Source organism: Rhinoderma darwinii, chromosome 2 (genome assembly GCF_050947455.1).
Source record: "Rhinoderma darwinii isolate aRhiDar2 chromosome 2, aRhiDar2.hap1, whole genome shotgun sequence".
NCBI classification, from domain to species: Eukaryota; Metazoa; Chordata; class Amphibia; order Anura; family Rhinodermatidae; genus Rhinoderma; species Rhinoderma darwinii.
The window spans coordinates 296,213,494-296,285,582 of NC_134688.1; the positions used below are offsets into that span (position 1 = coordinate 296,213,494).

General features: G+C 43.4%; 1 protein-coding gene across 1 annotated transcript; it reads right to left on the reverse strand.

The window, feature by feature from the left end:
- Nucleotides 1-13,049: 13,049 nt before the first annotated feature.
- SRSF1 (serine and arginine rich splicing factor 1) lies at nucleotides 13,050-38,238 on the reverse strand. Its single transcript, XM_075851151.1, has 6 exons — nucleotides 38,226-38,238; nucleotides 37,456-37,885; nucleotides 30,206-30,495; nucleotides 16,406-16,578; nucleotides 16,022-16,208; nucleotides 13,050-15,613 (listed from the first exon to the last, which is right to left on the reverse strand). Exons 1-6 carry the CDS (start codon nucleotides 38,236-38,238, stop codon nucleotides 15,591-15,593), a joined length of 1,116 nt encoding a protein of 371 aa, XP_075707266.1. The 3' UTR covers nucleotides 13,050-15,590.
- Between the last annotated feature and the right edge of the window lie 33,851 nt (nucleotides 38,239-72,089).

Below are 72,089 nucleotides of genomic sequence, written 5' to 3' on the forward strand. Positions count from 1 at the left end.
CAAGTAGCTGGGTTAATGTAGTTAGAGGCAGTAGAAAGGGGTCCAAGAAAAGGAAAGCCAATCCTGTTTCTGATATTCCAAGCAAAATTGCCAAGTTGGGTGAAGTTGCGAGGGTGTCTGTCTCAGAAATGGCAGCCCTAGTGGATACAGATCTCCCTACCAGCCAGGAGAACAGCCCAGCTAGTAGCCGGCGGGATGGTAATGCAGGTAAGGCAGACGGATAGAATAATTTGTCGCCAAGACCGCCTCAAACGAATGGTTTGCGGTCTCACTGGTGCCAGGGTTCGGCCTGTGATGGAACGGGTGGACAAATTGCTGGGAGGGGCTGGTGATGATCCACCTGTTGTGGTCCATGCAGGTGCCAACGACAGAATAAATGGTAGGTGGAGGAGGCGTAAGAATAATTTTAAAGAACTAGGCTACAAGCTGAAGGGAAGGACCTCCAAGGTAGTATTCTCAGAAATACTGCCTGTGCCATGCACATCACAGGAAAGATAGCAGGAACTCAGGGAGTTAAATGCATGGCTTAAGTCTAAGTGTAGAGGAGCAGGGTTTGGGTTCCTAGAGCACTGGGCTGACTTTTCATTGGAGTACAAACTGTATTCTGCAGATGATTTGCACCTAAATGGAAGGGGGTCCGCTGTGATGGGGGAGAGAATTCTAGCTGGGGTGGTGGAGTATTTAAACTAGGGCTGAGGAGGGAGGTCAATGTAGAAAATAAAGGGATAGTCAGGTTCGAGAGGGGTCAGACTATATTGGTGGGGGGAGAAACAGACTGTGGGGAGAGAACTAGGAAACAAGATAAGGATGTCCTTTTGTTACAAAACAGCAGTGAAAATAAAAATGCCCAAATAATGTCAAATAATCACATTTCTGATAATAAAAGTGAAAAACTGAAAGGCAAGTTAAAGTGTATGTTCAAAAAAGTCTAGCAAGCAAAATGGGGCAACTGGAGGCCTTGATACTGGATGAAAATATAGATATAGTTGGTGTTGCTGAAACATGGCTAGACTCTTCACATTACTGGGCTATAAATCTAGAGGGTTTTACACTTTTTCGGAAAGACAGGACAAATAAGTAAGGTGGTGGTGTATGTCTGTATGTATGTGAGAAGTGATATGAAGGCGAGTGTGAAAGAGACAGTAGTGGGTGAAGATTGTGAGGAGGTTAAAACCTTGTGGGTTGAACTAGAAAGGGAGGTAAACACTGAAAAAATTACTTTTGGTGTAATCTATAGACCCCCCAATATAACTGAGGAGATGGAAGGTCAGCTATATAAACAGATGGAGCGGGCTGCACAGGCAGGTACTGTAGTAATAATGGGAGATTTTAATTACCGGGATAATAATTGGCATCATGGTTCGGCTTCAACTGCAAAGGGGAGACATTTCCTCAACCAGTTGCAGGAAAATTTTATGGTCCAGTTTGTGGAAGACCTGACTAGAGGTGAAGCTCTGTTGGATCTGGTACTTTCTAATAATGCAGAGCTTGTTGGGAATGTCAATGTTCGTGAAAACCTCGGTAACAGTGATCACAATATAGTGACATTTTACCTATACTGTCAAAAACAAACACAGGCTGGGAGGGCAAAAACACTTAATTTTAAGAAAGCCAATTTCCCCAGGATGAGGGCTGCAATTCAAGATATAGACTGGGAAGAACTAATGTCAAATAATGGTACAAATGATAAATGGGAGATTTTCAAATCTACTTTGGGTAATTATAGTGCAAAATTTATTCTTTTAGGTAAAAAGTATAAACGACTAAAATTAAACCCCACATGGCTTACACCTTCTGTAAAAAGGGCAATACATGACAAAAAAAGGGCATTTAAAAAAAATACAAATCTGAGGGTACCTCTGTAACCTTTTTAAATTATAAAGAGCGTAATAAAATCTGTAAAAATGTAGTAAAATTAGCAGAAATACAAAATGAAAGGCAGGTGGCCAAGTATAGTAAAACAAATCCCCAAAAATTCTTCAAGTATATAAATGCAAAAAAAGCCAAGGTCTGAACATGTAGGTAATGGTAATGGGGAGTTGGTCACAGGGGATCAAGAGAAGGCAGTTACTAAATGGGTTCTTTAGCTCTGTATATACAACAGAATAGCAGCTGATATAGCCGTTGCCAGTGCTGTTAATATATCAGTTGATATACTGAATTGGATGAATGTAGATATGGTCCAAGCTAAATTAAAGTGCACAAGGCCCTGGGACCAGATGGTTACACCCTAGAATTCTTAGAGCTTAGTTCAGTCATAATATTCAGAGATTCTCTAGTGACTGCTATAGTGCCAAGAGACTGGCGCAGGGCAAATGTGGTGCCTATTTTCAAAAAGGGCTCTAGGTTTTCCCCGGGAAATTTTAGACCAGTAAGCTCAACATCCATCGTGGGGCTACTGAGGGACTATATACAGGAATATGTGACAAAAAAAAATAGTATTAAAAGTGACAGCCAGCATGGTTTTACTAAGGACAGAAGTTGTCAAACTAACCGGATTAGTTTTTATGAAGAGGTGAGCAGAAGCCTAGACAGAGGGGCCGCTGTGGATATAGTGTTTTTGGGCTTTGCAAAGACACTGTCTCTCATAGACGTCTAATGGGTAAATTAACGACTATAGGTTTAGAAAATATAGTTTGTAATTGGATTGAAAATTGGCTCAAGGACCGTATCCAGAGAGTTGTGGTCAATGATTCCTACTCTCAATGGTCCCCGATTATAAGTGGTGTACCACAGGGTTCCATGCTGGGACCACTATTATTCAACTTATTTATTAATGATATAGAGGATGGGATTAATGGCACTATTTCTATTTTTGCAGATGACATCAAGCTATGTAATATATTTCAGTCTATGGAAGATGTTCCTGAATTGCAAGCGGATTCAAACAAACTAAGTGTTTGGGCATCCAGTTGGCAAATGAAGTTTAATGTAGATAAATGTAGTTATGAATATGGGTACCAACAACCTGCATGCATCATATGTCCTAGGGGGATCTACACCGGGGGAGTCACTTGTTGTGAAGGAATTGGGTGTACTTGTAGATCATAAACTAAATAACAGCATGCAATGTCAATCAGCTGCTTCAAAGGCCAGCAAGATATTGTCATGTATTAAAAGAGGCATGGACTGGTGGGACAGGGATGTAATATGACCTCTTTACAAAGCATTAGTAAGGCCTCATCTAGAATATGCAGTTCAGTTCTGGGCTCCAGTTCATAGAAAGGATGCCCTGGAGTTGGAAACAATACAAAGAAGAGCAACAAACCTAATAAGGGGCATGGTGAATCTAAGTTATGAGAAAAGATTAAAAGAACTAAATCTAGGGGGGGGGGGGTGGCCTAGCAGCGTATGTGAGAAGCAGCAGGGTCCGGAGCTCCCTCTGACGTTTATCCTTCATTAGTATCCTGTCAGTGAGATTTGCACAAGGTGCTATACCTGTCACAAGAGGAGAGACCCTGAGGAAGATATTCCGGATCATTTACGGTGCATACAATGACCCGATACCGGAAATCTAAGGCGGCGGAGGATGGGGAGCTGAAAGAGCAAGATGGCGCCGACATGTGCTTCTTCACGGAGCGCAGAGATGTGAGAGGGGCAGCAGCATCCAGGTTGGAGAGCTTTGCCCGGCAAACTCCTACAAAGCCTGTTGTTTCCAGGGGGCCGTCGGGCGGTAGAGAGAGGATGGCTGATGGCTCAGGCTCCCGGTTTGAGCCACTGCGGACTCAGATGGAGTCAGATGAGGAGGAAAATGGAGAGGATGCACCGGACAACCCGGGAGGCGGCTCGGAAGGAGACTCACACGGCCTGGAAAAACCTGGACACACCTTGGCAGATGTCTTCTCAGCGGTAAGCCAGTGCAACTCTACGCTTGCCAAACTTACCTGCCAGGTGGGGGGGGGGGATAAAAGAAGATATTTCCATCATACGCCATGATTTGTAGAAAGTGTCTGAGTGCACGACGGTGGTGGAAGGCCGGGTCAGTGAGTTGGAGGATAGAATGCTGCCCATGCGGAGGGATGTTAATGCAACGGCTGTGGATGTTAACTACCTTCTGTCCAAAACGGATGACTTCGAGAACCGTTTGCGTCGCAACAATGTGAGGATGGTGGGGATCCCAGATAAAGTGGAAGGGGCTCACCCGGATTCTTACTTTGAAAAATGGCTGCTAGAGGTGTTTGGCAAGGATTCCTTGACGCCATTGTTTGCAGTGGAAAGAGCCCATAGAGTGCCTACTAGACCTGGCCCGCCTGGCAGACCGCCCAGACCAGTTTTGGTGAAGTTGTTACATTATAAAGATCGGGATTTGATTCTTCGACAAGCCCGAGAACGACAAGATATAAGTGTGAATGGTGCGAAAGTTTCCTTCTATCCGGATTTCTCTGCTGAGATTCAAAAGCGACAGATGCAATTCTTAGATATTAAGAAATGACTGAGGAATCTCTGGGTTCAATATTCTATGCTGTATCCAGCGAAGCTACGGGTGGCGGCGCTGGGGACTGTCCAATTTTTTGAGAACTCAAAAGATGCGCTAAGATGGCTGGACAGCCACGAGGATCGTCTTCGTCAGGAGCGGGAGGAAGCTGCTGTGTGAGCCTGAGATAGAAGGTTCCTGCAGGGACTTTTGCTGTTGAGGGGAGAGGGGATTTTGCAGAGGGAAATGATGTTATATGCAAAAATGTCTGTTTGTCTAATTGGGAGTTGTAGTCTTTCTCTCTCAGATATAGGGAAAGCATTGACAGTTTAATGTGACATGGTTATTTAAGATGTGAAAATGACATAGATATTCTGTATTCTGGTGGCGGGAGGATCGGAGCTCCTGGGGTACATTGTATAAAATATTGTACATGTGCTTTGCATTGTAATTGAGGCACTGAAGTGTCCTAATGATGGCGATTTGTTCGCCAGCCCTGGCCCTCTTAGGAGGGTAAGTTTATGAAAAGTTGGGGGGGGGGGAGGGGAATGTGTTGTGTGGGGGGGAGGGAGTTAAAGGCGCGGTATACTCAGAAATGCATTGCAGTATATGGTGTATCTCACTGTCAAATACAAGTCATGATTGGATGGGGGGACGGGAAAACTTTATGTCCTGGAATGTACGGGGTATGGAGGAGGCTACAAAACGTAGGGCTATCTTTGATTTCCTGAAGGGACTGTCTGCTGGGGTGATGGGATTGCAGGAGACACGGCCCACCAGACGCATAGAGTTTGGATCAGACACAGTTTTTATTCTTTTCATTCCACATACTCAAGAGGGGTCAGTCTCCTGATTCATAGGAATTTACCTTTTAGTTGCTTGGATTCATTCAGTGATCGGGAGGGCAGATATGTGGGGATACATTGTAAATTATTCAACTGGGAATGTATTATAGTGGTCATGTATGTGCCTCCCCCGTACTCCGTGGTTCCTATACGGGAGGTGTTGGAGAGATTGTCTGATTGGCCTGTGGTTCCGACTATACTAATGGGAGACTTCAATAACATAATGGATAAGGCACATGATAAATTCCCGAGGGTAGGGGGGGATGGGGGAAACTGGATTGACAAAATTCGGGAAGTATATGACTGAGGTTGGGTTCACAGATGTGTGGCGAGCGAAATGGCCGTCTACTATACAGTACTCTTGTGTGTCCTCTACATACGGTTCATTGTCCAGATTGGATCTGATGTTCAGTAATAGTTTGGGAGTCATGTGTGTGGAAGGGGTGGAATATTTATCGCGCTCGCTGTCTGATCATTCTCCGATGTTACTGAAAGTCAGAACTAGCCCGCCGGAGGGAGGACTCAGAGTGCACTGGCGGCTGAATCCGTTCTGGATTCAACTGGTTGGGGTGGAAAAAATAGCTGAGCCTGCAAGAGTATTTTGATTTTAATTCTGGTACGGTTCCTGCAGATGTTTTATGGGATGCGATGAAGGCGTATATTAGAGGGGTGTATATACGGGAGATTACGGCCATTAACAACAGGTCAAAGCAGGTAGGCATAGACCTGATGGGTAGGGTGACATTGACGGAAGAGAGGCATGTTGCAAATTGCACGGCGGATACGCTTGCTCAGTGGAAGGTCGCCCAAAAGTTATTAAGGGAACATTTGTTGGAACAGGCGGCTGAGGAGGGGAGATGACGGGCCGACTGCTGGCCGCTATAGCTAGATCTGCTCGAGATAGTGCGTTTATCCATTGCTTGCAGGATAGAGAGGGGGTGCTGCTTAGGGAAACAGGGGATGTGCTGAAGGTGTTAAAATCCTATTATACTGAATTGTATAGCTCAAAAGTTGACTACTCGAGTGCACCCTTAGCAGATTATTTGGAGGGTATGACGTGGGTCACATTGGGGGCGGAAGATAGGGAGGAGCTGGAGGGACCACTAACTCTGGAGGAACTGCAACTAGCAGTGAGTTCTATGGCAAATGAAAAGGTTCCTGGGCTGGATAGCATACCAGAGTTACTTGCGGTGTTTCAGGAAGGGACCTTGGTCGATAAAATTCAGGCAATCTCCTTGTTGACCTCCGATGTTAAAGTTTTAGCAAAAGTTCTAGCTAATAGACTGACGAAAGTAGTGACCAACATTGTTGGCCCAGATCAGTCGGGATTTATGCCATAGAAATCTACGGCAGTCAATCTGAGGAGATTGTTCCTGAACATACAGGCGGACACTGATGACACACGGTCTAGAGCAGTACTTTCCTTAGATGCCGCTAAGGCATTTGATAGTGTGGAGTGGGGGTATATGTGGGCGGTATTGGAGCGCATGGGGTTTGGAAGGAACTTTATTACCTGGGTACGATTACTATACATGCAACCAGTAGCTAGGATTAGAGCTAACGGAAGGATGTCGGAAACCTTTGCTTTGGAGAGGGGGACGCAACAGGGGTGCCCGCTCTCCCCGCTGCCGTTTGCTCTGGCAATTCAGCCCTTAGCAAATGTCGTGAGACAACATCCGGCTATAAAAGGATTTAGGTATGGTGACCTGGAGGAACGTATAGCCCTATATGCGGATGATGTTCTGTTATTCTTAAGGGGGATAGACCAGTCGTTACCAGCGGTTATGACTGTGTTAGAATGCTTTGGTAGGTTCTCGGGGTTACGAATCAACTGGAATAAGTCGTGCTACTGCCACTTACCCCTCTGAGCTCGCCGTTGGGGGTGAGGGGGGTAACTATACCTTGTGTGACGGACTTTAGATACCTAGGAATTACAGTCTCGGCAAAGGTGCAGGAATTTGTTGCCTTAAACGTGAAGCCCTTATTGGAGAAAATAAGAGATAGGTCTAAAATTTGGCTTGGGTTACCGCTTTCAGCACTGGGACGTGCGAATTTAATAAAAATGATTTTAATGCCTCAGGTTCTTTATGTGGTGCATAATGCCCCAGTGTGGTTGCCTAAGTATTGGTTCAGGAGGATACATAATTTGGAAGGGTTTCAGGAGTGGGAACAAAAAGGAGTTCGACTGGTGTGTCAGCTATACGAAGGGGGAATTTTCAAGTTATTCGTTATTCTCGCAACTGCAGGAGTTTGGCCTCCCACATAGGCTGTTTTATCAGTACCTGCAGCTGCGACACGCGGCGCAAGCCCAGGCTCGAGTGGTGGATTTGAGCTGTTCCAGTATGGGGGTGGTGGAGCAGATACTGGGGGCAAGAGACACGAAAGGGCTTATATCTTTGCTATATAGCACGCTGCTTCTCAAATTCCTAGGGGATCCGATGGCAGAGGTCAAATGTAAATGGGAAAGGGATGTAGGAACATTGATGGAAGATGAGTGGGAGAAAATACTGGAATCACCGAAAGTCCTTTCTATAAGTGTAGCGCATAGGTCGCAACTCTTTCTTCTACATAGAGTATATAGAATGCCTAAGGTGCTCTGGCACATGCGGCTTAGGCTGGATTCACCCGACCTATTTTCAGACGTAAACGAGGCGTATTATGCCTCGTTTTACGTCTGAAAATAAGGCTACAATACGTCGGCAAACATCTGCCCTTTCATTTGAATGGGTTTGCAGACGTACAGTACAGACAACCTGTCATTTACACGTCGTCGTTTGACAGCTGTCAAACGACGACGCGTAAAAATACAGCCTCGTCAAAAGAAGTGCAGGACACTTCTTTCAGACGTAATTTGAGCCGTTCTTCATTGAACTCAATGAAGCACAGCTCAAAATTTACGGCTGTCAGAGAAGCCTCGCAAAATGCGAGGAGCATTTACGTCTGAAACGAGGCAGCCGGTTTCTCCTGAAAACAGTCTGTCTTTTCAGACGTAAATGCCTGTGATCGTGTGCACATACCCTTAGATCAACGATGGAGTGTCAGAGATGTTCGTTGAATGGGGCGGATTTGAAACATATGTTCTGGAGTTGCCCGAGGCTGCACAGGTATTGGGGGGAGGTTAGAGGAATGGTGACCCGGGTGTATGGTAGAGACTTTCCGCTGGACCCCAAGATATTTCTGTTGGGCTGCATGGGGGTGGAAGAGGATAGAGCTGAAATACTGTCTATTACAAAGGTATTATATCACGCAAGGAAACTGATTGCAAAATATTGGTTACAAGTGGATCCCCCAGAGGTTTCTGAACTAGTGAGTTATGTTAATCGTACGGTATCTTTGGAACAAAGCATTTATATGAAACGTGGGGCACTACACAAATATGATACGCAATGGGGCAAATGGACACACTATTATGGATCGGCAAGTCATTAGACTTCTCAGACTGAGGCGGCAAGGTAGTCTGCTACACCGGAGGACTGTAAGGGGTGGGCAACACCAAGGAAAAGGGGATAACAACGCGCGGGGGGGGGGGGGGGGGGGGGGGTTGAATGAGGGGGTGGGAAGGGGAGATTATGTTCAGGGGTGGCGATTTTAGCAAAGATGTGTGTATAAAGTGTATAATGTATATACCAAGACCAAAGAGATGCTGTCTTATATACTGTATATTTTTACTAGTGATGCACTATACCGGCTAATGGATGTATGTTATGTACTTTTAATAAACAGTTGTTTGATTTAAAAAAGAAAAAACTAATAATTTCCTAGAACAAAAAAATATTAGTTCCTATGCGTAGAAATTTTTACCTTCCCTTCTCCCATCCGTTGGTTGAACTTCATGGACATTACTTTTTTCAGCCGTACTATAACTATATATGTAACACTAAATCAACAGTCAGTTTTTCATAGCTGTTATGCATCAACAAGTTTCAAAATTTGAATCCATCTCTTGGCCGTCTGACCTTTTCCACCGCCATTTACCATCCATTTTTTATGGACGTTAAAAAAACATGCATGATTTTTATTCGTTAGGTTTTTGTTTTTTGGTCCCAGCCACTGAAAACACATTGCCCACTGTGGATAGTGCCAGTGCCCATATAGTGCCACACCCCCTGTAGATATCCGCAGGGCGTGGCACTAGCAACACCCCCTGCAGACAGTACCATCTCTACCAGAGATTCTGCTCCTAGGGGGAGCTTAAAGAGGCTCTGTCACCAGATTATAAATGCTCTATCTCCTACATAATCTGATTGGCGCTGTAATGTAGATAACAGCAGTGGTTTTTATTTTGAAAAACGATATAGTTTTTGAGCACGTTATGAGCTAGTTTAGATTTTTGCTAATGAGTTTCTCAATGGACAACTGGGCGTGTTTTTACTTTTTACCAACTGGGTGTTGTATAGGGGAGTGTATGACGCTGACCAATCAGCCTCATACACTTCTCATTGTTCCAGCCCAGCATGATGCACAGCAGTGTGATTGTGCAGTGAAAGAAGCTGGGCTGGAACAATAAGAGTATGACACTGATTAGTCAGCGTCATACACTCCTCTGTACAACGCCCAGTTGTCCATTGAGAAACTCATTAGCATAAATCTAAACTAGCTCATAACTTGCTAAAAAATGATCGTTTTTCAAAATAAAAACCACTGCTGTTATCTACATTACAGCGCCAATCAGATTATGTAGGAGATAGGGCACTTATAATCTGGTGACAGAGCCACTTTAAGTGGTGCCATCTACAGGGGGTTTACGCAGGGATATGTGCAGCCAACAAGAATAATATTTTGTGCAGCATGAAGCATTGGCTTTATTCGGGTGATCGTTACCCTAGGCCATATGAACGCTCATGTGCCTTATCGGCACGTGTAAAAGGGCCTTAACTCCTTCACATAGCTAGTTACCCTGCGGTTTATGCCAGGGCTGATATCCTCTCTTCTCTCAATGTTAGAGATAGCAGCAGGGGTGAGGTTTTTATACACATGTTTGAGTGTGGAGATAGAGGAAAACATCCAAGTGTTCAGTGTAAGCAAATCACACAGGATGACCTGTATGATGTAGAAACTTAGAGGGGGGTGGGGGAAAAAAAATCAAATCAGACTGTCTAGATACAGCTGTGCTGATACATTAGCGATAGTGGAGGCCAATGCATCACTTGGATGGACTCATCCTCATTGGAAGTCTAAAACTAGAGCAATTTTTTCAATGGCACAAGGTGTCCATAGACTTTTAAAACATTTGTTAATTCCTAAAAGAACACTAAAACATGCACAGAATTTAAAAAACAAAACTAGACATTCCATCCTTCAGATCCTCCTTTCCTCTGACCTCATGTGGTCTTAGGCTATGTTCACACGGGGTATTTTGCCGAGTTTTTTGACGCGGAAACCGCGTCGCAAAACTCGGCAAAAACGGCCAGAGAACGCCTCCCATTGATTTCAATGGGAGGCGTCTGCGTCTTTTTCCCGCGAGCAGTAGAACTGCCTCACGGGAAAAAGAAGCGACATGCCCTATCTTCGGGCGCTTCCGCCTCTGACCTCCCATTAATCGCCGCGAAAATCGGCGTGCAGGGAGAGGAATATCTGCCTCAAAGTTCCAAACTGAATTTTGAGCCAGATATTCCTCCCCCAAAATACTCCGTGTGAACATAGCCTTAAAGTGCAGTTTTACTGAGAAATACATAACAAGTCACTATGTTTGTTCCAGAAAACCAGCCACAAAAATCTATGCTTTGGAAAGCCCATTTCAACCCAAACATCAATTAAAAAAGGTATTGTCCAGGATCAGTTTTTTTTTTTTTTTTCCCATTTTCCCAGAAACTGCACCACTAGTCTTTGAGCTGTGTCTAAAGCAGTGCTATAATATAAGCCACCACCAATGGACTAGACCCGTGTTATTTCTGGTGGGGAAATCAGCTTCTAAGCGCATTCACTTTGTCTATACAGCAGAGCATTATTATTATTGCTTAATGTGAATTGGCTTACGCTCACAGAGAAAAGTGATCCTGTTCTGGAGCTGTGCATTTATAATGTGAAATAGAAACACTTAAAACCTAATGTGTACTAACCAAGAAAATTTACTTTTTAGGCCCCCTGCACATGGGACGGAAATGCTAAAGCACTTAAATTGACATGCTGCAGTTTAAGAATACACACCGCAGGTCAAATTCCGCACTTTCCTTGCTTTTAAAAAAAATAATTTTGCAGTGTGGTTGACATTTGTTCAAATCGCATTCACTTTGTTGCTACTGTAATATGCTGTTGAATCGGCATCATGTACGCAGGATTCCGCAAAGGGGTTTTCCCCCCACAAACACATGTATCCCCCCCACCCCCTTATCATTGGGGGTCCAACCCCCAGCGAGGAGAACAGGGGACTGAAAGTCCCCTGAAGTGGTCCACGAGAATGTAGTATCTGCTCAACCAGCGCACCATTCTCACGGAGCACAGTAATGGGCTTTCAGTCCTCTGTTCTTATCACTGGGGGTTGCAGCGGTCAGACCCCCAGTTGTCACAAATGTATCCCCTATCCGGTTGATAAGGGATATGTGATTTGTGGGAAAGCCCCTTTAAGATTAATTCCTTGTGAGTTAGCGGAGTTGCACACTGAAGAACACACACACATTTAAACAATTTGTTTATTGATTAAACGCAAGCAAGATCCTCACAAACCAAATAAAATCCTATTAGAAAAAATAAAGAGATTATTATATATCACCTATGATTCAAATTAAGAGACATTGTACCAATTTAGTCAACCCCCCAACCCCCATATCCCTTTTGATTACCATCTATTCGTGGTGTATCCTTCCCAGAAGATGGCTCCATCTTGCCTCTGGGCTCCTCTTTGATTTTTTTAAGAAAAAAAAATAAAAATTTTGCAACTCCTTCTTGCACTCTAATTGCTCCAAAACAAAAACTATACAATAGCCAATTGATGATTAAAAATTCCACATGAATGCAGTTAAGATGGGGCAGGAATCCACTCCTATGTTCTTGTTATCTGATTCCGCTCCATGAATCCTGGTAATGCATTCTCCCTATCCTATTCACTCCTTCCTATGATTTGAATCCAATGATCCAGTTCCAGGATTGGGATCCAGTGAGCCCTCTCCAATCCAAACCTTTACAACCAGCAAAACCAAAAAAAGAGGCAGTTAGATATTATCAACATAAGTCTCAGGGAACTGATCAGTTATATGTGCATTTTTTTTTTTTTAAGCAAAAGCACAGATAACCATTACATTCCCAAAACTAAAATAATGTTGTGGCATGTTTCGTTTCAACTCTTAGAAAAAATATATATGTCAAAGGAAATATTTTCTAAATATCTGCCTTATGTGGGGGGTGGAAAAAAAAGTGCAGCACTGGCACAGGTGTCGTTATCCACCTCCCAGTATATGATCAACTTTTCAGCCGTTAAAAAAGCCCATACAATTTCAACACTTGAAAGGTAACAGTGTTTCTGTTGTAAGTAGATCACATTATCAGAAAAAGCCTTTCAATTTGTTGGTATAATCTAGTATAAACATGTTGCTTTTCCCTTTCAAGGGGCAGCCCAGCTTGCATTCAATTAAAAAAAAACTATGCAAGTATGTTCCTAATTGCTAAGGCTTGGTTCACATCTGCGTCAGGGCTCTGTTCCAACGGAGCTTTCAGTCGGAACGGAGCCCTGACTGACAAACGGAAACTAGAAGTTTCCGTTTCAAATCACCATTGATTGCAATGGTGACTGATCCGGCGCCAATGGCTTCAGTTTGTCTCAGTTGTGCAGGGGTTCCGACATTTTGACGGAATCAATAGCGTAGTAGACTACGCTATTGATTCAGTCAAAGCGGCGGAAGCCCTGCACAACGGGGACAAACCGAAACCATTGGCGCCAGATCAGTCGCCATTGAAATAAATGATGGAAACCTCTGGTTTCCATCTGTTTTGTCTCAGTCAGGGCTCTGTTTCGATGGAAAGCTCAGACGGAACGGAGCCCTGACACAGATGTGAACGAAGCCTAAGAAATGTAAAATGAAGACACTTCGGGTATGTTCAGTTTTTTGCAGGCAGAAAAATCTGCCTCAATTCAGTCTGGAATTTTGAGGCAGATTGACCTGTCTGCACGCAGTTTACAACAACATTTTTCACATGTGGTCAGAGCGCCGCGGGCAAAAAAGGCCACAAAAAACACTGCCTCACATTGATGTCAATGGGAGGTCAGAGACATAAATGCCCGAAGATAGGGCATGCCGCTTCTATTTCCCGCTCGCAGGAAAAAAAAACTCATCCGCCTCTCATTGAAATCAATGAGGCATTTTCAGACAGCTTCCGCATCAAAAAACCTGAACGTGGACCCAATGATATACTTTAAAAACAGCACAAGTGTTCAGATTTCTCTGCCCTGTCAGGTGGTCTCGAAAGTGGAGCTTCTTCGCTTAGATGTATCGAGAAACTCAGGGACCTCCCCCCTTCTGGGTGGCGTGATGAATGGGCTGGCCAGCTGTGTCACAGGCTGAAAACCGTAGTTCCATGTCTAGTCTGTAAGCATTTCTCTCCTTATCCATTATCTCCCTCGCTCCCCTTAATGGTATGTTCACACACACTAATTACGGACGTAATTCGGGCGTTTTTCCCCCGAATTACGTCCGGAAAATACGGCTTGAAAGCGCTGACAAACATCTGCCCATTGAAAGCAATGGGCTGACGTTTGTCTGTTCACACGAGGCGTATATTTACGCGCCGCTGTCAAATGACGGCGCGTAAATAGACACCCGCGTCAAAGAAGTGACCTGTCACTTCTTGGGGCATAATTGGAGCAGTTATTCATTGACACCAAGCGCCTGCACATGCCGTTACGGCTGAAATTACGGGGATGTTCTCCTGAAAACATCCCCGTAATTTCAGCCGTTACGGACGCTGTCGTGTGAACATAACCTAACGGTCAGGACTATCTGCTTTCAGCGTGATCTGTCTATTCTTGCTGTGTACAGCTCACGCTGAAAGAAGATACCTACCTTGCTCCTCTTGACTGTCAGACTGGGCCTAACAGATAAGAGCAGGAGCAGAAAGGCCTGAATGTTAGACACAGGTGTGTGTGTGGGGGGGGGGGGGGGGGGGGGCACCATGCATACAGATGCGCTGTTGAAACATCACAACTAAGGGGAGTAGCTCCACTTCCAGAACAATGCAACAGGGCATGGAAATCTGGACAGGTGTGTCGTTTTGAAAGTATTTTAGAGTCTTCATTTTACCTTTCCTAACCAACTAGGTGTATTTTGTCAGATAACCTCTTCAAACAAGTGCTTTGGAGAACTTTCACTTCTACACTAACTACACCTTATAGTTCTATGTATTCAACAAGTGGGACACACCGAGCACTCAAGAAGCCTTCTTGAAATGCGAGGACATGTACAGTTAAAGTGTCTCCTTTGCGAGACTGACCAGATCTGACGGTCTGTATAGAAAATCTTAATTGTGGGTGCAGACTATTGCCTCCTAGCTTAAGATAAACCAAGATCAAATGGGAAATAAATAAAAACGTATAGTTGCAAAGAGATTCAGGTTAATCTGCATCTACTGAAAATCTTCACAAATCTGACCATGCTCAATGAATGGTTACATATTACCAGAGTAACAATAGTTTAGCTATTACTAACCATTGGCTGAACCACCCCTTTAAAAGATAAAGCAAAAAAATATAAAAAATAAGGATTCGTTAAGTTATCCAGGAAAACTAAACTCCCAACTTCATAAAACTATCCCAAATTCTAGTAAGCACCTGAGACTTTCACAAATACTGGATCTCTTTACACAAGACCTGTTGTGTTCTTGGTATAACATTTTGAACTAGGGTTGAATATTTAATAATCAGATCAGAAAGACGAGTGTTTAAATAAAGTGTAGACAAAATCAGAGTGCCACCTACAGATCTGTATTACACAAATAGTTTGTAGGTGGCACACTGAATCAAAATATCTGCCAACGTATAGCAATCTACAGTTTGAAATGTATTTTAATTGACATTAAAAAATAGCAGTTATATTGACTAGTCACAAAGAGGACATGCAGAGTTAGCAGTACTGATATTATACTCTACAAAAGTTAGCAAGTCCACAAAACAAGCGTATTGTGGTACATTCGCTTACAAACACATAATTGATGTAAGTTACATTAGGTCAGCAACACCTTCGGTTGCCTGTATTGGTCTTAAACTAATATAGTATAACTTCAATACTGCCAATTTAATCTCACAATAGCACTTGGAGTCATACCATGGCCTCCATATTTGATTTGATCCTCCTCAAGCCTCCATTTGACAATCCTAAAATGATTGAAATGTCCTCCATTATGCTTTAATCCATCTCTTCAGATATGTCTACAGAAAGACACATGAAAAGGCAAGGTAAAATAAGGTTTTCCCACAAAGAAAAAAGGAAAAAAAATATAGTTAGAAGTTTATACCATAGCCACTCAAATCCCCATTGCAGTCAGTCAACACACCAGCTCTGGTGCCTCTGAAGAGTGGCTAGCTTACTTGCAGTGTAGCTCATACACCTCTAGGCATGACTTAATTGTACAGGAATATGTAAGCATAAGGATTAGCCTTCCTACTCTACACAACAGACTTAACACTTCAAAACTTTAATAAAACAGAGAATTTAAGAACAAAAAAAAAACAAGACTTAAACAAACTGTATACAATGTAAGGGTCTACAAAAAAAAAAAAAAAAAAAAAAAAAAAAAAAAAGTAAAAAAAATGTATCACTGTCAACTATTTATGTACGTGAACGGGATCTGCTGTGGCGGGGAGAATAGCGAGGGGATCCACGGCTTCTTCTTGGAGAGTAGCTGCGGCTGCGGCTGTTGCTTCTACTACGGCTCCTGCTACGACTACGACTGCGAGAACGTGATCTTCCATAGCTTGGACTTCTTGGACCATCAACTTTTACCCGAATGTAGGCAGTTTCTCCCTATTAAACAGATAGAACCTGGGATTGAACAAGCCAAGCTTAACCAGCTTTGCAATTCAGGCAAGATGTAACTCGCCATTTGAATGTAGATGATGGAATCCACGTTCTGGTGAGCTACTCGGTTACCTTCTGCCCATAAATTTTAAATCATTAACAACCATGCAATAAATTAAAGGGATGCAGTGAAATATACCTACCTCATGCGACCTAAATTTAGTGTTATCCAGTTTCCGTACAGCATAGGTCATATCTTCTTTTCGCACAAATTCCACGACACCAGTACCATCACGGTAAACATCGGCATAACATACATCACCTGCCTCACGCATGTGATCCTTCAGATCTTGCCAACTTCCACTTGGAGGCAGTCCTGAAATTCACGGAAAAAAAAAAAAAAAAAAAAAAACTTTTTTTTCTTATCTTCTCAAAACTTGTGGCATAGGAACATAGCAGCGCATTTTGAGAAATGAAAAAAACGGAAATATTTTAATTGTGCGCTTATTAAAATAAAGCGCTAATGATGCTGGTTAAACCCTTGCTCTGCATTTCACATCCACATGAACTGCAGATCAGATAGTTGATGGACCTGACTGTTGCAGGACCCACTGCATGTTGTTGATGGGGTCAAAAGCTAGTCCAATACTTTCAAGGTAGGTACAAAAATCTCCTGAAAACAACTCCGTAATTTCAGACGTAATTGCAGTTATCGTGTGCACATACCTTTAAAGAGAACCTTTTACCTGCCTATACATGTGCAGCTGAGTGCAGCATATAATGGGGAGGGCTGCACAAACCCTGGGGCAGTTTACATTTTTTTCCTACCTCTCTCCGTTATTTAGATATCAGTGCCGTTATATTTGGCGCCCGATAATTAAATAACCCCCCGAACAATCAATGGCTTATGGAAGGAGGGAAGGAAAAACTAAGATGAAAAATGGCTGCGGCAGGAAAGAGTTAAAAGTAGCAAAACATTAAAATAAAATACATATAAGTTTGGTATTGCCGTAATCATATTGACTGGCAGAAGTGAACACATGATTTTTTTTACTGCACGGTGAACGCCGTAAAAACAAAACCCCAAAAAAAACATTCCATCCCACAATTTTTTTTTTTACGTTTCCCAGTATATTTTATGGTACAATAAATGGTGGCGAGAAAAACTACAACTCACACTGCAAAAAACAATCCCTCATACGGCTAAGGTGGGGAGGGAGAAGTGAAATTGACAAACCGAGAAAAACAGATAGCACACTGAAGAAAATAACTGAAGTGGGCATGAAGCCTTAGGCTTCGTTCACATCTGCATCAGGGCTGCATTCTGGCGCTCTGTTCCATCGGAGCTTTCAGTCAGAACGGAACCCTGACAAACCATGGGTTTCTGCTTGCATCACCATTGATTTCAATAGTGATGGATCCAGTGCAAATGGTTTCAGTCACCATTGTGCAAGGGTTCCAACAGAAGCAATACCGTATTAGACTACGGTATTGCTTCCGTCAAAACGAAAGAACCCTTGCACAACGGACAAACGGAAACCATTTGCACCGGATCTGTCGGTTTCAGTCAGGGTTCCTTTCCTACGGAACGCCAGAACGGAGCCGAAGCAGATGTGAACGAAGCCTATGGGGTATGTTCACACTGCTTATTTTCGGCCCGTAAACGGCTGAAAAATCGGAAGCAGAACGCCTCCAAACATCTGCCCATTGATTTCAATGGGAATAACGGCGTTCTGTTCCGACAGGCCGTTTTGAAAAACGGCAGCGTAAAAAAAATGGCCGCAAAAAAGTGCAGGTCACATCTTGGGACGTTTTTGGAGCAGTTTTTCATAGACTATTGAATCCAGCTCCAAAAACCGCCGTAAAAACCTCCACGAAAAATGCGAATGGCTTAAAAAAAAAAAAAAAGTCTGAAAATCAGGAGCTATCTTCCATTGAAAACAGCTCTGTATTTTTCAGACGTTTTTGAGTTTGCGTGTAAACATACCCTTAACCCCTTCCCGCGATTGGGCGTGACTGTACGTCCAAATTCCAAGTGCTTTCCCGCACTTGGGCGTACAGTCACGTCCTGGAGATAAAGCGAGCACAGGAGCTGTGCGTGCTTTATCTTCAGCGGCTGTCAGCTGTTATACACAGCTGACATGCCGCTGCAATGGCTGTTACCGCCGATCGCAGCCATTTAACCCCTTCAATGCGGCTGTCAATGACGTCCGCCGCATTGAAGTGGTTTACAGAGGGAGGGAGCTCCCTCTGTACCCCCTGCGATGGTTGCTATGGCAACCAGGAAACCGTTGCTAGGCTTCCTGGTTGCCCAGGTACGGAAGCCCATTAGGTCCTTCCCGAGGCAGGACCTAATACGCTGTCAGTTGAAGAATGACCGTTACAATACACTGCACTACATAATCCCCAGGTCAGTGTAAAAAAAAGTGAAAAAAAAAATACATTAATAATAAAAACACTTGCCCTGATCAACTCCTTTATTAGAAAAAAAAAAACCTGATCCATAAAAACATCACATTTTTTCCGCACGGTGAACACCGTAAAGTTTTAATAAAAAACAATGACAGCATTTTATTTTTTGGTCATCTTGTCTCAATTTTTTTTTAATAAAAAGTAATCAAAAAGTTGCAAGTAACGCAAAATGGTACCAATAGAAACTACAGTTCGTCACGCATAAAACAAGCCGTCCCGCAGCGATATCAACTAAATAAAAGTGTTAAGGCTCTCAGAAAATGGCGACACTAAAACATAATTATTTTTTTTAGAAAAGAGTATTTTTATTGTGGGAACGTAGTGAAACGTAAAAAAAAACGATATAAATTTGGTGTCGCTGTAATCGTATCGCCCCGCAGAATAAAGTTAACATGTTTATACTGCACGGTGGACACTGTAAAAAAAAAAAAAAAAAAAAAAAAAAAAAAAAAAAACACGTGCTAGAATGGCTGTTTTTTGGATTCCTCATCTCCCAAAAAATGGAATAAATAGTGATATAAAAATTCGCATGTACCCCAAAATGGAACCAATAAAAATTACAGCTCGCTCCACAAAAAACGCGCCCTCACACAGCTCCGTCAACGGAAAAATAACACGTTAGGACTCTCAAAACGCAATGATGCAAAATGACGCGACAGACTAATTTTTTTGGTCCAGTTGAAGTTCACTAAATACCCCACATCCCCATTTGCTGGACCCCACAGGTGGAGGAAACTTTAGGGCCTTGTGCTGTTTATAGGGCTAGTGAAGAAGTCAAAGATTAGGCAATACTGGAGCGCAGATATTTTGTATAATACCCAATAAACCCGGCCTGTGTATAAAGGAAAGGTTCAAAGCGTACCACACCAATCCATGGATTATTCATTCACCCCATTATTACATCATCCTATTATGACCTGATGTACTCCGCCCAGCTTACACATACCCGGATGTACTCCGCCCAGCTTACACATACCCTGATGTACTCCGCCCAGCTTACACATACCCTGATGTACTCCGCCCAGCTTACACATACCCTGATGTACTCCGCCCAGCTTACACATACCCTGATGTACTCCGCCCAGTTTACACATACCCTGATGTACTCCGCCCAGTTTACACATACCCTGATGTACTCCGCCCAGTTTACACATACCCTGATGTACTCCGCCCAGTTTACACATACCCTGATGTACTCCGCCCAGTTTACACATACCCTGATGTACTCCGCCCAGTTTACACATACCCTGATGTACTCCGCCCAGTTTACACATACCCTGATGTACTCCGCCCAGTTTACACATACCCTGATGTACTCCGCCCAGTTTACACATACCCTGATGTACTCCGCCCAGTTTACACATACCCTGATGTACTCCGCCCAGTTTACACATACCCTGATGTACTCCGCCCAGTTTACACATACCCTGATGTACTCCGCCCAGTTTGCACATACCCTGATGTACTCCGCCCAGTTTACACATACCCTGATGTACTCCGCCCAGTTTACACATACCCTGATGTACTCCGCCCAGCTTACACATACCCTGATGTACTCCGCCCAGCTTACACATATCCTGATGTACTCTGCCCAGCTTACACATATCCTGATGTACTCTGCCCAGCTTACATATAGCCTGATGTACTCTGCGCATATTACATATACCCTGATGTACTCCGCCCAGTTTACACATACCCTGATGTACTCCGCCCAGTTTACACATACCCTGATGTACTCCGCCCAGTTTACATATGCCCTGATGTACTCCGCCCAGTTTACATATGCCCTGATGTACTCCGCCCAGCACACATTATAAGATAAAATACCTCTAAAACACCAAGCAAAATCTGCGCTTCAAAAGCCAAATGGTGGTCCAACTATGCTTGGCAGTGTGCCCAAACGGCAATTTATGACCACATATAGGGTATTACTGTATTCTGGAGAACCCGCTTAACAATTTATGGGATGTGTGTCTACGGTGGTACAAGCTGGGCACAACACATTGGGCACTGAAATGGCATATCTGTGGAAAACAGCAATTTTCAATCTGCAACATCTATTGTTTACTCATTTTTGCAAAACACTTGTGCGGTCAAAATGCTCACTACACCCCTAGATCAATTCTTTGAGGGATCTAGTTTCCAAAACGGGGCAATTTATCGGGGGTTCCACTGTACTGGTACTATAGCTCAATGCAACATGGTGTCAAAAAACGAATCTTCTAAAATCTCCACTCCAAATACTAAATGGCGCTCCTTCCCTCTAGAGCCTTGCTGTGTGTCCAAATAGCAGTTTATGACCACGTGTGGGGTATTTCCCTACTCTAACGAAGTTGCTTTACAAATGTCACGGTGCTTTTTCTCCTTTATTTGTTGAGAAAATGAAAAATGTTGAACTAATGCTGCGTCTTATTGGAAAATGTAATTTTTCATTTTCACTGCCCATTTCTAATAAAATATGAGACACCTGTGGGGTCAAAATGCTCACTACACCCCTAGATTAATTCCTCAATAGGTGTAGTTTGCCAAATGGAGTCACTTTTGGGTAGTTTCCACTGTACTGCTACCTAAGGGGCTTTGCAAAAGCGACATGGCGCAGAAAAAACAATCCAGCAAAATCTGCTCTCCAAAAGCCAAATGGCGCTCCTTCCCTTTTGAGCCCTGATGTGTATTCATACAGTACTTTATTACCACATATGGGGTATTTCCATACTCTGGAGAAGTTGCTTTACAAATGTTATGGTGATTTTTCTCCTTTATTTGATGAGAAAATTAAACATTTTTACCTAAAGCTACGTCTTAGTGGAAATAAAAAAAGACATTTTTCATGTTTACTGCCCAATTCTAATGAAATCTATGAAACACCTGTGGGGTCAAAATGCTCACTACACCCCTAGATTAATTCCTCAAGCGGTGTAGTTTGCAAAACGGGGTCTTTTTTGGGGTGTTTCCTTTTTTTTGCACCACAAGACTGCTTCTAACTTGACATGGTGCCTGAAATATAATTTAAGAAGAGGAAGGCCCAAAAATCTTCTAGGTGATCCTTTGCTTCTGGGGCTTTTGTTTCAGGCCCGTAGCACACTAGAGCCACATGTGGGATATTTCTAAAAACTTCAGAATCAGGGCAATAAATATTCAGTTGTGTTTCTCTGGTAAAAACCTTCAGTATTACAGGCAAAAATGATTAAAATGGAATTTCTGCAAAAAAAAATGAAATTTGCAAATTTCCCTTCCACTTTGCTTTAACCCCTTAATGACCAGCCTATTTTAAACCTTAATGACAAAGCCATATTTTACATTTTTCCATCGGAACATTCCAAGAGCTATAACCTTTTTATTTTTGCGTCGACACAGCTGTATAAGGTCTTGTTTTTTGCAGGACAAGTTGTATTTTTTAATAGCACCATTTTGGGGGACATATTTATTGATTGACTTTTTTTTGGGGGTGGGGGGGGGGGAAATAGAAAAAAACCTGAAATTTCGCCACTCTTTTTCGCGTCTTAAATCAACGCCGTTTACAGTGTGGTAGAAATAACACAATAACTTTATTCAGCTGATTATTACGATTGCAACGATACCAAATTTGTATAGATTTTGCATGTTTTACTACTTTTACACAGTAAAACCGCTTTTTTTTTCAAAATAATTTGTTTGTGTCTCCATATTTGAAGAGCCGTAACGGTTTGCGGGACGACTTTGTAGTTTTTATTGGTACCATTTTGGAGTAGATGCGACTTTTTGATCACATTTTTTTTTAAAGTCAGGATTCACAGAAAACAGCAATTTTTCAATCGCTTTTTACGGCGTTCACCGTGCGGGTTAAATAATGTAATAGATTTATAGTGGGGGTCATTACGGACGCGGCGATACTAAATATGTGTAACTTTTACTTTATTTTGTTTTTTTAATAGTAAAGCATTTTGTAAGGGGAAAAGGTGGGTTTTTCTTTTTTTTTTTTTAAATTAACTTTAAACTTTTTTTTTTACTTTTTTACTAGTCCCACTAGGGGACTTTAATGTACGATTCTCCGATCGCTATTATAATACACTGCAATACTTCTGTATTGCAGTGTATTACTGTCTATCCATTTAAAACGGACAGGCATCTGCTAGGTCATGCCTCCGACATGATCTAGCAGGCATTCGCTCCAGACAGACCTGGGGGCCTTTATTAGGCCCCCGGCTGCCATTGGAGACACAGACACTCGGCAATCGTATAGCCGGGTGTCGGTGGGAGAGAGAGAGGGAGCTCCCTCCCTCTCCAAAACCACTCAGATGCGGTGCACACTATTGTGCACCGCATCTGAAGGGTTAAACGGGTGAGAGATACTAATAACGATCTCAGACGGCAGAGCAGGGACGCCCCCAGCTACCTCTGGCAGCTGAGAGCAGGGAGATTTGACAGCTCCCTGCTCGGTTTACTTTATCCTGATGCAGTGCCGTAAAAAGGCATATGCATCAGAATAAAGCCCGTTAGTGGCCACCGTTAAAAGGCGTATTGGCGGTCACTAACGGGTTAATTCCTGTGAAACGCATAAAGGGTTAAGAAACTTTAGGCTTTTGAAATTGTAACGACCTAGAAAAATAAAAAAGGATGTTCAAAAAAAATGATGCCAATCTAAAGTAGACATATGGGAAATGTTAGCTAGTAACTATTTTGTGTGGTATAACTATCTGTCTTACAAGCAGATACATTTGATTTTAGAAAATGCAAATTTTTTGCATATTCTCTCAAAATTTTGGTGTTTTTCACAAAAAAATATTGAATATATCGACCAAATTTTTTCACTAACATAAAGTACAATATGTCACGAGAAAATCTCAGAATCGCTTGGATAGGTAAAAGCATTCCCAAGTTATTACCACATAAAGTAACACACATCAGATTTAAAAAATGAGGCTGTGTCATTTGGTCCAAAAGTGGCTGGGTCCTGAAGGGGTTAAGGGTATGTGCGCACACAAAATAAAAAAAACATCTCAAAAGACAGCTGTTTTCAAGGGAAAACCGCTCCAGATTTTCAGCCATTTTTTAATCAGTCGCGTTTAACAGCCGTTTTTCTATAGCGTATGAAAAACTGCTGCGTAAAAATACACTGTCGGAAGGGAACACCATTTTTCCCATTAAAATCAATGGCCAGATGTTTGGAGGCGTTCTGCTTCAGATTTTTCAGCCGTTTTTGGCCCAAAAAACGACTGAAAACACTACGTGTGAACATACCCTTTTAGAATACCATCAGTTATAAAACTACTAACTAAACCATTAAGTACGGCAAGTTCAATGCCTTTACCTCAAATGTGTCCTTCGGAAGTTATACTGCTACAACTCCTGTATCATTCACAGTATTAGGATAGCAGTTAGAATCTATTTGGACACCACTTCCGTGTGATCCGTATTCTGCAAACAGAGAAGGTAGTGGAGGGTTTTTTATGTAGTTTACAATGACAGAGTAGCTTCTTTGAAGCGTGCTCCTGCTATCTGTCATTCAAGTGCAGAGAGTGTGCCAAGTGCAGTTCAGGAATTTCTCTCCCTATGTGCAGCGTCTTTACTATGCAACATATCTAGCTCACACTGCTCTTCCTTACAATTAAAAGACCTCTCCAGTAGAAGTCTTATCTATTTAGTCCATATAAAGACATGCTCGGAAGTGCGTAAACTACAGTCACCTTAGTAGAAGTCACAACCAGGAAGTTACCACCTATATGAAGATAGAGGATTTCACTTCACGTTCGAGCATCAGAGGTTGGACCTGAGGCAGGGAAGGTCATAAGGGCATAATTTTTTACGTTTTCAATGCCTAGACTTTTTTTTGTAGTTAGAACTTAGGCCCCATGCACACGAACGTGCTTTTGCGGCCGCAATTCCCCCAAAAATCCACGGGAGAATTGCGGCCCCGTTCATCACTATGGGGCCATGAACACGACCGTGGTTTCCACAGTCCATGCATGGCACCGGAGACCAGACCGCAGAAAGAACGGGCAAGTCTTATTACGGCCGTGTTCTGTGGTCCAGGCTCATTGAAAATAATGGCGGTGGCCATGTGCACAGCCCGAAAAAATGCTTCATGGCCGGCCGACGCGAAAATCACAGCCATGCACATGGCTACGGTAGTGTGCAGGAGGCTTTAATGTACTCTTTAAAAAACGGTTTAGAAAGCGCACCCCCTCACATGCTCTCTGACCAGGTGACTATGATGGAAAAACGACAGCAGACAAAACCACGATCAGAGTTCTTGCATGCAGTACCAAAAAACCTATAGCACTAAAGAAGCTGAACCCAGTGAATGAGTCACAGGTCTTACTGGACTGCTTTCCCAAAAGTGTCTTCTTGTCCAAAACGAGTGGCTCTTTTGATGTACTCAGATACGAGAAATGGATAGGATTTTGGTTCAATAAAACTCCCCTAAGAGTAACAGTTTAATAACGGATGTATTTAGAATAAAAAAAAAAAAAAAAAAGAAGATTTTGTTGGCTAGGATTTTGCTGACTGCACAACCTTCTTGCCGTTTATGTTTCAGAATCTCGAGGTACAACCTGTAATAATCATGTAGCTTTGTGACTAGGGAACTTCTGCTCCTGTCGCTAGAATTATTATTTTATTTTTTTTGTTAAACTGTTATTATATTCATGATTTAGACATTGTTCTAATTTTTTCACAAGTCAGGAAATATTATAAATTAGATCCTAATTTATAACATTTCCCTGTGCTGGTCACTAGAGGGAGCAATTCCCAAAATTGCAGCATTGGCATGTGGTAAAGCAACCACATGCTGCAAAATTTGAAGACACACTCGCTCTAGCATCCTCAAAGAATCCCCCCTCCTAGTGCCGGTAGAAAGGAGGGGATTGAATGTTCAAACCTCCTACACTGTGTGCCGCCAATTTTTGAGCGAATACAGTGTAGTAGGCTTACATACAGTAGTAATCACACACTAAAACACGTACATACACAGAAATAACTTACCTGCTCCTGCCGCTCCCTCCGCCCCGAGTCCTTGCTTCTAATCACATGTCCGGAAGCCGCGACCGGAAGTAGTCATCTTACTGTCCGGCCGCGGCTTCCGGTCCACAAGAAAATGGCGCCGGATCCCGCTCATGGAATACGTCAGCCACAGTCCCATAGGGACTGCAAACGGGTCCCGTCCCATCCACTTCTGTGTACGCCGTCTGTGTGGGAACTGCGCATGCGCCGCTCCCACACAGTCCAATTTGAAATGCGCGCCGTCCGGCGCCATTTTCCTGTGGACCGGAAGTCACGGCCGGACAGTAAGATTACTACTTCCGGTCGCGGCTTCCGGACTTGTGCACTTGGACCAGCGGCAGCAGACGGGCCGGAGGGAGCCGCGGCGGCAGGAGCAGGTAAGAGATTTCTATGTATGTTCGTGTTTGTGTGTGTTTACTACTGTATGTAAACCTACTACACTGTGTGTTAGCTCAAAAAATGGCGACACACAGTGTAGGAGGTTAGACCGTTCAATCCCCTCGTTTATCCCGGCACTAGCCAGGATAAAGGAGGGGGGATTCTCAGAGCTCACTAGAGCGAGTGCTTTTTTCCCAATTTTGCAGCAAAAAGCAATGTGGTTGCTTTACCACATGCAATGCTGCAATTTTGGGAATAGCTCCATCTAGTGACCAGCAATGGGAAATATTATAAATTAGAATCTAATTTATAATATTTCCTGACTCGTGAAAAAAATAAAAAAAATTTGAACAATGTTTAATCACCTACACACTAAATGTTTAATTAAAAAAAAAAATCATGTTTTGCTGGCAACACATTCCCTTTAATGTATCGAGCAAATTTGCCAGTAACAAAGCCCAATGTGTCACGAGAAAATCTCAGAATCGCTTGGATAGTTAAAAGCATTCCGAAGTTATTACCACATAAAGTGAAACGTCAGATTTGAAAAAAATTGGCTGTGTGAAAGCTAAAACAGGCTGAGTCCTTAAGGGGTTAAGGAATAATGTAGAAGCTGTGTATACCCATTTTAGTTAACCCCTTAGTGACCAGCCCATTTTAGGCCCTAATGACCAAGCTATTTTATTCGTTTTTCTATAGTCGCATTCAAAGAGCTATAACGTTTTTATTTTTTCGTCTACATAGCTGTATGAGGACTTGTTTTTTGCGGGATTAGTTGTGCTTTTTAATAGCACCATTTTTGGGTACATATAATTTTTATATTAACTTTTATTAACCTTTTTGGGGGGGGGGGGGGGGGGGGGATTATAAAAAAAAAAACTGAAATTCCGCCATTGTTCTATGCGTTTTTAAATTGACGCCGTTCACTATGCGACGTAAATAACATGTTATCTTTATTCTATGGGTCGGTACGATCACACTGCACTTGCTCCGAGTCCTATCTAAGTGCAGCAAGTGATAAATCAGTGACAGAACTTGTTCTCACACTGCAGAGTAAAGTGGATTCCTATGTGAAGCAGCTTCAGCTTGTCGTCTCTGCATTCTGCTAGTAATAAGTTTCTCCTCGCAGGGGGGAGCAGTGTAAAGCTGCATCTAATAGAAGGACACTGGAGAGTCCGCACACAACTATAGTATAGACAGTTATTTCAGTCGGAAGTATTTGGAAGGCTTCAGCTTATTGTAAGGATTTACTGCACTCCTGTTCCTTTAAATAGGGCAGAAATAATCTTCAGCAGCACTACATGCATGGGGGACAAAGAGGAACAACGAGGGTTGGTGAGGTGTGTCAGAGCTGCAAGGAGGGATTAGATGGGCGATGTAATCTCGTTGCACAGTAAGGCTGCCTCGTTTTACGTCTGAAAATAAGGCTACAATAAGTCGGCAAACAGCTGCCCATTCATTTGAATGGGTTTGCCAACGTACTGTGCAGACGACCTGTCATTTACGCGTCGTCGTTTAACCCCTTCCCTCTTTAGCCACTTTTGACCTTCCTGACAGAGCCTCATTTTTCAAATCTGACATGTTTCACTTTATGTGGTAATAACGTCGGAATGCTTGTACCTATCCAAGCGATTCTGAGATTGTTTTCTCGTGACACATTGGTCTTTAAGATAGTGGTAAAATTTGGTTGATACATTCAGTATTTAATTGTGAAAAACACCAAAATATAGTGAAAAATTGCAAAAATTAGCATTTTTATCAATTTAAATGTATCTGCTTGTAAGACAGGCAGTTATAACACACAAAATAGTCGCTAATTAACATCCCCCATATGTCTACTTTAGATTGGCATCGTTTTTTGAACATCCTTTTATTTTTCTATGACCTCACAAGGCTTAGAACTTTAGCAGCAATTTCTCACATTTTCAAGAAAATTTCAAAAGGCTATTTTTACAGGGGCCAGTTCAGAAGTGGCTTTGAGGGCCTTATATATTAGAAACCCCCAATAAGTCACCCCATTTTAAAAACTGCACCCCTCAAAGAATTCAAAACAGCATTTAGAAAGTTTCTTAACCCTTTAGACGTTTCACTGGAATTAAAGCAAAGTAGAGGTGAAATGTACAAATTTCGTTTTTTTTTGCAGAAATTCATTTTGAATCCATTTTTTTTTTTGTAACAGAAAGTTTCAACAGAAATATGCAACTCAATATTTATTGCCAAGATTCTGCAGTTTTTAGAAATATCCCACATGTGGCTGTAGCGTGCTTATGGACTGAAGCACCGGCCTCAGAAGCAAAGGAGCACCTAGAGGATTTTGGGGCCTTGTTTTTATTACAATATATTTTAGGCACCATATCAGGTTTGAAGGACTCTTGCGGTGCCAAAACAGTAGAAACCCCCAAGTGACCCCATTTTGGAAACTAAACCCCTTGAGGAAATTATCTAGGGGTATAGTGAGCATTTTGACCCCACAGGATTTTTGCAGAAATTATTGGAAGTAGGACGTGAAAATGAAAATCTACATTTTTCCCAATAAAACGTAGGTTTAGCTATATTTTTTTTCATTCCCACAAGGACTTAAGGAGAAAAAGCTCTACAAAATTTGTAAAGCTATTTCTACCGAGTAAAACAGTACCCCACATGTGGTCATAAACAGCTGTTTAGACACACGGCAAGGCTGAGAAGGGAAAGAACGCCATTTGGAGCTCAAATTTATCAGGAATGGTTTGCAGCGGCAAAGTTGCATTTGCAAAGCCCCTGAGGGGACAAAACTGTGGAAACCCCCCAAAATTGACCCCTTTTGGGAAATCATGCCGCTCAAGGAAATTATTTATGGGTATAGTGAGCATTTAAATAAATGATCCAATTAAAAATCCATGGATGTGTGATAAACTTTGAAGCACTCCTTTATACACAGGGCAGGTTTGTCGGGGCAGGTTTCACAATGATAAGTTGTGTCTCGTCTTCTCCCCCTTTTGTAACAGACTTTGCACCTTTTTTGGCTCCTTCCCTTTTTACAAGTGGAGGGGATTTCGCTGGGAAAGTGTTGCCCTGGTACAATACGTGGACCATCGCATCGAGAAGTACTGGGGCCCTCCCCTTCCTGGTTCCCAAATACAAGGGCCTTGATAACCACCTCTTGAAAATTAAGGAATGTCCCTGTCCGGCCTGCACATTGGTATAGCACGTAAGCGTTATAAAATGCCATCTGTACCATGTGCACGGCCAGCTTTTTATACCACACCTTTGTTTTCCGCATGGCACTGTATGGCTTTAGTACTTGATCAGAGAGATCAACCCCTCCCATATACTTATTGTAGCCCAGGATGCAGTCTGGCTTGGAGGTCATTGTGGTGGTACCTCGGACAGGTACAGAGGTGCTGCCGCAACCATGTATTGTGGTCAACATAAGGACATCCCTCTTGTCCCTATACTTGACCAGCAACAAGTTATCGCTGTGTAGTGCCCTGCTTTCTCCCTTTCTTAGTGGTTGCGCAATCAGATATTTAGAGAGGCCTCTCTGGTTTTTGCGCACGGTGCCGCATGCTGAAGTATTTCTGGTGGAGAGGCATTTAAATAGTGGGATGCTGGTGTAGAAGTTATCCACGTAAAGGTGATAACCCGGGTCCAGCAGTGGGTGCATCAAATCCCACACTATTTTCCCACTAACTCCCAGGACAGGTGGGCATTCTCGGGGTTTTATCCTGGTGTCCTTCCCTTCATAAACCCTAAACCTATAGGTGTACCCTGAGCTGCTCTCGCACAGCTTGTAAATTTTAATTCCGTACCTCGCCCTCTTGCTTGGCAGGTATTGGCGGAATTTTAGTCTCCCCTTAAAATGTACAAGGGATATTTGCGAGAAGGTGTCCGGGCCGTAGAAAGCCTCCGCAAAAGATAGGTCACAGGGCGTGCTCCCATAGCACTGGCCGAAAACGCGGGTGGATGTCCGCGGAAGCCTGTGATTACGGGCACGTCCGTGTGCATCAGGCTTTAAAAATAGAACCTGTAGAGGGTAAACTGACAGGTTCTTGTTTTGTTTTTTTTGTTACAAAAAAACAGTCACATAATGGTCAGAGAAAGTGTTAACGCTCATGTACACACATGACCACTTATTCTGAAAAGTCACCTATAAAGAGATAAGTTTTAATAACTAAAAACGCACCACACAAACATACCTGATACTACTACCCTGTACTCAGAGCGTCTGGATGGAGGCCCATATCTTCCACGTGGGGCTCCTCCTCCTCCTCCACCACCGCTGCTGCCGCCGCTGCCACCACCTCCTCCTCCTCCACCACCACCACCACCGCCTCCTCCTCCTCCTCCTCCACCGCCACCACCACCACTTCCTCCTCCTCCTCCTCTTCCTCCACCTGCCCCTCGACCACTTCGTGGAAACTCAACACGTAAGCGGTAGCCATCATAATCGTATCCATCGCGTCCATACACTGCATCTTCGGCATCTCTACAAAAACAAACGAGATAAGTGTTTTTAAAGGATACTTATTTTCAGAAATAGCCATCTTACCTTGGTTACTAACAAAAGCCTCATGATTAAGTCTTTGGTAAAGATAACATTGCTTTCCAGCCCCCCCATGGTACATTAAAGAGGCTCTGTCACCGGTTTAGAAACGTCTTACCTCCTACATAGGGATGCACCGAAACTTCGATACCGTTATTTCATGTATACAGTCATTGTCCTGCTCCTGTGTCCTGACAAGTGTGCGCGCCATCAGCATGATGTGATGTGGCCATCGCTGCACTAATCAGCGGCGGCACGGAAGACCGAACATGGCGGGCGCACTGGATAACACCCCCATGTTCTGTCTTCAGTGCCTGAACCGCTGCTCATTAGTGAAGAGGGCCGCATCATCTCATGCTGACCACGCACGTACCTATCGTCAGGAGCGGGACAACTGCTGTACTACACAGTCACGCTCTATAAACAGCGGAGATTGGAGCAACATCTCCGCCGTTATTCCCCTGAATGCTGTGATCAAAGCTGACCGCCACCACAGCATTCAGAGGTAAATGAGAAGGGCCTTAAGGCCCAAACTAGGCTGCCTCCTTAATCCCTTCCCGACATTTAACGTATCTATATGCCAAAGTCGGTTAGGTGAAGTATGGAGCGGGCTCACGGAGTGAACCCGCTCCATACGATGCGGTTGTCGGCTGTTTGCTACAGCCGACACTTCAGTGTAACGAGCGGCATCACGCTCGAGCGCGATCCCGCTCGGTAAACTCGTTAAATGCTGCGGTCAATAGTGACCACAGCATTTAAATAGTTAGAAAGAGGGGGGCGACCCCCTATAACTGCACATCGCGCCCCCCGCAACGCAATCTCGGGGGGGGGGGTGGGTGGTTGCTATGGCTGCCTGGGAGCCTAATGAAGGCCCCCAGGTCCACCATCTTTGTGCACCTATTAAGTAATAGTTGCCTGTCAGAATCCCGATATACTGCAATACATTACTGCAGAATATCGTGCAAGCGATCTAACGATCGCTGGTTGAAGTCCCCCAGGGGGGGGGGGGGGGGGGGACTAATAAAAAAATAGAAAAAAGTAAAAATGAGTTCATTTTTTTTTTTGTACACAAAAAGAAAAAATATATATTAAAAATTAAGTTAAACAAAAAAAACAACCTTTTCCCATTTCCCCCCTAGAGCATAGTAAAAAAATGAAATAAAAGTCTTAACTACCGTGTTTCCCCGAAAGTAAGACAGTGTCTTACTTTCTTTTTATCCCCAAAAGCCCCACTAGGTCTTACTTTCGGGGTATGTCTTATATTGGGAAAAAAAGAAAAGACGTTCATACTTACCAAGAACTTCCTGCTTCCTCCAGTCCGGTCTCCCGGCCGTTGCCTTGGTGACGCGTCCCTCTCGACATCCGGCCTGACATCCCTGGATGACGTTTCAGGCCATGTGACCGCTGCAGCCAATCACAGGCTGCAGCGGTCACATGGACTGCCGCGTCATCCAGGGATGTCGGGCTGGATGTGAAGAGAGGGACGCGTCACCAAGACAACGGCCAGGTAAGTATGAATTTCTTTAACTTTTATCCTGCATTACCGTATTTCGGCGCCGTGACGTATGGAGAGGGGGGCGGCGTGGAAGTGGGCAGGAGGCGGCAATACCCCCGTGTTTCCCCGAAAGTAAGACATATGTCTTACTTTCGGGGTACGGCTTATATTAGCCGACCCCCCTGAAACCCCCGATACGTCTTACAATCGGGGGTGTCTTACTATCGGGGAAACACGGTATTAGTGTATGTGCACACGGTAGCAGGCTTTTACGTCTGAAATGACACCTTTTTCAGGAGAAAACAGCTGCCTCGCTGCAGACGTAAATGCTCCTCCTCGCATTTTGCGAGGCTTCTCTGACAGCCGTAAATTTTGAGCTGTTCTTCATAGAGTTCAATGAAGAACGGCTCAAATTACGTCTGAAACGAGGCTGTATTTTTACGCGTCGTCGTTTGACAGCTGTCAAACGTCGACGCGTAAATGACAGGTTGTCTGCACAGTACGTCGGCAAACCCATTCAAATGAATGGGCAGATGTTTGCCGACGTATTGTAGCCCTATTTTCAGACGTAAAACGAGGCATAATACGCCTTGTTTACGTCTGAAGATAGGTCGTGTGAACCCAGCCTTACTATATAGCACTATTTAACCCACACGATGAACGCCATAAAAAAATAATAATTTGTAAAACGCCAGAATCTGTTTGGTCACCTAATCTCCCACAAAGAAATTAAATAAAAAAAAGTGATCAAACCGTCGCATGTACACCAAAATGTTAATTATAATGGTAACTTAATCGACAGAAAAATAAAGAAGTTGTAGCTCTTGGAATTTGGCGACACAAAATAATTTTTACACTTCGGTTTTTACTTGTAAAAGTAGTAAAATATAGAAGAAAAAAAACAAAACTCATATATATATATATATATATATATATATTTATTTATTTGGTATCGCCGTAATCTTATTGACCCACAGAATGAAGTTAACATGTTGTTTCAATTGCAGCGAGTTCCGAAAAAACGGTGCGCAAAAAACTATGGAGTCGCTGTTTTTTTTCATTTTCTACCCCACAAATAATTTTTTTCCCGTTTCTTAGTGTATGACGCTGACCAATCAGCATCATACACTTCTCATAGTTCCAGCGTGATTGTGCAGTGAAAGAAACTGGGCTGGAACATGTGTATGACGCTGATTAGTCACTGATTGGTCAGCCTCATACACTCCTCTGTACAACGCCCAGTTGGTAAAAAGTAAAAACACGCCCAGTTGTCTATTAAGAAACTAATTAGTATAAATCTAAAATTGCTCATAACTTGCTCAAAAATGATTGTTTTTCAAAATAAAAACCACTGCTGTTATCTACATTACAGCGCCGATCAGATTATGTATGAGATAGGGCACTTAGAATCTGGTGACAGAGCCACTTTAAGGGGTTAAGAACTAAATAGCATAAATCGAAAATTGTTCATAACATGCTCATAATTTGTTTTTTATTTTCAAAATCAGATTAGGTAGGAGATAGGGCATTTATAAACTGGTAACAGCCTCTTTCACAGGATATGCCATAAATGACTATTGATGGGGGTCCAAACACTTTACGCATTGTAACCTCTTGCCGACATTTGACGTGAATGTACATCAGTCGTTTGGCAGCATGGAGTGGGCTCACGGGCCGAGCCTGCTCTATAAGTCATTAGAGCCAGCCGTAACAAACATTTGCTATGGCGTGGGCAAATAAAATGCAATGAAGGGTGCTCAAAAAATATGTATCCTAAAAATGGTACCAATGAAATCACAGCTCACCACTCAAAAAGCAAGCACTCACACAGCTCCATTGATGGAAAGAAAAATTACAGGTCCAAGAAAATGGCCACAAAACCCTTTTTTCTTTACAAATGGTTTTTATTTTGTAAAAGTAAAAAATATATAAAAATTGGTATCGCTTGGTGCGAGACATCAAAAACAAAACTGCAAGAAAAATAAGAATTATTTTTTTATATTTCTCCCATTCCACTAAATAATTATGTAAAAAAGGTTCGAAAGGGCCATTAAAAAAAACAATTCACTCTTCACAATTAAAGAGACTCTGTCACCACATTATAAGTGCCCTATCCTCTACATAAGGAGATCGGTGCTATAATGTAGGGGACAGTAATGCTTTTTATTTAACCCCTTAATGACCGGGCCATTTTGCACGTTAATGACCAAGGATTGTTTTTTGGTTTTTCACAGTCGCATTCCAAGAGGCGTAACTTTTTTTTATTCCGTCAACATCGCCGTATAAGGGCTTAATTTTTGCGGGAGGAGTTGTATTTTGTAATTGTACCATTTTTAGATGCTTATAACATATTGATTAACTTTTATTAACTTTATTTTAGGAGAGAATTGAAAATAAGCAGCTATTCCAGCATTGATTTTCACGTTATAAATTTACGCCGTTTACTATGCAGCGTAAATAACATGTTCACTTTATTCTATGGGTCGGCACGATTACGGGGATACCAAATATGTAAAAGTTTTATATGTTTTTTCTACGTTTGCACAATAAAAACCCTTTTAGAAAAAAATTACTTATTTTTGCATCGCCGAATTCCAAAAGCCGTAATTTTTTTATTTTTCCGACGATGTGGGCTTGATTTTTGCGGGACAATGTGTAGTTTTCATTAGTACTATTTTGGGGTACATAGGACTTATAGATTAACTTTTATATTATATGGGGGGGGGGGGAATAGGAGAAAAGAGAATTTTGCCGTTGTTTTTTTTGCGTTTTCTTTGGACGCCGTTCAGCCGGCAGTTTAATTAAGGTGTTCGACACGATGCAGGACCTGGGGCAGGAAGTGAGTGACGTCATAGCGTGATCTCTCGAGAACACGGCTGTGTCTGCACTGCCAGAAGCTGGGCGTTCTGAAGAGAAGTGGATGATGCTTCTCGTCAGAACGCCCAGCTAGTAAAAACGCCCCGATATACGCACATAATACACGCCCAGTTGGCCCTTTACTGTAAACACGCCCACTTGGACTTTTGCAAGCCTCATTTGCATAAATACAAAAATGGTCATAACTTAGCCAAAAATGCTCGTTTTTAAAAAAATAAAAACGTTACTGTAATCTACATTGCAGAGCCTCTTTAACTGATTGACATTTTTTTTTGAAGTCCCACCAGGGGACTTCACTATGCGATCTGTTGATCGCATATATAATGCTTTGGTATACCGAAGCATTATAGCCTGTCAGTGTAAAACTGCCAGGCAACCTATTAGGTCATGCCTCCGGCATCGCCTAACAGGCATTTGCTGAAGACAGACCTGGGGGTCTTTGTTAGACCCCCGGCTGTCATGGGAACCCGACGGCGACCCGCGATTTGTTTGCAGGGGCGCCGATCGGGTGACAGAGGGAGCTCCCTCCCTCTGTCAAACACATTAAATGCCGCTGTCACTATTGAGAGCGGCATTTAATGGGTTAAACTGCCGAAAACGGAGCACGCTTCGATTCCGGCAGTTGCAGCAGGAGCCAGGCTGTGTATAACAGCCGTGCTCCTGCCACTGATCGCGTGGGTACAGTGCCAGTACCCGCGCCATTACAGGACGGATATATCCGTCCTCCTGCGCGAACTAGCAGCTGCTGAGGACGGATATATCCGTCCTTCGGCGTTAAGGAGTTAAAAAAAAAACAATCTGTTTTCACCACTTTATTAGCGATTTTAGATTTATGCAAATGAGTTGCTTAATGCCCAAGTGAGCGTATTTTTACTTTAGACCAAGGGGGCGTTGTACAGAGGAGAGTATAACGCTGACCAATCAGCATCATGCACTTCTCTCCATTCATTTACACAGCGCATAGGGATCCTGCTAGATCCTTATGTGCTGTCTTACACTAACACATTAACAATATTGACGTGTTTAGACAGTGAATAGACATTCCACAGGATGTCTATCCACAATCCCTGCACTTCGTTACTGTTTCTATGGTACTTACAGCAGAGGAAGCGTAATCTCGTTGTAACCTGATCACGCTTCCTCTGCTGTAACTACCATAGAAACAGTAACGAAGTGCAGGGATTGTGAATAGACATCCCGTGGAATGTCTATATACTTCAGTATTGTTAATGTGTTAGTGTAAGACAGCACATAAGGATCTAGCAGGATCCCTATGCGCTGAGTAAATTAATGGAGAGAGGAGTGCATGACGCTGATTGGTAAGCGTCATACACTCCCCTGTACAACGCCCACTTGGTCTAAAGTAAAAATATGCCCAGTTGGGCATTAGGCAACTCATTAGCATAAATCTTAAAATCGCTAATAAAGTGGTAAAAATAGATCGTTTTTTTTTAAAATAAAAAGCATTACCGTCCCCTACATTATAGCGCCGATCTCCTTATGTAGGAGACAGGGCACTTATAATGTGGTGACAGAGCCTCTTTAAAGGGAACCTGTTACCAGCATTTCATCTATTGAACATGACTTATCCCTCACTGGCCGCTGCTATAAAAAGATCATTGCCGTTATCCGCTCCCCTAAACTCCTCCGACTGTAAATAACGGTCTGCAAACATTTTGCGCCTTTTATCGTAACAATCCGGTGTCCCTTTGTGCGCACACACCAGGAGAGGACATCAATGCACAAGCGCAGGATTTTGTGTGGGGGGGGGGGGGGGAGATGAGCTGTCAATCAAAAGTAAGGAGGCGGGGTTAACACGGAAAGACAGGGAATGAAGATGACTATTTTCAAACGAAGATATGACTTATGCTCAGTAGCATACGGTGCAGGAACACTAAAAAACTGGATACTAAATCTGCAGAGCCGACTAGGAAGACAATCCTAGGTCATATGGAAAATTATCTATCACCCACTACCACCGGGTATTGCTGGTTTAATAAGTGAAATGCTGGTGACAGGTTCCCTTTAAGTCTTTTGGAAGGCGGGAAAAAAAAAAAAAAGAAGACATGCGGTAGTAACGTCCTAGACACAGGTAGAAAACACATTGCAGATCTAGTCAGTATCTTGAGTAGTAGTATACATCATGCCATTATATTTCCCGTGTTCCAGCTTCAAAATACTGATCAAATCTCAAAAGGCCTTTACGTCATAACAGGGAGGAAACCCCACAAAATTAACTTGCACCTGAAATTTGTAGTAGAGAGTAAAAAGCTAAACTGAATAGGCACGAAAGACAAAGAACGGACCAGGATTGCAATGTGGACAATGGCGTCTCAGCAGCCGAAGAGCACACAATAGCCACATGTGCTAATGAATGCCCATCCCCCCACTCACCTTACCATCAACAAAGCGCGCGATGCACGCTTGGCGCTCTTACTAACAAATACGAACCCTTAAAACAGACCTCACTGCTGTAGAACAGCTTCGATGTTTGCCACCGGGTACAGGTTATTTCATACACAAATAATTACCTAGGATCTTCAAACTCCACAAATGCGAAGGGGGGTCCTCCTCGTCTATTTTTCAGATCGATATCCCGGATGGCGCCGTACTTATAGAACACGTCCTCAATGTCCTTGGTTCGGATGTCAGGAGGCAAATTTCCCACATAAATGCGGCAATCATTGTTGCCCGCCGGCCCCCTGATCACGCCACCACCTGACAGCTCCAGCTTGAAGGCTTTAAAGGGGGACGATTTAAGAGAAAATTGGAAAGTGGTCGCAGTAGAAGCAAATCCTTCTCCCCGATGGTAAGCTGGTGAATGAGCTGCACAAAATGGCTTCCTCTGTTTTTTCGGCTGTTCCTCGCGCAGTGATACCGATATCCTGGTATACAAACGTGCAGTGTAACCTTCCGCTAGGCAAATAGACGCAATGTTCACGAAATGGGGTGGAGACTCTGCTTAGTTTCCCGGGCAAAGATTGTCCAGGGAAACTTGAAACCGCTTTTCTTTTCACACCCGGTAGGCGGAGCGAATAGCATTCCACGTGTGACCTAGACGCTGCAGCTGACCAACCCGCTCTTGCATTGGCGGGAAAGTTGTTTTTCCCAAAATGCTCTGTGCGTGTTTTGGCAAATACGCAGTTTGTCTCTCATATGTGCCATATTATTTAAAAAAATATATTATTCATTGTGCAATCTACCGTTGTAATTGTATGCATTTCATTGTGTTACAGAATGTCCCTAACGTCAGGCGTTTAGGCTATGTTCACACACAGTATTTTGCCGATTTTTTTTTTACGCGGAAACGGCATCGCGAAACTCGGCAAAAACGGCCCGAAAACGCCTCCCATTGATTTCAATGGGAGGTGTAGGCGTCTTTTTCCCGCGAGCAGTAAAACTGCCTCGCGGGAAAAAGAAGCGACAGGCCCGATCTTCGGGCGTTTACTCCTCTGACCTCCCATTGACTTAAATGGGAGGCAGAGAAAGCGTATTTCGCGGTGTTATGCCCGCGGCGCTCAATGGCCGCGGGCGAAAATCACCTCGAAAATCGGCGTGCAGGGAGAGGAAAATCTGCCTCAAAGTTCCAAACGGAATTTTGAGGCAGATATTCCTCCTGCAAAATACTCCGTGTGAACATAGCCTTACGTCTTTGATGTCAATGGGAGGTCTCCCATTGACATCAATGGGAGGCAGAGAAAGCGTTTTTTGTCCGCGGGTGAAAAACGCTGCGAATATCGGCGTGCAGGCAGAGCAAAATCTGCCTCAAAATTCCAAACGGAATTTTGAGGCAGATTTTCAGCCTGCAAAAAGGGTTCACACAGAGTCTTTTGCAGGTGGAAATTCTGCCTCAAAATTCAGTTTTGAAGTTTGAGGCAGATTTTCCTCTGCCTGATCGCCGATTTTCACGACTTTTTTTGGCCACGGCCATTGAGCGCCGCGGGCATAAAACTTAGCGAAATACGCTTTCTTTGCCTCCCATTGATGTCAATGGGAGGTCAGAGTCATAAACGCCCGAAGATAGGGTATGTCCCTTCTTTCTCCCGCGAGACTGTTTTACCACTCGCGGGAAAAAGACGCCTCCCATTAATATCAATGGGAGGCATTTTCGGACGGTTTTTGATGAGTTTTGCGGCGCGGCCTGTCTGCCCTGCTCTCCGTGTTGCCGATCAGCGGCCCATCGCCTCTGAAATCAGCAATTAACCCCTTCGATGCGGCGGTCGATTGCGATCGCCGCGTTGAAGAGGTTTAGAGCAGATCGGCAACCCCCCACATGCATTTGCGGGGCCCGACGATCCTTGTCATGGCAAGCGGAGGCCAGACACAGAACCTTGTCACGACAGCCGGAGGCTGGTCCTCATAGGCTTCCTGTCAGTGTGACTGTCACGTTACGTAGGTAACCGTATTCGTATTATTTTTCCCGCACAGTGAACACCGCAAAAAAAAAAAGTAAAAAAACAATTCTAGAATCACTATTATTTGGTCACCACTCCTATCAAAATATACAATAAAAAGTGATCAAAAAGTCGCATGTATGCCAAAATAGTACCAATAAAAACTACAACCCGTTCCCCAAATAACAAGCCCTTACGCAGATTTTTTTGACTGAAAAATAAAAAAAAGTTATGGCTCTCAGAATATGGTGACACAAGAAATTATTTATTTTATAAATAAGTGATTTTATTGCGCAAATGCTCGCTGCAAAACATAAAAAAAACTATATACATATGGTATTGCTGTAATCATACCGACCCGCAGAATAAGGTAAAATGGTCATTTATAGCCCAGGGTGAACGTCATAAAAAAAAAAGAATAAAAAAAAATTGTCAGAATTGATGGTTTTTGGTCCCCTTGCTTGCCAAAAAATGGAGTAAAAAGTGATAAAAAAAAATCGCATGTACCCCAAAATGGTATTTATTTACCTGATTATTATACCCTCTTATTATGCCCTGATGTACTCCGCACAGCTTACATATGCCCCCCACATTATAAACTAAAATAGCAGCAAAACGCCAAACAGAACAACTACCAAGCAAAAATCTGCGCTCCAAAAGCCAAATGCTGCACCCTCCCTCCTCAGCTCTGCAGCGTGCCCAAACAGCCGTTTACGTCCACTGATATGGTATCGCCATACCCGGGAGAACCCGCTTAATATTTTATGAGGTATTTGTCTTCAGTGGCACAAACTGGGCACTAAAACGGCATATCAGTGTAAAATTTAGATTTTCACTCTGCACCATCCGCTGCACATTAACCCCTTCGCGCACCACGACATAGCATGTCGTTGTGTGGGGGGGGATGTATGGAGCGGGCTCACGTGCTGAGTCCACGCCATACGCTGCGGGTATCAGCCGTGTCTTACAGCTGACACCCAGGACGTAGGGCTTATTCAGACGAACGGGATATAAGTCCGTGCAACGCACGTGATTTTCACGCGCGTCGCACGGACTTATATTAGTCTATGGGGCAGTGCAGACAGTTGCGTGATTTTTCCGCAGCGTGAGTCCGCTGCGAAAAAGTCACGACATGTCCGTTCTTTGGGCGTATTTCGCACATCACGCACCCATTGAAGTCAATGGGTGCGTGAAAATTACGCGCAGCACACGGAAGCACTTCCGTGGGACGAGCGTGATTCGCGCAACAGCTGTGAAAAGGATGAATGAAAACAGAAAAGCACCACGTGCTTTTCTGTTTACAAACATCCAAACGGAGTGTCATAATGATGGTGGCTGCGCGAAAAGCACGCAGCCGTGCATCATAAGGGGCTGACACACGGAGCTGTCAAGTGCCTTTTGCGCGCTCAAAACGGCGCGTTTTTAGCGCGGCCAAATCGCACACGCTCGTGTGAATCCGGCCTAACAGACAGGAACAGTGGTCGCGCTGTTTCTGGAGCCTGCAAAAATGATAATATACTGCAATACATTAATATTGCAGTGTACTGTACCAGCTATTTACTGGTTCAAGTCCCCTAGGGGGACTAATAAAATGTGTAAAAACAAAAGTAAATAGTTATTATTAGTGAAAAAAAGATATATTATAAATAAATATTTAAGGTCCAAAAAAAAACCTTTTCACATTTTTCTCTAAAGTAATGTAAAAAAATTAAAAAAATACACCAAATTTGTATCGCTGTGTCTGTAAAAGTCCAAACTATTACAATATACCATTGTTTAAAATAAAAAAGTTATGGCTCTTGAAAAGCGGGGAGGGAAAAAAGAAAAAGAAAAAATGGATCAGTCTGGAAAGGGTTAATTACTTTCTAATGATAAAAAAACATTTATGACCACTTGCCGTACTCGGGAGAAATTGCTTTACAAATGTTGGGCGGCTTTTTCTCCTTTATCCTTTGTGAAATTGAAAAAATTCAACATTTTAGTGGAAATAATGTTGATATTCATTTTCACGGCCTAATTCTAATAAATTCTGCAAAAGACCTGTGGGGTCTAAATGCTCACTATACCCCTAGATAGATTCTTTAAGTGGTGTAAGTTCCCAAATGGGGTCACTTTTGTATAGTTTCCACTGTTTTGTCCGCTCAGGGGCTTTGCAAATGCGACATGGCACCCGTAAACCAGTTCAGCTAAATTTGAGCTCCAAAACCCAAATAGCGCTCCTTCCCTTCTAAGCTTGCTGTGTGTCCAAACAACAGTTTATTACCACATATAGCGTATTGACCGTAATCGGGAGAAATTGTTTTACAAATGTTGGGATGCTTTTTCTCCTTTATTCCTTGTAAAAAATAAAAATGGCTAGGTTTTCTAATTCCAATGAATTCAGCAAAACAACTGTGGGGTCAAAATGCAAACTATACCCCTAGAAAAATTCCTTAAGGTACAGTGTACTGTACCAGCTATCTACTGATTGCTGGTTCAAGTCCCCTAGGGGGACTAATAAAATGTGTAAAAACAAAAGTAAATAGTTATTATTAGTGAAAAAAATTTAATAAATATTTAAAGAGGCTCTGTCACCACATTATAAGTGCCCTATCTCCTACATAAGGAAATGGGCGCTATAATGTAGGTCACATTAATGCTTTTTATTTAAAAAACGATCTATTTTTACCACTTTATTAGTGTTTTTACGCCTCATTTACACGAGCGTGTGCGTTTTGCGCACGCAAAAAACGCTGCGTTTTGCGTGCGCAAAAGGCACTTAACAGCTGCGTGTGTCATCAGTGTATGATGCGCGGCTGCGAGATTTTCTCGCAGCTGCCATGATTTTGACACTCCGTTTGGATGTTTGTAAAAAGAAAAGCACGTGGTGCTTTTCTGTTTACATTCAGAGTGTGACATCTGTTGCGCGAACCACGCAGTTCGCACGGAAGTGATTCCGTGCGACCTGCGTGGTTTTCACGCACCCATTGACTTCAATGGGTGCGTGATGCGCGAACAGCACACAAAGAAAGGACATGTCATGAGTTTTACGCAGCGCACCCGCGCTGCGCAAAATTCACGCACTGTCTGCACTGCCCCATAGCCTAATATAGGTTCGTACGACACGCGTGAAAAGCACGCGCGTCACACGCGCTTATATTATGCTTGTGTAAATGATGCCTTAGATTTATGCTAATGAGTTGCTTAATGCCCAAGTGGGCGTATTTTTACTTTAGACCAAGTGGGCGTTGTACAGGGGAGTGTATGTCGCTGACCAATCAGTGACCAATCAGCGTCATGCACTCCTCTCCATTCATTTACACAGCGCATAGGGATCCTGTTAGATCGCTATGTGCTGCCTTATACTTACACATTAACAATACTGAAGTTTTTAGACAGTGAATAGACATTCCACGGGATGTCTATACACAATCTCTGCACTTCGTTACTCTGTCTGTGGTAGTTACAGCAGAGGACGCGTAATCTCGTTGTAACCTGTCATTTACCGCGTAATCTCGCGAGATTACGCGTCCTCTGCTGTAACTACCACAGACAGAGTAACGAAGTGCAGAGATTGTGAATAGACATTCCGTGGAATGTCTATTCACTGTCTAAACACTTCAGTATTGTTAATGTGTAAGTATAAGACAGCACATAAGAGGATCGCTATGTGCTGTGTAAATGAATGGAGAGGAGTGCATGACACTGATTGGTCAGTGTCATACACTCCCCTGTACAACGCTCACTTGGTCTAAAGTAAAAATACGCCCACTTGTGCATTAAGCAACTCATTAGCATAAATCTAAAAACGCTAATAAAGTGGTAAAAATAGATCGTTTTCTTTAAATAAAAAGCATTACTGTCACCTACATTATAGCGCCGATCTCCTTATGTAGGAGATAGGGCACTTATAATGTGGTGACAGAGCCTCTTTAAGGTCCAAAAAAAAAACTTTTCACATTTTTCTCTAAAGTAATGTAAAAAAATTAAAAAAATACACCAAATTTGTATCGCTGTGTCTGTAAAAGTCCAAACTATTACAATATACCAGTATTTAAATCGCACGGTGAACGCCGTGAAAAATAAAGAATTTAAAACGGCAAAATCGCTGTTTTTTGGTCACCTTGGCGCTATTAAAAAATTTAATAAAACGTGCTCAAAAAGTTGTACGTACCAAAAAATGATACCAATAAATACTACAGCTCGTCCCGCAAAAAATAAGCCCTCACACCACTCTATTGATGGAAAAATAAAAACGTTATGGCTCTTGAAAAGCGGGGAGGGAAAAAAGAAAAAGCAAAAATGGATCAGTCTGGAAAGGGTTAATTACTTTCTAATGATAAAAAACATTTATGACCACTTGCCGTACTCGGGAGAAATTACTTTACAAATGTTTGGCGGCTTTTTCTCCTTTATCCTTTGTGAAATTCAAAAAATTCAACATTTTAGTGGAAATAATGTTGATATTCATTTTCACGGCCTAATTCTAATAAATTCTGCAAAAGACCTGTGGGGTCTAAATGCTTACTATACCCCTAGATAGATTCTTTAAGTGGTGTAGTTTCCCAAATGGGGTCACTTTTGTATAGTTTCCACTGTTTTGTCCACTCTGGGGCTTTGCAAATGCGACATGGCACCCGTAAACCATTTCAGCTAAATTTGAGCTCCAAAACCCAAATAGCGCTCCTTCCCTTCTAAGCCTGCTGTGTGTCCCACAACAGTTTATTACCAAATATAGCGTATTTCCGTAATCGGGAGAAATTGTTTTACAAATGTTGGGATGCTTTTTCTCCTTTATTCCTTGTAAAAAATAAAAATGGCTAGGTTTTCTAATTCCAATGAATTCAGCAAAACAACTGTGGGGTCAAAATGCAAACTATACCCCTAGAAAAATTCCTTGAGGACTGTAGTTTCCAAAATGGGGTCACTTTTAGGTGGTTTCCACTATTGTGGTCCCTCCAGTGCATTGCAAACACGACACGGCAGTGAAAACTATTTCAGCAAAATCAGAAATCTAAATGGTGCTCCTTCCCTTTTGAGGCCTGCTGTGGGTCCAAACAGCAGTTTATTACCACTTATGGGGTATTACTATAATCGGGAGAGATTGCTTTACATATGTTGGGGTGTTTTTTCTCCTTTAGGGTAAGACCACGCGGAGCGGCCCTGACACGGTCGCAACGCAGCTAACAACCGCACCAGCACCATGTTCAGTGCGGCTGTCAAGCAGCCTGTTAGTGGCCATATGTTATTGAGGGTAAACCGTCCCTTTATCTGCAAAATCGCGCGGCCATGAATTAATACACCCTTTATGGCCACACGATTTTGCAAATTACAACATCTTACCTCCTATTCATTCTCTATGGCAGCACCGGAAAAAGCCGAACACTGCACTCGGCTATCTCCAGCGCTCCCATAGAGAATGAATGGAGCAGCAGTGCGCATGCGCATCTAACTGGAATATCTCTTAACAAGGTATTTGTCAGCTGCTCCTACTGGGGTCATAAAATATACCAGTTAACGCCCAAAAAAAACACCCCCACCCCCTTGGGGGCGAGGGCACGGGGGGTGGAGTGGGGGCTCATTTGAAAGCTCTTTTCAATACGAAAACAATGGCGTTATCGATTTTGAGTTAGGATTCTTTTTTTCGCTGAGATAATTAACTTTAAAGTTATCATCTTCATTATCGGCTATCGCCGCTGTTAGCATTACACAAAATGTACTAGAAATGAATTTTGGCAAAAAAAAATAAATTTTAAAATTTCAATTCTACTTTGCTTTAATTCCTGTGAAAGGTCTAAAGGGTTAAAACACTTTCTAAATACTGTTTTGAATACTTTGAGTGGTGCAGTTTTCAAAATGTGGTGATTTATGTGGACTTTCTAATATATAAGGTCATGTACTGTCCCGTACTGAAAACATGATTACAGTACGGGACAGTTGTCCCGCAGCAAGGCAGGGACTCCTAGCGTCGTACATAAATATGATGCTAGGAGCCCGGCTCCCTGCAGTGTATTTGGTCCGGGACTTGCGGCCGAAATACGTTCCGTCCATTACGGACCGAACATGCTCGTGTGAATCCAGCCTAACTTGTATGAGCTGCGGCCTGCAGTGAGAGCCTGAGGAGACCCGGTGGGGAGTAGTGAAAATATATATATATATATATACACATACACAGTCCCCACCAAAAGTTCCAGGACACCCTCATAACTTGAACGGCTCAAGGTAGAGGGTTGAAATTTGGTGGGATTTAATGGGGGTCATAAAATCTACCAGTTAACGCCAAAAAAAACACCCCCTTGGGGGCGAGGGCACGGGGGGTAGAGTGGGTACTTATTTGGGAGCTCTTTTCAATACGAAAACAATGGCGTTATCGATTTTGAGTTAGGATTCTTTTTTTCCCTGAGATATTTAACTTTAAAGTTATCATCTTCATTATCGGCTATCGCCGCTGTTAGCATTACACAAAATGTACCGCGCGGGTAAAATCCTAAATGTGCGTGTGTGCATGTGTGTGTGAGCTTGGGAATGTCACATCAAGGTGACTTTAAATGACGTATTATTACAATCGGCCTCAGCGATACAAAATGGACCTTGTCTACGATTGTAACATGATTTCATGTGTACACATTTCGGTAGAATTATAGAAAAACCTGTAAGCACTCTAGAAACAAATGATTTCGTTGATTCCAAAGAAAGATAATGAATTTTTCATTCAATCCACATGGTTCAGTATATGTACAGAACAGAAAAGATTTTTATATTAAATGCAAGCGATAAATAGACGTTTCGGCCTAACCAAGGCCTTTCTCACATTCGCTGTAAGATAGAAACAAAAAATACAAAACATATATCAATTTATATTGGACTGAGCAAGATACCAATATATATACATAAATACAAAAGTCGTCCTATAAGAGAAATTAATGATCTACATGGTACTCTGTATAAGCAGTGAGATATATGCCATAAATTTGACCATTATAATGATAGTCTAGTACATATAGAGATATGACTCCTTCACATAAAATATATATAGGTGTACGAATGGGATATGACCCAAAGAACATGTCACTATACAAGTTATAATACATAACATAAATATGGTAGAGGCATCAAATAGGGGTATTGTAGAAATACCTCTCTAGACCATACCATAAAATACCGATATAGAAATCAGTGGTGGATAGGAATAAAGTTATAAGAAAAGAAATTTAAATAGATAAATGAATAGAATAGATGATCGGTAGAAGATAAGAGAATGAACTGTATCAAGATACAAATTGATGTCATACCTGCATAAAGTTCAGGTGTGGAGACATGTGAAGATCTATCACCCCTGTAGATAAGTGTCGTCTAATGTGAGGAAGACATGTAAATTAGTAAATGAATAATGAAAAAATAAGCTGTTGGCGTTGTATCCAGATGAGAGATGATGTACCTGCATATAATTTTGTAGAGGTATAGTGTAATACTGGCGTCTACCAGACGCTCACGAGTGTGGGTGATCTCCCAGAGGCGTCTATCTTTAAGGCGCCCGTTTCGAAACCGGATATCCGGTAAATGGCACGCACGGAAGTGCCGGCGCATGCGCAGTGAGGGGGATAATATCCCTCGATGGAACGCAAGCTAACCCTGTTGTGATGACGCTCAGAGAGGATATAGCGACGGTATGTAAGGATCTAACGCTTCTTTATGTAAATATGTCACAAAAAAAATCCTTATCACGCCATAAATAGTCATGGTTGTGGATGTGAGTGAGTTCTAAACATAATGCATTATATAGAGGGACACGGTTCAGAGATATAGTTTACAAAAAAATCATCTGTATATATTTATGTTGTAATATATGTCCATTGAAAATATATATTTTTTGTGTAAGTACTCTAGAATGGAGAAGATATATATATTCATTCATCGTATATATGTATTACAGTATGAAAAGGACAATATAATGTAATGTACAATGTAATGAAAATCTATAATGAATTGTATCAGTAAATAATGTCAGAAAATAAAATAAAAGGTATAGAGAAATGTATAGAAAAAAATGATAAAAATAATATTAAATAAAGAAAAGGTAGGTGAACCGGTTTTATGGTACCTGTATCTGGTCGTCAGCTCTATAGCACCAACGATTTGGAGTGCATCCTTACTATTTTGTTTAATACACATTTCGGTAGTCGCTTGTGAAATTCAGAAAACGCAAATTCGGAGAGTAATTTTCATTTTTGTACATTTCTATTGTCATATCACAAAATGCATTTGACTGAAACGGAAAGGATCACTTTATTAATGATGAGAGGGTATGGCGAAGAAAAAATAAGATCCTATAGAGACGTAGCGGCTTTATTCAATGCCACTTATCTCATCCGTTATCCAATTTCATTGTCAACTGTTAAAAGAACTGTTCATCGTTTCAAAATAACCGGTTCCATTAAAGACGCACCAAGATCCGGAAGACCCAAACATGCTAGTAATGATGAAAAAGCTTTAGATGTTCTGCTCACTGTACATGATAATCCTCATACATCTGTCTCGAGTGGATCACAACAAAATGATGTCAGCGCAACATCAGTCCGTCAAATTTTGAAGAGGCATCATTATCATCCTTATAAAACACGTCTAGTTCAGGAGCTATCCGAAGATGGTTATGACAGAAGAGTGGAATTTTGCGATACAATGATGACACGATTTGATGATAATCATCAGATTTTCAACTGGACCTGTTTTTCAGATGAAGCTACGTTTGAACTAAACGGTTCTGTAAATCGACAGAACATGAGGTATTGGGCAGTCGAAAAGCCACATTGGATGAGAGACAGTCATACCCAGTATCCTCAGAAGGTTAACGTTTGGGCCGGAATATTGCTCAATCATATTGTAGGACAGTTTTTCATTGAAGGAAACGTATGCAGAAAATCACTGCAATTTGCTAAGAAACCAAGTGATACCGGCTATTCAAAATATTGCTGGAGGAGCTTTCCGCAATGTTTGGTATGAGCAGGATGGAGCTCCAGCTCATTTTTCTCTGCGAGTTCTAAATCTTCTGAACAATAATTTTCCTGATCAATGGATTGGTGGAAGAGGCCCGATAGAATGGCCACCGAGATCACCAGATCTGACCCCATTAGACTTTTTGTACTGGGTGTATTTAAAAAGTAAAGTCTATGAGACTAGGATCACAAACTTAGACGAGCTGAGGGAAAGAATAGTGAACATTTCGAATTCAATCACACCAGATGTTATAAATAACGTTATCGACAAGTTTTAGGTTCGCTTAGGACACTGTCAAGTTGTTGAAGGACATCAGTTCGAACATTTGATTTAATACAGTAAGACCTTATTCACACAAACGTGTTATACGTCCGTGCTACGCGCGTGATTTCCACGCGCGTCCACGGACCTATGTTAATGAATGGGGCCGTTCAGACTGTCAGTGAATTTCATGTGCGCTGCGTGAAACTCATGACATGTCCTATATTTGGCCGTGTTTCGCGTAGCACGCACCCATTGAAAACAATGTGTGCGTGCAAATCGCACTCGGCACACGGAAGCACTTCCGGTTGCCGCGCGTGATGCGCGCTACAGTAGGAAAATAACAATGAAAACAGAAAAGCACGTTGTAAACATTAAAACATAAAACTAGAGTGTCATCATGATGCCGGCTGCGCGAAAATCACGCAGCCGCGCACCATATGCTGATGACACACGGCCTTTTTGCGCGTGCAAAACGCAGCGTTTTTTGCGCGCGCGCAAAACAGACATGTCCGTGTGAATAAGGCCCTATTGTTATGTTTGTACTAATACACATAATACATGTCCTCAAGGGGACACACATTAATCTAGCACCCCAATGAGATGTAATCCGACCTCCGCGCGGTACATTTTGGGTAATGCTAACATCAGCCGATAATGAAGATGATAAATTTAACGTTAAATGTCTCAGAGAAAAAGGGGGTGGGGATGTTTTTTTTGCCGTTAACTGGTAGATTTCATGACTTTAATTTGTAACGCCTCATTCACACAACCGTGTGCGCCGGCTAAGTCCCGTCATTGATCCGAGGAAAGATAGAACATGTTCTATCTTTCCTAGGATCGGAGACTCGGATAATTTTTCACGGACCCGATTCACCTGCTAAAGTGGGTCCGTGAAGACTATCTGGTGCCACTCGGATGCCGTCAAAAACAGCCCGAGTGGTACAACGACTGTGTGCATGAGGCATACATTTTCCACCACACACTTCCCTCTGTAGATAATGCCACACTGCTCCTGTATATAATGCCACACACTGCCCCCTGTAGATACTACCATAGCCCCCCTTGTAGATAATGCCACACACTGCCCTCTGTAGATATTACCACATACTGCCCTCTGTAGATATTACCACATACTGCCCTCTGTAGATATTACCACATACTGCCCTCTGTAGATAATGCCACACACTGCCTTCTGTAGATAATGCCACAGACCAGGGGCGTAGCTAAAGGCTCATGGGCCTGGGTGCAAGAATTCAGCTTGGCCCCTCCACCCCTCCCCAACATCACCATCATCAGACCCCTGCGCGTGCCTATGCCCAGACGCCTTGCCCAACAGCCCCATAGTATAATGCCCCCACATGGTATAATGCTCCCATAGCTGCCCCCACACAGTATAATGCCCCCCATAACAGCCCCATACCGTATAATGCTCCCCATATCAGCCCCAACAGTGTAATGCCCCACATAGCTGCCCCATACAGTAAAATGCCCCCATACATTATAATGCCCCCCATATGAGCTTCCCATAAAATATAATGCTCCCCATATGAGCTCCCCATACAGTATAATGCCCCCATATGAGCTCCCCATACAGTATAATGCCCCTCCATATCAGCCCCATACAGTATAATGCTCCCCATACAGTATAGTGCCCCCCATATCAGCCCCCATACAGTATAATGCGCCCATATCAGCTCCCCATACAGTATAATGCCCCTCCATATCAGCCCCCCATACAGTATAATGCCCCTCCATATCAGCTCCCATACAGTATAATGCCCCCATATGAACTCCCCATACAGTATTATGCCCCCCATATCAGCCCCCCCATACAGTATAATTCCCCCATATCAACCCCCATGCAGTATAATACCCCCATCTTATCAGCCCCCATGCCATATCCCCCCATGTAGTATAATTCCCCCCATATCAGCCCCCCATACAGTATAATGCCCCCATATGTGCATAATAGAAAAATAGCATAATTACTTACCTATCCCCTTTCCTTCGCCTCCTTCGGTGTGTGCTATGAGTGACTCGGCGCAGACAGGTGCGATGATGTCGCTACATCCCGCCTGCCTGCGTCGAGCTGCTCATGGCACAGTGAATTGTGGAGCAAGGAGACGTCAGCTCCTTGCTCCAACATTGAATGGAACCGGGACCTCGGTGAGTGACTCGCGATCCCCCGGAGGTTTTCACGCGACCCCCCCAGGAGCGCAGCATTTAACGAGTTAAACGAGCGGGATCGCAGTTGAAAGCCCTGACATCACTGTTGGGCCATGAAAACTGTGAAAAATAGAACATATTCTATTTTATGATGGCCAGTATTCACGGGATGATGAAAAAAACGGCTGTGTGAATACACCCATAGAACTTCATTGTTCTGAAAATTGTGTGACTATAGCCTAAAATAATTCTGCATAGAATTGCTCCACAGCGATCTTAAAGGCTCGTTGCAAGTTATCGCAAATATTTGATTGCACTTGTTCGGCTATGTTCACATCTGAGCAGACACAAACTGACACCGACGGAAACCAGAGGTTTCCGTCTCCATCACCATTGTTTTCAATGGTGACGGAGCCGGTGCCCGTGGTTTCCGTTTGCCTCTTTTGTTTTTATAAATTCTTTTATTTTCGTTTTCAAGACACAAAGTACACACAATACAATTGAAACAAGCCAGTCCAATACTGACAACAGGCCACAGGCCAGCTACCTGCATTACATGAGTGCATAGGATCACAAGGAAAACAGTACATTGCTCAAATCAAGAGTGAAAGAATCTCAGATATGCATAGTACTCCGTAAGCAAACAGGAAAACCGTAAGAGAAAGGAAGAAAAGCAGGGACAATGAGGGAAGAGAGGAAAGGGAAGGGACTAACCTGACACACTGGACCTAGATAATAAGTCAAGAGGCCATGATGGCCTTATATTCCTCAGTGGATTGAAATCGGATCCATTCACGCCATGTTCTGAGGAAGGAGGCATGGGACCCTTTCATTGATGCCGTGAGGTCCTCCATTCTCATAATCTCCTGAATCTTACCGCACCACATGCCCACCGACGGGGGACAAGATTGTCTCCACAATGCAGGAACCGTTTGCCTCTTTTGTACACTTAAGGGGGGATTCACACGAGCGTGTATTCGGTCCGTGCGGGCCGCGTGGTTTTCACGCGGCACGCATGGACCAATACAAGTCTATGGGGCAGTACAGACAGTCCGTGCTTTTTGCGCAGCGTTTGTCTGCTGCGCAAAAAGCGTGACAGGTTCAATAACTCTGGGTATTTCGCGCATCACGCACCCATTGAAGTCAATGGGTGCGTGAAAATCACGCGCACCACACGGAAGCACTTCCGTGGGACGAGCGTGATTCGCGCAACAGCAGTGAAAAGGATGAATGAAAACCGAAAAGCACCACGTGCTTTTCTGTTTCCGAACATCCAAACGGAGTGTCTTTGCGATGAGTGAAGCCGGACAAGCGTACCGAACTTCACCGGGTTCGGCCAAACTCGTTTTGGCCGATCCCGGCAAAAAAATTATCGGTACGCGACGTCAGGAGATAGTCACTGTCCATGGTGCTGAAAGAGTTAAACTGTTTCAGCACCATGGACAGTGACTTGCGATCCCAAAATACATTAACCTGTAAAAAAAACCGAAGTTCTAACTTACCGATAACTCCTGTCTCCTTCCTGCAGTCCGACCTCCCGGGATGACACTTCAGTTCAAGTGACAGCTCCAGCCAATCACAGGCCAAGCACAGGCTGCAGCCAATCACAGGCTGCAGCGGTCACTTGGACTGCTGCGTCATCCAGGGAGGTGGGGCCCGATGTCAAGAGAGGCGCGTCACCAAGGACGCGTCACCAAGGCAACGGCCGGGAAGTTCTCGGTAAGTAGGAACTTTATCTTTTTTTTTTTACAGGTTTTTCGCTGTTGTGTTCGGCATTCACTGTCGAGGGTGCTGAAAGATTTAGCTCTTTCAGCACCTTGGACAGTGACGGGCGTTGACAAGCCTCATCTCTATGATGCCGGCTGCGCGAAAATCACGCAGCCGCGCATCAGACACGCATGACACACGCAGCTGTCAAATGGTTTTTGCGCTCGCAAAACGCTGCGTTGTTTGCGCGCGCAAAAACGCAACGTTCGTGTGAATCTGCCCTAACCCGTCGTTTTGCCGGAAGCAATAGCGTAGTCAACTCAACCACGTTAGTGCATATTCATATACTTCACTATAGTATTGAATTCGCAATATGACATACTTTTTTTTAACCCTTTCATGACCAAGGATCATTGATGCCCCTGTGTCCAAGTCAAATTTTTCATTTTTGATATGCACTTCTACAATAATATGACTTATGAGGCTTTCATTTAATTAATTCAGTGTTTTTCATTTTTATTATGAGCAGACAAATCACTAAAAATGTGAAAAAAACACTTTTGTAGTATATGCATACACTGTAGAGCTCTGTAAGGGTATGTTCACATACTTAGCAAAATACGTCTGAAAATCCAGAGCTGTTTTTAAGCGAAAACAGCTCCTGATTTTCAGAAGTTTTTGTAACAACTCACGTTTTTCCTGGCGTATTTTACGGCCGTTATTGGAGCTGTTTTTCAATGGAGTCATTGAAAAACGCCTCGAAAAACGTCCCAAGAAGTGTCCTGCACTTCTTTTTCACGGACATCTTTTTCCTTGCGCGCCGTATTTTGACAGCGACGCGTAAAATTAAGCTTCATGGGAACAGAACACCGTAAATCCCATTGCAAGCGATGGGCAGATGTTTGGAGGCGTAATGGTGCAGTTTTTTTCATGCGTAATTCAAGGCGTAAACGGCCCGAATTACGTCTGAAACCACTGTGTGTGAACATACCCTAGCAATTAGTCCTCTTCTCTCTCCATCACCCTGGATCGCTGTGAGGGGAGAGTAAAGAGGGCTATATACACACGACCGTGGAAAAAAATGGCAGTCAACAATGGATCAGCTGTTTTGCATCAATGTGTCTCAAAATTTGAATCCATTTCCCGGCCGTCTAACCGTTATTAACCGCCATTTGCCATAGTTTTTCATGGACGTTAAAAAAAAAAAAAGAATTTTAACCCCTTCCCGACATTTGTCGTAAGTATACGTCCTGGAAAGATAGTGGTTTCCGCAAAATGTTGTATACTTAGAAGCTGAGTCTGTGCCATCATCCCCGGATGTCAGCTGTATCTTACAGCTGAAACCCTGCTGTAATGGCGGGGACCGAGGTTAGCTTCAAACCCTCTCCATTAACTGCTTAAATGCAGTGGTCAAAAGCGATCGCTAGATTTAAGGTGTTTGCAGCTCATTGACACCCCAGCAATGAAATCGGCGGGGTGTCGGTGGGTGCAATGGCAACATTAGGCTGGGTTCACACACCCTATTTACGGACGTAATTCGGGCGTTTTAATCTCGAATTACGTCCGAAAATACGGCTCCAATGCGCCAGCAAACCTCTGCCCATTCATTTGAATGGGCTTTACGATGTTCTGTGCCGACGGTCATTTTTTTTACGCGTAAATAAGACGCCCGCGTCAAAGAAGTGCCTGTCACTTCTTGGGACGTAATTGGAGCCGTTTTCCATTGGCACCATAGAAAAACAGCTCCAATTACGTCTGTAATGGACGCAGCGAAAAACGCCGGCAACATGCCATTACATCTGAAATTCAGGAGCTGTTTTCTCCTGAAAACAGCTCCGTGATTTCAGCCGTAATGGACCCTGCCGTGTGAACATACCCTAATAGTGGTCTCCCGGTCTGCCTAGCACGGAAAACTCCCTGAAAGGCTTCCGTAGCCGCTGGCAAGATGGCTCAGGAGATGAGCCGGTGTCATCCACCTGTAACGGCAGGAACCGGAGCTAGCTCTGATCCCTGCCATTAACCCCTTAGATACAGCGATCAGAAGCGAGCGCTGCATCTTTGTGGTTGTTAGAAGATCGGCAGCTGTGCCCTGCAATTGCACAGCTGCCGACTGCTACTATGGCAACAGGAGACCTAACAATGGCCCCCTGTCTGCCATTACGGAAGCCGATTAGGCCACGTCCGGAGGCAAAGCCTAATCGGCTTGCTGTCAGTGAATGACTGACAGATCTAATGCATTGCACTACATAGCTTTGGAAAAGGGTTTGTCCACACGTAACTGCTGCGTATCTTCCGTCCGGAATTGTGGATGGAAAATATGCAGCGGAATATAGTAGCCGCAAAGTGGGTGTGATTTAACAAATGTCATCCACATGCTGCAGAAAAATTCAGTCCAGAAATTCACCTGCAGTGCGTAATTTTATTTCCGCAGCATGACTGATTTCCTGCGCTTTTCTGATTTACTGCGGAAACGCTGCAGAATTTCTTACAAGGGGTGTAAATGACATCACAGGAAGAAGAAATATCACCATCACACAGGCCTTGGAAAAAACGCACCAAAAAAACGCACTATTTTCCGCAGTAAAAAACTGAAATGGTGCAAATGTTCAACAGCAAATTGTCTACTAGATGATGTGAAATTGTTGCAGAATTTTCTGCAGCAAATCTGTTACGTGTGGACAAGCCCAAAGACTTGCCACTAAATGCCATGACCATGAGCCGTCAGGCTTCCATTGTGTGCCTTTGTGGCATACATTTGAAAGGATGATCTCTGCAGACCAGTTTTTGAGAGTACTAAAAAGCACAGATGACTAGTCAATGTCCGATGGACCCAAATACATGGGAATAAATTTTCACAGTATAAGGGCTTATTCAGACGAACGGGATATACGTCCGTGGAACGCGCGTGATTTTAACGCGCGTGATTTTCACGCGCGTTGCACGGACCTATATTAGTCTCTGGGGCCGTGCAGACAGGTGCGTGATTTTTACGCTGCGTAAGTCCGCAGCGCAAAAGTCACGACATGTCCGTTCTTTGGGCGTATTTCGCGCATCACGCACCCATTGAAGTCATTGGGTGCGTGAAAATCCCGCGCACCACACGGAAGCACTTCCGTGGGACGAGCGTGATTCGCGCAACTGCTGTGAAAAGGATGAATGAAAACAGAAAAGCACCACGTGCTTTTCTGTTTACAAACATCCAAACGGAGTGTGATAATGATGGTGGCTGCGCGAAAAGCACGCAGCCGCGCATCATACGGGGCTGTCACACGCAGCTGTCAAGTGCCTTTTGCGCGCGCAAAACGCCGCATTTTTTTCGCGCGCAAATGCACACGCTCGTGTGAATCTGGCCTAAGTTTGGACCATATAATTGGTATACTATACTGAAAAAAAAAAAGTGTGTGACATAAGGCACAGATATGCGCAAAAACCGCTACACGAGTCCGAGTGAATACACTCTAAGGCAAAATTCACACGAACGTGTGCGTTTTGCGCACGCAAAAAATGCAGCGTTTTTGGCGCATTGCAGTTCCGTGTGTCATCAGTATTTGGTGTGTGGCTGCATGATTTACACGCATATGGCATCCTTATGACACGCGGTTTCGATGCTTAGAAACTGCAATGAATGTGGTGCGCTTTTAAAAAAAAATTATTTAATAACTGTAGCGCGAATCACGCGCGACACACGGAAGTGCTTCCGTGTGCTGTGCGCGATTTTCACGCACCCATTGACTTCAATGGGTGCGTGATGCGCGAAAAACTTTCAAGTATAGGACATGTCGTGAGTTTTACGGACACGCTGCATTGAAAATCACGGAATGTCTGAACGTGATTTTCACGCGCGTATCACAGACGTTAAATACGCTTGTGTAAATAAGGCCTAAAGGTAAGTTCACACGTAGCGTACATACTGCAGATTTTCTGCAACAGAATTAGTTCCGGAAAATCCTTAGTATATTACAGTAAGGCTGGATTCACACGAGCGTGGCGTTTTTGCGCACGCAAAAACGCGGCGTTTTGCCTGCGCAAAAGCCACTTAACAGCTCCTTGTGGCAGCATCATGTGATGCGCGGCTGCGTGGTTTTCGCGCAGCCGCCATCATTATGACACTCCATTTGGATGTTTGTAAACAGAAAAGCACGTGGTGCTTTTCTGTTTTCATTCATCCTTTTGACAGATGTTGCGCGAATCACGCTGTTCGCACGCAATGGGTGCGTGAGGCGCGAAAAACGCCCAAAGAACGGACATGTCGTGACTCACGCTGAGTAAAAATCACGGACATGTCTGCACGGCCCCATAGACTAATATAGGTCCGTGCAACGCGCGTGAAAATCACGCGCGTTGCACAGACGTTTTTTCCCGTTCGTCTGAATAAAGCCTAAGGGTATGTGCACACGAGAACTGTCTTTTACATCTGAAATGACAGACTGTTTTCAGGAGTTTCAGACGTAAAAGCTCCTCCTTGCATTATGCGAGGCGTCATTGACGCCCGTAATCTTGAGCTGCTCTTCATTGACTTCAATGAAGAACGGCTCAAATTACGTTTCAGAGAAGTGCCCTGCACTTCTTTGACGAGGCAGTCGTTTTACGCGTCGTCGTTTGACAGCTGTCAAATGACGACGCGTAAATGACAGGTCGTCGGCAAACCCATTCAAATGAATGGGCAGATGTTTGCCGACGTATTGGAGCCGTATTTTCAGGCGTAAATCGAGGCATAATACGCCTCGTTTACGCCCGAAAATAGGTCGTGTGAACCCAGCCTAACAGCAAAGTGGATGAGATTTAAACAAATCTCATCCACGCGCTGCGGAAAAAACGCTCAAATTGACCTGCGTTTTTTTAATCGGAGGAATGTGAATTGTATTTACGTATTCGCTGCATATTTGTTGCGAGTTTTCCCCATTGAATTCAATGGGGAGGTAAAACCCACAACAAATTTTAGAAGTTGCGTTTTATTGCAGAGGAAAAGCAGCTATTCCGCCGCAAAAAAATGCAACTCAGAAAAATAAAACACAAGCTGCGGTGGTCATATGGAATGAAACGTCATCCCAAAAGACCCGGTCTGCAGGATGGCGGAGGGACGCGTTGCCATGGCTACATAAGTACGAATCTTTTTTTTTTTTTAGGTACAGTTTTCCGCAGCGGACATTCCAGTCGAAAAACTGCACCACAATTTGGTCCGGTTTTTTCCCTGCTACTCCCAGGCAGGATACGCTGTGTGCTTTTACGCAGCGTATCAGCTCTGTGTGAACATACCCTAAATGTCCAACCGGACAGTATACAATAAATGTCTATTAGCTGTCATGGAATAAAGTTATGTCACTCAGGGTGTATTCTCACATGCTGTCTGGTACCAGTAATATGTCATGCAGCCAAAAAATGTGTGACAAAACCGCATGCGTCTTACATCAAATTACAGCGGTTTTTGTGACTGTCTGCATGGTAATTACAGGTGAAAGAAATGTGTTTAACCCCTTCCCAACATTTGTCGTATGGATACGTCATGGAAGGCTAGTTCTTCCCGCATTTTGGCGTATCCATACGACAAATGATGGACACCGGCTCAGAAGCTGAGTCGGTACCACCATCCCCGAATGTCAGCTATATCTTACAGCTGACACCCTGCTGTGAGGGCAGGGACCAAAGTTAGCGCCGATGCCCGCCATTAACCCCTTAAATGCAGCAGTCAAAAGCGATCGCTGTATTTAAATTGAAATTAAATTGCCAGGGTGCCGGTGGCTGCAATGGCAACCAGAGGCCTAATACTGGCCTCCTGGTCTGCCTGGTATAAAAGGCTTCCGTAGTCTCCGGCAAGATGGCAACGGCTCAGGAGCTGAGCCGGCGTCATCAGCGGTGGATGTCAGCTGTATGTTACAGCTGACATCCATCAGTAACGGCAGGAACTGAAGCTAGCTATGTGATGGCAGGTCTGCCAACTGCTGCTATGTCAACAGGAGGCCTAACAATGCTCTGCCATTACGGAAGCCGATTAGGCCCCTAATCGGCTTGCTGTCAGTGAATGACTGACAGATCTAATACATTGAACTACATAGGTAGTGTAATGTATTAGAAAAAAAATCTGACAGTTGGAATTTCAAGTCCCCTAATGGGACTAAAAAAAGTGAAAAAAAAGTTGTAAAAAAATATTATATTAGTAATAAAAAAAAAAACAATCACCCTTTTTCCCTTATTAAGGCCGGATTCAGACGAACGTGATTTGCGTCCGTGCAGCCCGCGCGGTTTTCACACGGCTCGCATGGACCTATACAAGTCTATGCAAACAGTTCGTGAGTTTTGCTCAGCGTGAGTCCGCTGAAAAAAACTCACGTCATGTTCTATATTTTTCGCGCATCACGCACCCATTGAAGTCAATGGGTGCGTCAAAATCACGCATGCCCCACGGAAGAACTTCCGTGGGACAAGCGTTATTCGCGCAATAACAGTAAAAGAATAACTGTAAGGGTATGTGCACACACACTAATTACGTCCGTAATTGACGGACGTATTTCGGCCGCAAGTACCGGACCGAACACAGTGCAGGGAGCCGGGCTCCTAGCATCATACTTATGTACGATGCTAGGAGTCCCTGCCTCTCCGTGGAACTACTGTCCCGTACTGAAAACACGATTACAGTAAGGGACAGTTGTCCTGCAGAGAGGCAGGGACTCCTAGCATCGTACATAAGTATGATGCTAGGAGCCCGGCTCCCTGCAGTGTGTTCGGTCCGGTACTTGCGGCCGAAATACGTCCGTCAATTACGGACGTAATTAGTGTGTGTGCACATACCTTTAACAGAAAAGCACCACGTGCTTTTCTGTTTACAAATATCCAAACGGAGTGTCATAAAGATGGCGGCTGCGCGAAAGCACGCAGCCGCACATCCATATGAACAGGGCATACAGAGCTGTCAAGTGCCTTTTGCGCACGTTCGTCTAAATCAGCCTAAGTCCTTCATTATTGAAAAAAAAAAAAAAAAAACATACATATTTGGTATCGCCACGACTGTAACGACCCGAATTCTAAAAATATTATGTTATTTATTCCACGTGGTAAACGGCGTAAAAAACAACATCTTAAAAAACAATGCCAGAATTTCTGGTTTTTGGTCACTTTGCTCTACAACAATTGGAATAGAAAGTGATCAGAAAGTCGCATGTATCCTAAAATGGTACCTATAAAAACTATAGCTCGTCTCGCAAAAGACATGCCCTCCTACAGCGCCATCGACGAAAAAATTAAAAATTTTCTTACAACATGGCGACAGAAAAAATACATTAGTAAAAAGTAGAAAAGATCCAAGGCACTCACCATTCAGTAGAATTTTCATTTAACCCCTTCAGGACCCAGCCACTTTTGGATCAAATGACACAGCCTCATTTTTTAAATCTGACATGTGTCACTTTATGTGGTAATAACTCTGGAACGCTTTTACCTATCCAAGCGATTCTGAGATTTTCTCGTGACATATTGTACTTTAAGTTAGGCCCCATGCACACGACCGTAAAAAGCCTCCGTTTTTGCGGACCGCAATTGCGGTCCGCAAAAACGGACCCATTCACTTCCATTGAACGCGGACACCTTTCCGTATCGCTACGGATGAGTGTCCGTTCCGCAAAAGTGGCCCGGGAATTATGGAGCATGTCCGTTCTTGGTCCGCAATTGCGGCACGGACTCCTCCATAGAAGTCTATGGGGGAAGCCAGAATTGCGGATGGCTACTGAGGTGTATCAGCAAATACGGATAGCCATCAGCAAATGCAGAAAAGTTGCTAAGCAACACAAAGGGGACGTCCCATCAACCAGGTCAGATGCCAAACCACAGCACTTCAACCAAGATGTCGCTCACCAAACCACAGGTGGAAAAACTCATTTTGGCCATCCAGCATCGCCCAGTAATTTGGGACAAGCGCCTGGATGATTATAAAGACACTCTTTTGAAGGATAAGGCCTGGATTGAAGTGGTGAAGGAGCTTCACCCGGAGGAGTGGGATACTGCCTCAAAAAAAGAGCAGAAAAAGTTATGTAAGTATACACCCCACCCAAACTTAAACAACCCTCACTCCCCTAATTAACTTTTAATTGTAATCTTATTTATTTTTTAACAGGTCAAGATCTAAAATCTAGGTGGAATACGTCTAGAGATCAGTTCAGAAGGGAGCTGATGTCAAAGGGCCGCAGTGGGGATGGTTCTTTGAAAAAAAAGCCATATCTCTATACTGAGCAACTGCGCTTCTTAAAGGACGTCGTGCATATTGGGCCGTAAGTATAAATACACATTTGTAATAATTGTTGAATAATCTCCTACCTATCGTGTTCTTCTGGCTCATGGGTGCACATCGGGCTCTGCTATGTTGCACGGATACCTGCTCAACATTGCATTGATTTTGCAAGACATGGAAGTATGTAAAGTTGCACAGTTATCTATGCAACATAGCAGAGCCCAATGTGCACCCATGAGCTATAAAAACCCTACTAGATTGTTACAATTGTGCAACACTTGGAAGCATGCAACCTAGTTGTGGTGTTCTGGCTCATGGGTGCACATCGGGCTCTACTATGTTGCACTGATACCTGCTCAACATTGCATGAATTTTGCAAGCCATGGAAGCATGCAACCTAGTTGTGTACTTCTGGCTCATGGGTGCACATTGGGCTCTGCTATGTTGCACTGATACCTGCTCAACATTGCATGAATTTTGCAAGCCATGGAAGCATGCAACCTAGTTGTGTACTTCTGGCTCATGGGTGCACATCGGGCTCTGCTATGTTGCACGGATACCTGCTCAACATTGCATGAATTTTGCAAGACATGGAAGTATGTAAAGTTGCAGTTATCTATGCAACATAGCAGAGCCCAATGTACATCCATGAGCTATAAAAACACTACTAGATTGCTAGAATTGTGCAACACATGGAAGTATGGGCTAGGTGTGTATGTGCAAATCAATATAGGTGTATATCAGGCGATTCATTCTTTAATTATTTATTATGTATTAATTTTATGTTTTCTATTCTAGAACTAGAGACAATCTCCAAGAGGACTCTGAGACACAAACAGAGTCTACACATGCGGAACCCTCCCAAGCTACGCCAGATGCTGTAGCACAAGACCCAGAAGGCCCCGTTGACCCTCCTTCGGAACCTCAACCATCAAGAGGGCGCAAGCGTGGTCATGCACAGGACACTGGGGCCATGATTGAAGCCCAGGTGCTGGCCCATTTGAACAGGCGTCAAGCGGAGACCATGGAGGATACATTTGCCATAGCGGTGGCAACGCACTTGAAGCAGGTGCCACGGGAACGCCTCTTCAAATGCGAGTCAGCCATTCTGGGGTTGATAGAAGTGTTTGCCTCCAGTGCTTCTCCGATGGAACTCTATAATTCCATAGAGTTCCATCGGAGCAGGCTGGGTGTGCAAACAGCCCCCCTGCCAACTCTACCACCACCACCACCGAGGCCTCCTCAATATAGGGATTACAACCCATCACAGCCTCTTTTCTCCCAGGATAGGGGTATGTACCAGACCCCAAGCCCCTATTCAACAAGCCAGTACCACTATCCACACTCCTCACAAGGGCAGGTGGGGGATCAGTCTGGAAGCACAATTCATGGTGCTTTGTCACCACAATTTTCAGAACTATAATTTTATTTTGTGTTCTTTAATATATAGCGTTGTAATTTATTTTTACATTTACAAAAAGATTATAAAAAATCTTTATTTTTTTTGTTAAAAAAATAAGTTAATAAAAATGTATAACCAGTTAACTTTGCCTTTTTGTAGTTTCATTTTGGTGTACATCTGATGTTTGAGTGTTTGGTGTTGTATGCATGATATATTGGCTTGTGTGATATATGTAGGATGTATGCAGAATTGAAGTACACCACACACCACTGATTATTTTTTATTTTTTTTAACACTTTATTTTTGATCTCTGGTAGTTTTGACCTTTTTTTCTTTTATGTAAGGCTGGGTTCACACGACCTATTTTCAGACGTAAACGAGGCGTATTATGCCTCGTTTTACGTCTGAAAATAGGGCTGCAATACGTCGGCAAACATCTGCCCATTCATTTGAATGGGTTTGCCGACGTACTGTGCAGACAACCTGTAATTTACGTGTCGTCGTTTGACAGCTGTCAAACGACGACGTGTAAATGGACTGCCTCGGCAAAGAAGTGCAGGGCACTTCTTTGCCACGTAATTTGAGCTGTTCTTCATTGAACTCAATGAAGCACAGCTCAAGATTTACGAGCGTCTCGGGAGCATTTACGTGTGTAACGAGGCAGCTGCAAACCGTCTGTCTTTTCACACGTAAATGCCTCTCATCGTGTGAACATACCCTAAGGTTTCATTGTGAATGAAATTTTATTTAATTTTCTAAACTATCTTTCAATGTGTATATATAATGAGGTATTTGTTTGTATTTCTGCACAAAATACATTTTTTTTTTTTTTTTTTTTTATTTTTTATTAATTTTATCATATTTTTATAATTTTTTATTTTTTTTTGTATTTTGTCAGAAATTCATAAGCTCGCAACCCACGTCAAGGGTCCTCATTCTATTGCGAGTCCCTAACTAATAACTAAAACCGGGAACAACTAACTAGCTAAAAGCAACAGTCCAGAACAAACAATCGAAAGACAACTGTCCAAATACAACTATCTACTGCCGTGGATTGCATCCATCTGCCAAGGTACCGCCCCGGCCGAGGACACAAAGTAGTTTGCATAGAAATCCCGAGTCAACATTCCAGCTGTCCCAGGTCTTCCATGCGTGGAGTAGTCCACTGGGATGGTAGAAGTGGTAGGAAACTGCTCCAGGTCAATGTCTTGCATAGACTCATGAAGCCGACAGAAATTATGTAGAATGACACTCGCTTGGATAACAAGCATCACGTTCTGTGGATCCATTTGAAGAGGGCTCTGGAATACCCGCCATTTGCTGCTGAGAATCCCGAAGGCACACTCGACATACCGTCTGGCCCGTGTGAGCAGGTAATTAAAAACATGCCTCCTTTCATCCAAACCACGCTGCGGGAATGGGCGCAACACATGAGGGGAAAGTCCAAATCCTTCATCTGCCACGATGACGAATGGCGCTGGAGGTCCAGTAGATCCAGGCAGTTGTCTCGGTTCTGGAAGGGCGAGCTGGTTAGACTGAAGCCGTTCACCCATTTTGGAAGCCCTAAAGATGCCAGCATCCGAAGAGCTCCCATAGGCCCCTATATCTACAATTACAAATCGGTAGTCGCTGTCAGCTAAGGCCAACAGAAATATTGTTTGTAATTAAAATATAGGGAAGAGTGAGTGAGGCGGCTTCTTCACACGAATGTGTTTCCCATCCAGCGCGCCGACACAGTTGGGAAACTGTGCAGATTGGTAGAAGCCCTCAGCAATCCGTAGCCAATCTTCTGCCTTGGGCTGTGGCATCACCGCCGCTCTCAGACGCTGCCAGATGACTTCGCAGGTCAGACGGATGATCTGCGAAATGGTGGAGCAACCCAGCAGAAACTCAAAATGCAGTGATGCAAATGAGTTGCCAGTTGCCAGGAATCTGTGAAGAAAAAAAATAAATATATAGTACTGCTGGTACAGGATGACAGGACATCAGTACACACAGGGGACAACTACGGCTATTCAGGACATGGGACAACTACAGTTATAACAGCTAGCGGTGCATGGCGGGAATGGGCACAGGAGACAAGTACTGTTAGCTGTAGCAGGGCATGGCAGGAATGGGCACAGGGGACAAGTACTGTTAGCTGTAGCAGGGCATGGCAGGAATGGGCACAGTGGACATCATGTGTTCTTACCGGAGGGTGACGATGAGCCGTTCCTCTGGAGAGATGCACTGTCGCATGTTGGTGTCCTGTAAGGTGATTCCAGGACCGAGGTCCGACAGCAGACAGTCAAAGCTGGAGATCGACATGCGGCAGAAGTTGTGAAACTTCTCCGGGTGCTGCCGCAGGTAATCATACAGAGTGTGGAAATGCCCCTTCCTGGGCCTTTGGGAGACAATGGGGTGAACCCAGTACCTCCTCCTCTTCCGCAACAGTTCTTCATCCAGCATAGCTTGCTGTCCGAAACGTCGATAGATGAGCCAGTCCAGAAGAGCATGATCCGCAAGTGTGTAGGGCATCCTTTCAACTAAATAAAATGCCAGAAATCAAAGCTATAGCAGCCGAGAAATCCAACACAGCTCTCTCAAAGCACAAATACCAGAGAAAATGGGACCAGAGAGATCATGTGACCGTTTTAAGGGGTTGGAACTTGTTAGTGACATAATTTGCACCCTCCCTCTTTATTTTGCGGATCCGTATATACGGTTGTAATACGGATGCACTACGGACCGTATTTGCGGATACTATTCAGCAGAAATGTGTACGTTGCTGATGGTTTGCTGATGATTATAAAGCAATACGGAACCGTATTTGCGGTCAGTATTTGCGGATACGGTCGTGTGCATGAGGCCTTAGTGAAAAAATTTGGTCGATATATTCAATATTTTTGTGTGAAAAACACCAACATTTAGAGAAAATTTGCAAAAAATTAGCATTTTCTAAATTCAAATGCATCTGCTTGTAAGACAGATAGTTATACCACACAAAATAGTTACTAGCTAACATTTCCCATATGTCTACTTTAGATTTGCATCATTTTATGAACATCCTTTTATTTTTCTAGGACGTTACAAGGCTTATAAGTTTAGCAGCAATTTCTCAAATTTTCATGAAAATTTCAAAAGCCTATTTTTTTAGGGACCAGTTCAGTCCTGAAGTGGCTTTGAGGGCCTTATATATTAGGAACCCCCACAAATCACCCCATTTTAAAAATGGCACCCCTTAAAGTATTCAAAACAGCATTTAGAAAGTTTCTTAACCCTTTAAGCGTTTCACAGGAATTAAAGCAAAGTGGAAGGGAAATTTGCAAATTTCATTTATTTTTTGCAGAAATTCCAATTTAATCAATTTTTCCTGTAATACTGAAGGTTTTTACCAGAGAAACACAACTGAATATTTATTGCCCTGATTCTGAAGTTTTTAGAAATATCCCACATGTGGCCCTAGTGTGCTACTGCACTGAAACAAAAGCCCCAGAATCAAAGGAGTACCTAGAGGATTTTTGGGCCTTCCTTTTCTTAAATTATATTTCAGGCACCATGTCAGGTTAGAAGAGGTCTTGTGGTGCAAAAATAAAGGAAACACCCCAAAAAAGACCCCATTTTGGAAACTACACCGCTTGAGGAATTCATCTAGGGGTGTAGTGAGCATTTTGACCCCACAGGTGTTTCATAGATTTCATAAGAATTGGGCAGTGAAAATGAAAAATGACATTATTTTCCAATAAGATGCAGCTTTAACTCAAAATTTTTCTTTTTTTCAACAAATAAAGGAGAAAAAGCACCGTAGCATTTCTAAAGCAACATCTTCAGAGTAGGGAAATACCCCACACGTGGTCATAAACTGCTATTTGGACACACAGCAAGGCTCTAAAGGGAAGGAGCACCATTTAGTATTTGGAGTGGAGATTTTATAAGATTCGTTTTTTGACACCATGTTGCATTGAGCTATAGTACCAGTACAGTGGAACCCCCGATAAATAACCCCGTTTTGGAAACTAGATCCCTCAAAAAATGTATCTAGTGGTGTAGTGAGCATTTTCACCGCACAAGTGTTTTGCAAAAATGAGTAAACAATAGATGTTGCAGATTGAAAATTGCTGTTTTCCACAGATATGCCATTTCAGTGCCCAATGTGTTGTGCCCAGCTTGTACCACCGTAGACACACATCCCATAAATTGTTAAGCGGGTTCTCTAGAATACAGTAATACCCCATATGTGGTCATAAACTGCCGTTTGGACACACTGCCAAGCATAGTTGGACCACCATTTGGCTTTTGAAGCGAAGATTTTGCTTGGTGTTTTAGTGGTATATTATCTTATAATGTGGGGGTATATGTAAACTGGGCGGAGTACATCAGGGTATATGTAAGCTGTGCGGAGTGCATCAGGGTATATGTAAGCTGGGCGGAGTGCATCAGGTCATAATAGGATGATGTAATAATAGGATGATGTAATAATGGGGAGAATGAATAATCCATGGATTGGTGTGGTACGCTTTGAACCAATCCTTTATACACAGGCCGGGTTTATTGGGTATTATACAAAATATCTGCACCCCAGTATTGCCTAATCTTTGACTTCTTCACTAACCCTATAAGCAGCACAAGGCCCTAATGTTTCCTCATCTCCGCTGCATCTACAGGGTCCACCTGTGGGGTCCAGCAAATGACGATGTGGGGTATTTAGTTAAATTCTACTGGACCTAAAAAATTAGTCTGGGCCGTCATTTAGCATCATTGCGTTTTGAGAGTCATAACGTTTTATTTTTCCGGTGACGGAGCTGTGTGTTATTGGTTCCATTTTGGGGTACATGCGATTTTTTTATCACTATTTATTCAATTTTTTGGGAGATGAGGAAACCCAAAAACAGCCATTCTAGCACGTCTTTTTTTTTTTTTTACAGTGTTCACCGTGCAGTATAAAAAACATGTTAACTTTATTCTGCGGGGCGATACGATTACAGCGACACCAAATTTATATTGCTTTTTTACGTTTCACTACGTTCCCACAATAAAAATACTCTTTTCTAAAAAAATCATGTTTTAGTGTCGCCATTTTCTGAGAGCCATAATTTTTTTATTTTTTCGTTGATATCGCTGCGGGATGGCTTGTTTTATGCGTGACGAACTGTCGTTTCTATTGGTGCCATTTTGCATTACTTGCAACTTTTTGATCACTTTTTATTACATTTTTTTTGAGACAAGATGACCAAAAAATTAAATACTGTCATTGTTTTTTATTAAAAAAATTTACGGTGTTCACCGTGCGGTAAAAATAATGTGACATTTTTGTAGATCAGGCCGTTCCGAACGCGGCGATACCTATTATGTATAGTTTTTTTTCATGTTTTCATGTTTTTTTTCTAATAATAAAGGAGTTGATCAGGGAAACAGGGCAAGTGTTGTTTTTATTATTTATTTATTATTTATTAACATTTATTTATTTTTCTTTCACATTTTTTTTAAAATTTTTTACTTTTTCTTTTACACTGACCTGGGGACTTGAAGATCTGATCTTCTGATCCCCGTTGCATCGTAACTGTCATTCTTCAACTGACAGTTAGCGTATTAGTTTCTGCCTCGGGCAGGACCTAATAGGCTTCCGTACCTGGGCAACCAGGAAGCCTAGTAACGGCTTCCTGGTTGCCATAGCAACAATCGCCACCCGCGATCCATCGCGGGGGGGGGGTACAGAGGGAGCTCCCTCCCTCTGTAAACCACTTCAATGCGGCGGACGTCATTGACAGCCGCATTGAAGGGGTTAAATGGCTGCGATCGGCGGTAACAGCCATTGCAGCGGCATGTCAGCTGTGTATAACAGCTGACAGCCGCTGAAGATAAAGTCACGCCCAATCGCGGGAAGGGGTTAATGTTGTGGCAGGCAAACAAAGGCAGTATGGATGTGGAGCACAAGCCTACGGCTGTTTCGCGTATGCCCACGCTCCGTTTCGCGTGTACCCACGCTATGTCAAGGTCTCGACAAAGCGTGGGTACATGTGAAGCGGCCGTAGGCTTGTGTTCCACATCCATACTGACTTTGTTTTCCTACTGAATGGTGAGTGCCGTGCATCTTTTCTGCTTTTTACTATCATACATGTTTTTGTCTAATCCCACCACAATCCCACCACCTTCAATTGAACCTGTTTAGACCTATGTGGTCATCTGATTATTGAGACTTGTAGTGCTCCAAGAGCCAAAGCAGCGTCAATATTTTTCTCACTTTGAACATTTGCTCTGAAAAATACACATTCTTTTTACAAATGTAATTTTTTGTGTGCAAAAAGTTGTGAAACATAAATAAGTGCTATAAATTAGGTATCGCTGGAATTGTACTGGCCCGCAGAATGAAGTTAACATGTAATTTATAACACATGGTAAACACTATAAAAAAAAAAAAAAAAAAACTATGCCAGATTTGCTGTTTTTTGGTCAACTTGCCTCCCAAAAAAATAGGATAAAAAGTGATCAAAAACTCGCATGTTCCCCAAAATTGTACCAATAATAACTACAGCTCGTCCCGCAAAAAAACAGCCCTTATACCACTACGTCTATGAAAATATAAAATTAGTTAAGGCTCCAATAAGTCGGGAAATAAAATATATGCAGTTGTGCAGGCCCGAGGGGAACATTTCTTCTGTTTCAAAAGGAGATTTATCAAGGCCCTAAAATTACGAGGACAACACTTTCCCAGCAAAATTCCCCAAACTGCAAAGGTGCGGCTTGTGTACCAAAAGGGGATAAGTAAGGACACCATTTATCAGTGCAACACCGGCGTGTGCAGAAGGGATTCTTCACAGCGTAACACACATCTATGGATTATTATTTTTATTTTTTTACCCCATTATTATACCACCTGACCATGCCCCTGATGTACTCCGCACAGCTTACATGTACCCCCAGAATATAAACTGAAATACCAGTAAAACTCCAAACAAAACTACTATCAAGCAAAATCCATGCTCCAAAAGCCAAATGGTGATCCCTCCCTTCTGAACCATACAGTGTGCCCAAAGAGCTTTTTACTTCCATATATATGGCATCACCATATCCGGGAGAACCCTTTTAACAATTTTTGGGGTGTGTGTCTCCAGTGGCACAAGCTGGGCATGACATATTTGCCACTGAATTGGCATATCTAGGGAAAAATGTAAATGTTTATTTTGCACCATCCACAGCACAATCATTTATGGAAAAGACCTGTGGGGTGAAAATGCTCACTACACCCCTTAATAAATGCCTTGAAGGGTGTAGTTTTCAAAATGGGGTTACTTCTCAAAGGTTTCTTTTTATTATTTCACATCAGAACCCTGCAATTGTGAACCAATACTTTGTAAATCGTCAAATTAGGCCTCCATTTCGCATGGTACTCTTTCACTCCTGAGCCTGGTCGAATGTTCAGGCAAAAGATTAGGGCCACATGTAGGGTGTTTCTAAAACCGGGAAATACAGGATAATAATTAGAGTGCTGTCTTGTTATGGTGGCACAAGCTGGGCATCACATATTGGCAGATCAATAGAAAAATTCCCATTTTCACTCTGCAACATCGAGTGCACACTAATTTCTGCAAAACAACTGCTGGGTTAACATGCTCACTACACCACTAGGTGAATACCTTGAGGGATGTAGTTTCCAAAATGGGGTCACTTCTAGGGGGTTTCCACTGTTTTGGTTCCACAGGGACTGCAAATGCGACATGGCAAAATCTGCACTCCAAAAGCCAAATAGCGCTCCTTCCATTCTGAGCCCTACTGTGTGCCCAAACAGCAGTTTATTACCACATATGTGGTATTGCCGTACTCTGGAGAAATTGTTTTACGAATGTTGGGGTTCTCTCTTTCCAGTATTTATTAAAAAATAAAAAAATTTGCGCCAAAGCTACGTCTCATTGAAGAAAAAGGATTTTTTTTATTTTCACTGCCCAATTCTAATAAGATCTATGAAACACCTGTTGGGTCAAAATGCTCACTACACCCCTAGATGAATTCCTCAAGGAGTGTAGTTTTGTAAATGGAGTCACTTTTTAGTAGTTTCCACTGTACTGGTACCTTAGGGGTTTTGCAAAAGTGACTTGGTGTCAAGAAATCAATCCAGCTGTAATGGCAGGAAGGAGGTGAAGGGAAAGTGAGCCCTAATCTACCCACCGCCCTGTCCCTGCCTACTTGCAACGACCCGCCCTAGGCGACGGGGTACAACTGGGCGGCGGTCCCTACGCTGTCTAAGTGCACGGGAGAACAAACAGGGAACACGCAAGGGAAGGGGCAGTAGCCCACGGAACGCCGCGAGGAAAGGGAGCGGTGAACGAATAGTCAGGACCAGGATGAAGTGGAGTATACCAACGTGAGTACGGAGAAGGAAGCAAGCCAGGGGCAAAGCGAAGCAGGTAAAGCGGAACTGCAGCACGGCAGAAGCAGGCTGGAGCAAGCAGCAGTGGGGCCAGGAATCCAGAAGAATTACAAGCACTGAGGAAGAGAACATGGCAGGTAATAAAGGACAAGGGGCGGAGCTAACTCCGACTGACCAGGCCGCGATAGGCTCTCCCACTCCTGAGCCTGCCACCCTGGTTGGTGGGAGACGGTGTCAGTCTAACAGGTCTGGCCTCAGGTGTGGATTGATTAATCCCAGGAGTATACCTAGACGTAGTACCTGGCAGATCCCTAACAGTACTCCCCCTTTTATGAGGGGCCACCGGACCCTTACTAAGAGGACCCGGTTTAGTAGGGAAGAGAAGGTGGAACCTCCTGATCAATACCCCAGCGTGAACATCACGGGCAGGTACCCAAGTCCTCTCCTCCGGCCCGTTTCCTCTCCAATGGACCAGGTACTGGAGGGAGCCCTGGACCATCCTACTGTCCATAATCTTGGCCACCTCGAATTCCACCCCCTCAGGGGTGAGAACGGGAACAGGAGGTTTCCTCGAGGGGGACCAGGACGGGGAGCAGCGTTTGAGGAGGGAGGCATGGAAGACGTCATGTATGCGAAAGGATGGGGGCAGCTCCAGACGGAAGGATACAGGGTTGAGGATTTCAATGATCTTATAAGGTCCAATAAATCGTGGAGCAAACTTCCTGGACGGGACCTTAAGGCGCAAGTTCCTGGACCACAACCAGACCAAATCCCCGACGACAAACCGGGGGTTAGCAGAACGTCTACTATCAGCCTGAATCTTTTGTGTGCTCTGGGACGCCTCTAGGTTCTTCTGAACCTGGGCCCAGACTGTGCACAGTTCCCGATGAACATCCTCTACCTCAGGATTATTGGAACAACCAGGGGAAACGGAGGAGAACCTTGGGTTAAACCCGAAATTACAGAAAAACAGGGAGACCCCTGACGAGTTACTGACCCGGTTATTCAGGGAAAATTCAGCAAGGGGAAGGAATGAGACCCAATCGAATTGACAGTCAGAGATGAAACACCTTAAATATTGTTCCAGGGATTGGTTAGTCCTTTCCGTTTGGCCATTAGTTTCGGGATGGAAGGCGGAGGAGAAGGACAGATCAATCTCCAACTTTTTACAAAAAGCTCTCCAAAATAAGGAAACAAATTGTACCCCTCTGTCAGAAACGATATTGACTGGGGCCCCATGGAGACGCAGGATGTGTTTCACAAACAAAGAAGCTAACGTCTTGGCGTTAGGTAGCTTCTTAAGGGGCACAAAGTGGCACATCTTGCTGAAGCGGTCTACTACCACCCACACCACCGACTTGCCCTGAGATGGGGGCAAATCGGTGATAAAATCCATGGAGATATGGGTCCAAGGTCTCTGGGGAATGGGCAAGGAACGTAGTAGGCCCGCAGGTCGGGACCTAGGGGTTTTGGACCTAGCGCAAAACTCACAAGCGGCGACGTAAGCCCTAACGTCTTTAGGCAACCCAGGCCACCAATAGTTTCTGGTAATGAGGTGTTTGGTGCCCAAGATGCCAGGATGACCAGATAGAGCGGAGTCATGGTTTTCCCTGAGTACCCTTAGCCGGTATTGCAGGGGAACAAACAGTTTGTCCCCAGGGACGTTCCCGGGAGCTGAACCCTGATCAGCCGCAATA

What these genes read in the sequence shown, in the direction of transcription:
- SRSF1 (XM_075851151.1), bottom strand. An exon ending in GTGGAGTTTGAAGATCCTAG is followed by an intron (nt 30,496 to 37,455) that starts GTAATTATTTGT and finishes TTGTTTTTGTAG; the next exon opens with AGATGCCGAAGATGCAGTGT. An exon ending in GTACAGGGTAGTAGTATCAG is followed by an intron (nt 16,579 to 30,205) that starts GTATGTTTGTGT and finishes CGTGAATTTCAG; the next exon opens with GACTGCCTCCAAGTGGAAGT.